The sequence below is a fragment of the Megascapheus bottae genome, chromosome 9, assembly GCF_031878675.1.
Source record: "Megascapheus bottae isolate mThoBot1 chromosome 9, mThoBot2.hap1, whole genome shotgun sequence".
NCBI lineage: Eukaryota > Metazoa > Chordata > Mammalia > Rodentia > Geomyidae > Megascapheus > Megascapheus bottae.
In genome coordinates this window covers 22832582-22904670 of record NC_143517.1, presented here as the reverse complement: position 1 = coordinate 22904670, position 72089 = coordinate 22832582, and the positions used below count along the sequence as shown (strand labels likewise).

At 35.6% G+C, this 72089-nt stretch overlaps 1 pseudogene; it reads left to right on the top strand.

Annotated features, from left to right (window-relative positions):
- The first annotated feature begins 20798 nt into the window (after nt 1-20798).
- Nucleotides 20799-22652, top strand: LOC150058896 (T-complex protein 1 subunit zeta pseudogene; annotated as a pseudogene).
- The last annotated feature ends 49437 nt before the right edge of the window (nt 22653-72089 follow it).

Genomic DNA, 72089 nt, shown 5'->3' with positions numbered 1-72089 from the left:
TTGTTCTTAAGGTACCATGTTATCTCTCATCTCTTTTGCTGTCCCTTGGTTATCTCATATTGTTACAGTATCTCACTTCATTACCTGATATACCATATATATATATATATATATATTTTTTTTTTTGCCAGTCTTGGGCTTGGGCTCAGGGCCTGAGCACTGTCCTTGGGCTTTCTCAAGGCTAGAGCTCTACCACTTGAGCCTCAGCACCACTTCTGGCTTTTTTCTATGTATGTGGTACCAAGGAATTGAACCCGGGTCTTCGTGCATGCTAGGCAAGCACTCTACCACTAGGCCAAACTCCCAGCCCACTAGATATATTTTATTTGGTTATTTGAAATTGGATAGGGAACGGGGGAAAACAAGACGAGGGGTGGGGGTGGGGGGGGAGGGAAATGGGTACCAAGACATGTGAAAGGGTATCAATGTATGGGAATTAATGCACCATCTATCTGGCAAATATCATGTAACCCTTCTATTAATTACAATAAAATATATATAAAAAAGACAATGTTGTAGTACAAAAGCTGCCCATAGGAATATAGTTTTGGATGGATGATTCAGGTCTCTGGTTTTGCTTTCTAGTTGTGTCTTAGAGCCAACTTAGGTTATGTGTATGTACTCTGCTTTCTTGTGAAGGTGATCAATTGATAGAAGGAAGAGAAATTAGAATATTCTGAATTCAAATCAGTCCATCCACATTCATGGACAGATGTCTTTTTCTTTTCTTTCTTTTCTGGTCATGAAGTTTGTACTCAGGACCTGGGCCACATCCTTGAGAGATTTTTGCTCCTTTTGCCCAAAGCTAGTGCTCCACTACTTTGAGTCACAGCTCCACTTCTGGTGGTTAATTGGAGGTAAGAGTCTCACAGGGGCTCTTCAGCCTAGGCTAGCTTTGAACTGTGATCTCATCCTTTTGAGTAGCTAGGATGACAGCTCAGCTCACTTTTATTTATTTGTTTTTCTAGTGAACGGTTGATTGGTAACTCAGGGAAACTAAGTAGCATCATAAATGTTTACACTTATCTCTTGCTTGTATTATTGACTTGTGGAACTTAAAGAAAAAGACTTATGCATATAAACAAGTGCCATTCTCAGTGTTTAACTGCTATGACATTCATATTTGCCAAGTATCTGACCTATTTTTTGTAAGGAACTCATTGAGTAAGAACACCCACACAGCTGGTTGACCTAACTTGACTTCCTGCCCAGGTCCACAGACAAGCTTTTCTTGCAATTCTCTGAATATTAGGTGTCATTGAAGGGCAATCTACTGCAATTATCCCTTTCCTAAATTGGTATAGTCATTGAAATTCCATTTTTCTTTTTTGATTAATAACCTTCAACGATAGTCTTTCTGCTAATTTCCTTTTTTCCACATCTTTACATATCTTATATTGCTAAATATGGAAGTCAGATGTAGAGTACAACTCTGAGGGGATAATTATCCTTTTACTTAGAAATGTACATATTTTCTATCCCTCAAAAAATAATGAAAATGTCGAGGAAGACAAAGGAAGCTATTTCCTTAGCTGTGATGACATGCTTTTTTATGATATATTAAAATATTCTTGGTTTGGATACATTAAATATGCATAGTACCTTACTCTAAGTTGAATTGCAAAGTAAAGAGTAAATGTGCATACAGATAAAACATATTACTTCTTTCTAAAAATTATCAAACTTTTATTATAAAGCTGATGTGTAGACCCTTCTGCACAGATACATATGTCAGATAAAAATACAGTAATTCTACCTTTTTGTGGTGAGGTGGGGTCTTTCTTGGGGCTTGATATTTGGACTTGGGCACTGTCCCTGAGCTACCCTTTGAGCCTCAGCTCCACTTCTCATTTTCTGGTGGTTAATTGGTGATAAGAGTCTCATGGACTTTTAGTGCCTGGGCTGACTTTGAATTGCAATCCTCAGATCTGTAGCCTCGTTAGTAGCTAGGATTACAGGTGTGAACCACCATGACCCGCTAAAATAGTCTCTCTCCCTGTAACCCCTAATTTCTACTGATCACTACTTTGGAGATAATATTACTTCTTTTACATGGAAATAATTTACACATATAAGGCTAAATAATATGCATATGCTTGCATGCTACCCTTTTCTGTTTTAACCAGTCTTACTGATCAAAGAATATGATTTAACTCATTCATATCTACATTTTCCTTTCTATTGTTATCTTATAATTCATAGCTGAACCCCAGTAATTCCCTAGAGTATCTTCTTCAACAAAATTATATTCTTCCTAAAAACAATGAACGCCTCTATTTCTACTCCTTCACGTGTTTACAACTTCATCCTCACATTTCTCATGTTAAATGCTGTTCTTGACCTATCCATACATATTTACTTGTGGCTATGTTGGTTCTGAAGTTTTTATTAACGTGTTTATTGAGAGATATAATTCATGTGCCATACAACTGACATTATTCAAATATTTAGTGAGTTTTAGAATACTCACTGATATTTGTCTATTAATTTTAGAAGAACCTACTTTTATCATCTCAGGAAGAGTCTTCGGATCAGCAACTTTTTATCTCTACTCACTTTCTAATTCAACTTCTCTGTATCATTCTTAAATTTTATGATACACAATTAAAAGCTGGTAAAATTACATCAGATTAGCATTATGCTCCTCCCATTAATGAAACCTCATTCATTGTATTGGATGTGATAAATACTTGTTAATCACATTTGTTCTGAATTGGTTTACAGAACAATAAAGTTATATTTCTATCTACTCCACCCCAAGATTTTCCTATTTTGGACATTCTTTCATATATCCCTTTTCATGTGGTCTCTGAGTCCCTTTTCGCTTAGTGGTTCGTCAGCTATTAATTGAAAGATTTACTTAAATGTCAGAGGCTGAAATTAAAAAAAAAGGAAACAAAAATGAGAAAACTAAAACATCCACTTTCTTTCTGTTGGTAGCATTTTCAACTTTGCCTTACATTTCCTTCCTATTTATGTTGTTTAAAGACAAGCCAGATGAGAAATCTTTCACCAGGTCTTTTCTGAGTATGCATCTGCTCTGTGTATGTTCATGGCTTTATAAATTTGCCAGTATATTGGAAACTAGCTGGGCCCACTTCAAAGCATCAATCTTTCCACATTTCTCCCTTAGGCTTACAACATGAGTTTGCAACCCTGTTGTTTTCTGTTCTCGATAAAGTATTTATTTTATTTATTTTTGATCAGTTGTGGGGCTTGAACTCTGGGCCTGGGTGCTGTCCCTGTGCTCTTCAGCTCAAGACTAGTGCTTTACCACTTGAGACCCAATGTCCCCTCCAGTTTTCCAGTGGTTAATTGGATATAAAAGTATCAGGGTCATTTTGAACTATGATCCTCAGATTTCAGCTAGGATTTCAGGCATGAGCCATCAATGCCCCAGCTTTCTTTGGGTGTTTCCTGAAGAGCATGCTCTACAGGCATTGGGTTGACTTGAGAAAGTTCTGAGTTAGATGTTGTCTTAGGCCCTCCCTCCCCCCTCCTGCCCAGGGATTGGTTATATTATCTACCACTATGGGTGATGGTGGCTTCACTTTTCAACTGTTTTTTTTTGTTTATTATTTTTATTTTCTTTCTCTTTAAGTAGTTGTACAAAAGAGTATCTGTTCAACACACTACAGGTACAATGTATCTTTATCATAAATGAGTTCTTCAGTAATTGGTCAAAACAGATGTGGAAAATTCTTTGGCAACAAGATTTTCTTTTTTCCATGTAGAACTGAGGAATCATACCATTTCAAGACTATTTCACTTCCCAGAAGTGTTGATGCAGCGAAGATAAGTATCATTGGAAAATTTTATTACTCTATACATATCCTATTTCTTGATGGATTCATGAAACTTGAAAAGTTATTCTTGTATGTGTTATAAATAAAGTTAAATGATATAAAATAGAAGTAGGAGCATCAGAGAGTCTGTGAAAGCAGGACGTCAAAGACTTCCGGAGTCTTTCCTCATCAGACAAGGGAGAGTCAATGCACTTTTGTGCCCATCAGTTCATTGGCTTTATTCTTCTGGTTGCTTGCCTTGTGCAACCAGGAAGCTATTTCCAAAGACCAGATTCAGAAATGAAATTTTGAAGTTTAGTTTTTGTTCTTATTTGGTGGTTGAAAATAAAATTATAAAGTGGTAGAGATGCTGTTTTTGCTTTTTGATGGTCCATACGTGTCTTATTTGGACTTTCCACTCTAGAACATATTTATATACCATATTATGGTATTTCTGTTTCTTGGCTAGTCTGTGATTCTCTTACTTCTATTAACTAGTATTTTATAAATCATACTTACCATTATCTCTCATACCCAAGAATCCATGAAAATCCATGTCATGTTTATAATTCTTATCATCTAGATGGTTTCTCTGATACCTAGCTACTGAACCTGTTTGGTAAGTCTGGCCCTTCAGTAGCTTTAGCTTTTGTGTTCTTCCCTCAAGCACAAACCCTGTCCTGTCACATGCCTTCTGAATTCATTGTCACCCATCCGTTCTTAGTGGATCTCATGTAAAGCCCAAAGCAGTGACAGCTATCTTATAAAGTATTGCAGTGGACCCCTGTTTCTTGGATTTAAATTATACCTACTTGAATAAGGAAATGTTGACATTTTCTCCGGTCGAATAGTATCATTATATAATGCATACTAAGATGCATTTTGTAGATTACAAATCCTTTCTGAACTAATGCAGGATTAACTAAAGAGCAATAACAGACCAAAAACAAAATTGCTATGCAAAGGAAGCATAACTGTGAACTACATCAGGAAAATGTCTAGTCCCAAAGCCCAGGGGTTCATCTCCACAAGGGGGCACTATTGGGCTTTTGTAAAAAACTGATGAGTATGTGAATTGCTGTCATTCTAACGAAAGCCCCTTTGATGCTAAAGACACACTTGGTCACATGAAGCTTTTTTGTTGCTAGTAATATTAATAAAGCTTACAGACGATTGTGATTTCATGAAACAAATCAATGTTTGGTTTAAGTTTTGAGTTTGAAAAGGCAGTGGCTTATGCTTGGTTGTTTGAGAGATACTGCTAATGTCTCAGAATCAAGCAATTCCTATGAATCATAAATACTACCATGTGTTCCTGGTGAAGTCTTTCAGTTGGTTAATTAGCCAGTCCCTGGCAGGGATCTAATTAGCATTTCTAATTGTCTTAACTTGATCTAAGGACTGAGATCCACATTGTATCATTGGTATAATGTGCAACAGTAATTCTGATCCAATCAAATCAAAGTCTCCTTTCAACAGGTCCTAGAAATAGCGAAACAATTTAAATAACCCAGTGGAAACTAAATACTAACCTTTGTTAGGTTGCTTTATTCTGAATTGTTAACACTTATCATGTATCGCTGATGCTTTTGGAAGCATGGTTTAATTTAGTTCTACAGTCTGCAATTAACCTTCCAAACTCAACACCTTTTCTTATAGGCCATATTGAATTATTTTAAAAGGTGTCGATGGTGCTAAATATACCTTTGCCTAACATACCCTTAAACAATTACAAATAGGTATGCTCTATTGTCTTCAGGTACCTGTCTGGGTAATTGAGATTTGCACCAAGCATGCCCAATTACACAATGAATTTTTAATCTATCCTTTACTTCACTTATGTGAAGGCACAGTTATTTGCCCACTCTCTTCACAACTTAGTACTCAAGTGCCACATACATTTCAACAACTTGTTCTCATAGGGCTGATATGAAAGCCATAAGTAACTTACTACCTAAATTTCTTCTTCGAGCCACATTTGCTGTGGAGATATCCCACTTCCCCATAATGTGATTACATTTGTAGGTTTCTTCCCCTGACTTTATTAGTATATTTAGACATGATAATATATTATCAACCTGTGTAGAAACAATGCCAATGAAATGTTTAGATATAGCCGTGATGTTGCCCACATAAATGTAAATGGTCTTGGGTATTTTGCTAGGATAATATTACATCTTTACTCTGAGACCAAGCTGACATCTTTTCTGTACCTCACATTATTTTAAATACTAGTTTTGAAGCTCTTTTTATGTGTGACTGTACCAGAGATGTGTGTATGTGTGTGTTTCATAGTGCGAGGGATTATGCCTGCATTTTCAAGCATGCCAGGTAAAAACTCTACCACCAGAGCCACATGCTTAGCCCTAGAATTTTGAGGATTTTAAGACATTTATCACATGCTAGGAAAATTTGGGAAAATCTGTTCCAACCTCCTTACACTTTGCTTAAAGTTTATTTTTAAACTAAAGTTTTTATATAATTTGTACATATTGCCCATTAAATATAATTTATATACTTATGATAAATTTTCTTGTAATTTTTATACTTAATATCAATTAATGGATCAGGTTATGAGTACAATGCATCAATATTATTCCTCCTCTCATCTTGTCCAAATCTACAGTTCAAAAAGTTAATTATGCAGCCTCACCAAGTTTCCTATATTAATTTATTAAAATCCTATTAGTTTTAAAAACTTAACCCTCTGAATTACCTCATCTCACTGTTAATTTGAATTTTTTCTTCTTTTATTTTTTTTATTTTAATGTATAGAGGGGTTGCAGTTATATACACCAGATAGAAGGTGAATTATTTCTCGCACATTGATACCCCTTCTCATGTTTTTGTCCCCATTTCCCTCCCCTTATTTTTCCCTCCTATTTCAAATAAACGTATATATAATACACCAGGTAACAAAGTCAGATACTGTAACAATATGAGATCAATCAAAGGGCAACACAAGAGAAAAAAAAAAGCATAGTACATTAAGAACAACAGTCACTCATAATTAAGCTCTTGTTTCCATGTCCTGGAGGTCCATTAATTTGGCCTCATCCTATATGACCTTAGGTATCTAGGGTTTGAGCTACTGTAATCCTCTGCTAGGAGAGTCCTAAGTTTATATAAATTATTTTAAAAATGAGGGAAACCATTGAGCCTATGTTACTTTGGGTCCAAGTTACTTCACTCAATATGATTTTTTCAAGTCTTTCCATTTCCTTACAAATGGGGGGATGCCATTCTTTCTGACAGCAGCATAGAAGTCTATAGTGTATAAATATAACATCTTCTTTATCCAATCATCTACTGAGGGACATCTGGGTTGGTTCCATATCTTTGCTATGGTAAATAGTGCTTCAGTGAACATCTTTGTGCTAGTGGCTTTTGTATGTCCTTGTTTCTGGACTGTTGGGTAAATGCCAAGTAGTGGAATTTCTGGGTCATAGGGGAGCTCTATGTCTTTTGAGGAACCATCATACTGCTTTACATAATGGTTGAATGAGTTTGCACTCTCACCAACAGTGCAGTAGTGATCACTCCTGGCCACATCCCCTCCAGCATCTGTTGTTACTGGATTTCTTGATCCTGGCCATTGTAACTGGAGTAAGGTGGAATCTCAGAGTTTTGATTTGCATTTCTTTTATGGCCAGAGATGTCAAGCATTTCTTCATGTGTCTATAGGCCATTCTTATGTCATCTTCAGAGAAGTCTCTTTTTAAGTCTTTGGCTCATATTTTAATAGGATGGTTGTTTCTTTGAAGATTTGTTTTGGAGAGATTCAATTTTTTGAGCTGTTGATATATTTTAGATATGAGGCCTTTGTGAAGTTTGTTTTTTAAGCAGATGTGAATATGGGTACTTCTGGCTTGTTTCAGTATTTATTTTTTAAAACAACACCCCCCCAAAAAAGCCTTTTGTTTCCATTTCCTGAAATCTTGAAGATATTTCTAAGTCCTTTCATTTTTAATAGCCCTTTTTATCTGAATACTTGTTATTTTCCCTTCATTCAACCTTTCAGGAGGAGTTCAGGGAGTAGGTAGGCCTGAAGCAGCTTTTCTCAAATACTTTTACCCTCCTAAGGACCCATACAAGAATTCCAAGAATTTAGAGCCCAGTTTAGCACATCCATCATTTCTTGAGTAAAAGTCCTGGAGCTGGAGCAAATTTATCATTGTATGATCATTCTGAACGTGTAAAATTGGACTGCTCTATCAAGGATTTTTTTTTTACATATTTCTGTCTTCTACTAGCTCAAATTAAGGTGTCCAGATTTCAGGGAAAGGTACATTGAATTCTTTGAATGTGACTGGTTCTGAATATCCTTGGGCACTACCTCCTACCCTTATCTCCATCATCATAGCCAGTTCTTTTCAATGATTTCAATCTGTTATCATATTCTTTTTCATTATACACGGAATCAGTGGAAGTAACTTGGCAGACTGAAGGTGCCAGGCCTTTTCTTGGTTACTTATATTTTTGCCAAAACAGCCAAACTCAGCCAAGGCACAGAATTGTTTTGGCTTTCTTTCTGTCTGAGTTTCTTTTTTTGCATCTATTTAGCGATTTCCTTCATCTCTGCATTGACTCACCTCCAAGTTGCGATATTTTGCCAGTCTCTCAGCACCACTCATGAGTGTGGTAGCCTCCTCTTCAAAGATGCTTCCCTCTCCATTTCCTCATCTTCCTCGGTCTGAAAGGAAGCCTTATCCTTCAGTCATTACCAAGGGAAGGGCCACTTCAGGTATCCTGCTAGAGGATGAACTGCAGCCATGACAGAGAGTAAGAATAATTGAAAGTTCTAAGACTCCAGAGAGCATGCTCCTATATGGCCTTAATAAAAGAAAAGGAATATAAGGAAATATAAAAAGAATCATCTAGAATATGTATAATAATATATTATTTCTTTATAGGAGAAATATAAAGCATAGACAATAGTAAAATGGAGTTACTTCCGGACTTCTTGTTATTCACACAAGATATGAGCTTTGTCTAAAAATTATGAACTGCTAAAATACATGTGACAAGTCATGATTTAGCAGAGCCAAGGCACAAGTTTATTCGGGTGGCCATGGAGTTCAAATGAAGTTGGCTAGCCAGGTAAGTGAACCATAAATCTATACCTTGTCAATAAGCAGAGGAGGCAAAATGGTGCAAGATACTTCCAGGAGAGTTTTGAACTTTAAACAGCACAGTATGAGAGGATACTTAATCACTACATTAATCAAGGGTTAGACTAGAGCTGTCCTTATACAAAGACTAATAAAAATTAAAAAATAAACAATAGAAAAGAGAAATTCAATATGAAACAATTTTTTTCAAACAACTAAATACAATTTCTAGAATGATAAAGTCATTATTATTGGGTACTATATTAAAAATTGCTAAAAGAAACTAAGGAATAAAAATACGAGAAGGTCAAAGAAATATCACAAAAACAGAAAGAAGAAAAAAGGATGCTCAAGTTAAATCCCATAGAAAATAGTTGGAAAACTTAGAATACACATTCTTAGGAATAATAAGTTATGTTAGGGAAAGTAGCATGGGGAATATTTGACATGGTAACTCTCTGCAATAGTTTAAACATGTTAGTCAATTGGTAAAATAAGGTTATACAGTATAACAAATAAGTCAGCATGGTTCAACGTACCATGGAAATTTTATAGTCAAAGGAGAGATTATACAAAAACATAAGTGAGAAATCTATGAACTACCATATAAAATATTTAATTTTCTGTAACTATGTATGTAAACTAAAACATAAAATATATAAAGTTATCATCTTAGATTTGAGATTAGAGAATTCTAAATTATCATTAAGAGTGATAAACTGATATCTAGAGAGATTGGGAACAAAAAGTATTTTATGAAACAAGAGACAAGAAATGAACCCAGGTGGATATGATAGGATATGCAAGAAGGAACTATAAGAACAGACTCTAACAAGCAAAGTGTAATTTTAAATCACATTTATTGCAAAAGATGGTAATTAAATGCAATTTGGGAAAGAAGAAATCCTTACTAAGTTTTTGGCTTATAGGTTTCAAACTTTCCTTTCTGCACAATTTTATGGCTATTCCTTAAAGGTTTTCATCTTCCTCTCATATATGCATATGCCTGTATGTATATATGCACATTAAATATGCATATATATGCATGTGTCATGATTCTCTGTGGAAGTTTGAATAACACAGCAACTGTCCTGCTTTTGGCCCATATTAACAGGGCAGAATATAAGGGGTATATGACTATAGAAACATTTTGAGAATTATTCAGTCCATATGTTTTCTTTATGAATTCCTTGGATGTGGCCATTACTCATTTTAATGACATTTCCTGTAGTTTGAAATAATATATTTTATTCAACAAAACATACATTTTCCTGTGCACTAAAAAGTTGTGAATTGCCTTTGGACTACTTTAGTCAAGGTAAAGTATGAATGAATGAACTATCTTAAAGATAATGCTAGTTGTTAGTATGTCTCAAGTGAAATGCGTGTATACAAGGCAGGAATTCATGGCACTATGTAAACATATATGATGATATGATGTAACCACTAGAGGGCACACAACACCTGCCACATTTTTCTTGACAGAGAGAGAGAGAGAGAGAGAGAGAGAGAGAGAGAGAGAGAGAGAGAGAGAGAGAGAGAGAGAGGGAGAGAAACGCTGTTGTGAAGATTAATAATGTGGTGCCCTGTTAGCATTTCAATAATGATAATTGAAATGTGGGTAATTTAAAATAAGAATATTCACTTAAAACTCACTGTTTAATATTTAGAGATTTTCCCCCCCAAGACCAGATTTATAAATGTGGCAATGCATACAACAGTGAATCCTTAAGTAAAACTTAAGATTTCAACTGTAAAGTTGAAAGTTACAGCTTTATTTACCTTTGAATCTCAGTATATGTACTCATTGTTATATTTTAATTGAGGTGAAAATCAAAAAGTTCAAAGACTTGTATTGATGTTAGACTTCCATCATTGTGTCAAATACCTGCATTAAATCTACTTAAAAGAAAGAAAAGTTTTATTTTGTTGCATTGTTTTACAGGTTTGTGTCTGTGGTCATTTCATGGTTGCTTTGGGCCTGCACTGGGTGGAAGGATGTGGTAAAGGAAAGCAGCTTACCTTCCAACGACAGGGAAGCCAAGAGGAGACAGGAGAGGGCCAGAGTCCAAATAGTTCCTTCAAGATCATTCCCCATAACCTAACTTCCTTCCTGTAGTCTCCATTTCATAAAAAAGCTCCATCATAGCTGGGGACGGTGGCGCATGCCTGAAATTCTAGCTACTCAGAAGGCTGTGATCTGAGAACAGTGGTTCAAAGACAGCTGAGGCATGAAAGCTCAGGGACAGGACCCAGGTTCAGTGTTTAAGTCCCATTATGAAGAGAAGGAGGAGGAGGAAAAGAAGGAGGACGAGGAGGAGGAGGAGGAGGAGGAGGAGGAGGAGGAGGAGGTGGAGGAGGAAGAGGAGGAGGAAGAGGAGGAGGAGGAGGAGACAAGAAGAAGAAGAAGAAAAAGAAGAAGAAGAAGAAGAAGAAGAAGAAGAAGAAGAAGAAGAAGAAGAAGAAGAAGAAGAAGACGAAGAAGAAGAAGTAGAAGAAGAAGAAGAAGAAGAAGAAGAAGAAGAAGAAGAAGAAGAAGAAGAAGAAGAAGAAGAAGAAGAAGAAGAAGAAGAAGAAGAGAAGAAGAAATGGTGGACAAAAAAGAAGAGGCTTCCATCACTTCCCAGTAGCTCCACAGGCTAAAGAGCAAATCTTTAGTCGTTAGACCTTCTGGAGGATATTTAAATTATAAACAATATGCTGGGTGCCAATGGCTCATATCGATAAGCCTAGATACTCAGGAGGCTGAGATCTGAGGACTGCAGTTCAAATCTAGTTCAGAAAGAAAAGTACCTTAGGCTATTTTCAATTGACCAGCAAATAGCAGACAGGAGAGATGACTCAAGTGGTATCAACATTGAGTGAAGAAGTTGAGCAAGAGCATGAAGCCCAGAATCCATGTCCAGGTACCAGCACAAGCATACACAAAATAGTACAAACCATAGCAATATGGATATGCAATATTGATACACAATATTGGATACATTGTAAGACTTCTATGCAATTTTATAGATTTCACTTTGCTAGATATAGAATGGGTGGTAGTATCAGCTAACCTATCATCTTTAGAAATTTATGCCAAATGACAAAGTTGTATGAGAAAGGCAAGAAATGTCTAACATCATCTCTGACTTCTGTTTTTTGGAAAATTCAGGATCCTCTAATGACTAATCTTGGGGCTGTTGTCTCAAGCACTGGTACCTTGACCCCATATTCTCCATTACTCAAACTCCTGGGAATTCAATGTGTTTACTTTTCTGTGAATAATATTGCCAACTCTAGTTCTTGCCAGTGTTACTTATGCTAAACTACATGTCTATTTATGTTTATTTTTAGTGAATTCTTCTGAGTTGAGCTTTTCTGTGTAAGAACTTGACAAATGCAAGCCAGGTCAAGGTGGCTTATCCCAACGATACCAGTTGTACTCATGTGGCTAAGACCTGGAAGACTGGGGTTTGAAATCAGCCTGAGAAAAATGTCCTTGAGACTTCATCTTCAATTAACCAGCAAAAACCCAGACTGAAGGCGGGGCTCAAGTAGTAGAGCACAAACCATGAGCAAGCAAACTAAGCAAGAGTATGAGGTCTGAGTTCAAGCCCCACTTGGCATATTTTCCTCTACCCAATAATACTTGACAAATGCATATTGTGTCTTTTTCATTCTGAATTAAATCTCCTCTAAAAATGATCAGATTTATTACCTTGAAATGGATTTTTTTTTTGCCAGTCCTGGGGATGTAACTCAGGGTCGGGTGCTATCTTTGAGCTTTCTCAAGGCTAACCCTCTATCACTTGAGTCACAGCACCACTTCAGAACCTTTCTGTTTATGTGGTATCAGGGAACAAACCCAGGGATTTATGAATGCTAGGCAAGCACTCTAACACTAGGCCACACTCCTGGCCCCCAAAATCAAATTTTTAAGTAAACCAAATTTAGTAATTCCATTTTGTGAAGCTTATATTTAAATACAAATGCATATAAACGAGCAAATGTAAAGCCTTGAAATAAATTCAAACAAAGATTTAACACAACTAATAGACTTATCTAGTATTACCTTTTATTACTAAAACTTTTCATTAATACTGAATTTTACATCATATTTCAAATGTTATATTCTACAAACAAACATTCAAAAAATTAATTAATTAAGATTAAGCTGAGTCTTTGTATGTCATAGATATACACCCATCTATATAATATATCAATATATGACTATAGAGTATGTATCCTAACATAGACCTTTATATTTATATAGATATATTTATATCTCCAAATTCATGTCAATGACTTGGAATACCTGAGTATTGAATCATCGCTCTTGTATTATTTGGATCTAATATCCACATATCAAGGAGACCATGCACATTTTGTTCTTTTGGTCTTGACTTATCTCACTCAACATGATTTGCTCTAGTTCCATCCCATTTTCCATTGAATGTCATTAATTTATTTTGTATGATAGCTATGTAGAACTCCATCTCTTTCTCTCTCTCTCTCACACACACACACACACACACACACACATATGTATATATATATATCACATTTTTTGTATCCATTTATCTGTAGTGGGGCATCTAGATTGCTTCCATCATTTGGCTATTGTGAACAGTGCAGTGATGAACATAACTGTGCAGGTGTCCTTATCATATCTTGGGCATGATGGTCAGGGTACATGCTTAGGAGGCTCTAGGTAATAGAATAACTGAGATGGAAAATTGAATGTCAGGAATGGAAGAAAAAAACACAGGAGCTGGAGCAGAGTCATTGATCTGGAAAAATCACTCAGAATTCATCAACAAGGAGTCCAAGAATGGGCAGATACAGCCAGTAAATGTAATTTGTGTATAATTGGAATTGATGAAAGGGAGGAGTTTCAAGTGAAGGAAATGCAACACTTATTCACCAGAATTGTAGCAGAAAACTTTCCCTGTCTCAAAAGAGAAAATTTCACCCACATAACAGAAGCCTATAGAATATCTAATGAACAAGATCCCAGAAGGAACTCTTCTAGACACATCATACTAAAAACATTAGACCTGGATAGCAAAGAGCTGATTCTAAATGCTGCAAAAACAAGAAAAGAGCTACATTACAATGGAAAGAAAATTAGAATCACTGCAGACCTCTCCACGTAAACCCTCAATATAAGAAGAGCATGGAAAAATATCATCCAATCCCTGAAGACCAACAATTGCCAACCCAAACTGATATATCTACTGATATTAGCATTTACATTAGGAGAAACAAAAATATTTCATACAAAAATTATGTGAATTCATGCACACTAAACGAGCATTACAAAAAATTAAATAAACAAGAACAAAGTGTAGAAAAAAATAGCAGGGAATCACATCAAATAGCTATCACCTATAGATCAATTTAGTTATCACAGAGGGGAGGGGAGAGAAACACAAAAAGGAATAAAGAAATGGCAAAAAAAACATTACTCATGTCTCCATAATTATCATAAACATCAATGGGCTCAACTCTCCAGTCTAGTATTATTTTTATATACATTATTATTTCTTCAGTTCAGTTATGAGTCCTTAAAGCAAAGTCTAATTTGTCCGTATTATCATACGAATAGAATAAAATACTTATAATTGTGTTTTATGGGTGCTACTCAATGGCACCCGGTTAAAATACTGATAAACTGAAATTCCATTAATTAAGATTCTTCATTCAGGAAGGTAGGCTGTAAAAACACCCCAAAGTTCTAACTAATACTACTTGAAAGCCTAACATAGCTAACAGTATGTAGTTACTTCATTGAAGTTTCCTTAAACTCCATTTCAGTGATACAAAAGAAGGCTCAGATCTCTGTCTAGACTGACAATCTCAAAATAGCTTGCTCTAGAGAGAAGTTTTAAAAATTAAACAGATACAAAAATAAGAAAAAAATCGACATAACAGGCAAGAAAAATAGATTTAGTTCACAAGTATAAACTAGACAAAAAATGAAGGAATATTCCAGAAACTCTTGTATGCACAGAGCTGACATTTATGACAGTAAATCCACTCTAAATTAATTGTATCATTCTATTGAATTCTCACCTTTAATAAAATGAAGAGAAAAAAGCATACTTAACTTCAAAGGTTTATTATTATAAAGTATTCATAGGTCATAAGGCTACAGTGACATCAATTAATGAAAAACAATCTTCAAAAAAGAAAATTCCATAAAATAGTTATTTTTAATTAAAAGAGAATAATATAAAGTTTAAGTAGATGTGAAAATTATAATTAACTCCAGTCCTGAAAAAGGAAATAATACAGGCTTAGAATAAATATATGTTTTGGCAAAGTTCAAGTTTTAGTGAAATCTGATAATGTCCAAGTATTTTTATGCATTTGCAAATTCAACTGGCTAAGATTCAAAATAAATTCTTATTTGAAAAGTTAAAAGTCTATATTATGGCGCTTCCGCTTACTTCATTTAGGTCATTAAAATAAAGGTTTTGTCAACATGAGGAAACATAATATTTTTACTAACTCTGAGAAAAGTGAAGAAATTTTTGGTTACTTAAACCCTAGAAAGGATTATTCTTTATTTTTACTTAAAAAACTTAATTGGAAGTTTCCAAAGAACAGTTTTCTATAGAGAATCTCAGAGTATATTCTATGGAAGTCAAATGGTGACTCAATAATAGTAAATATTCATTACATTTTTGAGAGTAAAGCATAGTCACTAAATATCTGGATGCCTAAATACATTTAGGCATCAGCAAGAGTCTTTGAAATATTAATTATTAGTTATACTTATTAATTGCCATATTTATATATGCTGGTGATAAGTATAACTAATTATTAATTGCCATAGTTATATATGCTGGTAATAAGTATGAGATTTTTAATAACTGTTCACAAAGGTAAAATAGGTTTTATGAAAAACAGTATGGGTAGTGTAGTACTTCAATTGCTAAAAGAACTGGAAAGCATTATTATCCAACTGGAAGACAGGATAGAAATACCATGAGAAGAGGGGGTTGAAAACTGGATTGATGGACTTCCTGACCTTTGCTATGACCTTAAGTTGAGAATTATTAGTCAGTCTGTGCCATCCCTGTGACCCTGCAGGAAGAGGGGGGAAATAACCTAACTTCAATTATTTTCTTTCCTCCCTCCAACTTGGGAGCAATTCCTGGTGGATGAACAAAATTAGAAACTAGAAGTTTTCTTATTTACTCCACATAACAGAATGATGGGGATCTGGTGCACTAGATAGATTATGACAATGCTACTTAATCATGCTTACGTTGTGTTTGCAAGCTACATTTTATATCATTGTTTCAATAACTAAATTTGCCATTTATCTTAAGATTTCTTTAAAAATATAACCTGAAAACCATGTTTGTATTTTAGTGGTTTACAAATGCGTATCAGCTCAACATTTTAGTTTGAGTACAATGAATGTTGATCCATGTCACCCCTTCTGTCATTCTCACCCATCTCTCCTAACCCACCCATCCCTTCAATTTACCTGGTTCCATTTTCCCATAGACATGTTGAATATTACCACTGCTTTTGCTCCCCCTTTCCCCTCTCCGTTGGTGTGCTCCACCCCCATCCTCTCACAATGTATATGCATGTTTTGACTTCCAGGTATTTGTTTTGTTAAAGTAAAAGTTCATATGGAAAGGAGTTAAACATTGGAATCCTCCCTTCATATACCATACTTTAGGAAATTAAGAAACCTAGTTTTAAAAACAGAATTATTAACAACATCACCCCATTTGTAAGGAAATGGAAAGACTTAGAAAAAATCATACTAAGTGAAGTAAGCCAGACCCAAAGGAACATGGGCTCAATGGTTTCCCTCATTTGTCATATTCAGTAGAAACCTTGGGCTCTTCAAGCAGAGATTTACAATAGTACAAAACCTAAATACATAAGGCCGTATAGGATGATGCTAAATGAAAGGACCTCCAGGATATAGAAACAAAAGCCGTATAATGAGTGATTGTTGTCCTTAAGGTACTATGTTAACTCTCATCTCTTTGGCTGTCCCTTGGTTATCTCCTATTGTTACAATATTTCGTCTGGTTATCTGATATATATGTGTTATTGGAAATCGGATAGGGAAGGGAGGAAAACAAGATGAGGGGCGGGGTGGGGGGATGGAAACAGGGACCAAAATATGAGAAAGGGTATCAATGTATGTGAAGTAATGCACCTTCTATCTAGTGAATATGATGTAACCCTTCTATTAATTACAATAAAAATATATGAAAGAAAACAGAATTATAAATGTGTTCCCTTTCACTATTTGAGGAGCATTAAGAGATAAAATGAGGAAATCATTTATATGTAAAAGATAATGGGGGCCAGGAGTTTGGACTAGTGGTAGAGTGCTTGCCTAGCATGCACAAAGACCTGGGTTCGATTCCTCAGCACCACATAGATAGAAAAAAGCCGGAAGTGGTGCTGAGGCTCAAGTGGTAGAGCGCTAGCCTTGAGAAAGTCCAAGGACAGGGCTCAGGCCCTGAGCTCAAGCCCAGGACTGGCAAAAAAAAAGGTAAAATGTTACCTTGGCTTAAATTTTAAGACCCTTTAGTTGAGGTTTCTGGAAGCTGCATTTTTAGTCTTAAAATTATTATTCTGACAACTGCAAAGTTTAGAAAAACAGGACATAAAACACAAAGGGTAGATAGGTTGAACAATGAATTTTCAGTACTCATTACTCATCATTCACTGGGCCCTTGATTTCTATTGTCATTATCTTTCATGATCTTTAAAGTTTTAAATAAAAAAATCACTTCACTTACTGAAAAAAGTGTTATCCCTCATTTTATATGAATATAGATTATCCATAAAGAGTAGCAAACTTGGGGCAGGGAGTTTGGTCTAGTGGCAGAGTGCTTGCCTGGCATGCACTAAGACCAGAGTTTGATTCCTTGGTACCACATGCACAGAAAAAAAGCTGGAAATAGTGCTGTGGCACAAGTGGTAGAGCTCTAGCCTTGAGAAAACCCAAGGACAGTACCCAGGCCCGGAGTTCAAGGCCCAGGACTGGCAAAAAAAAAAAGGGTAGTGAACTTTTCTAATTTCTTTGTTTTGTAACATTCTCTTCTATCTTTCTCTGTCAATTGCATCTTTGAAAAAGAGAATGGTTTTCTGTTGACTTTTACTAACTGCAGGACTGGATGATTCAAATAGTTCAAATCTAGCAGTGCCTATTTCGATATATTATGTCTGGCTATCCAGTGACTGGATGTATTTGTCATCTTTTTAAGACCCTGTAGCTATTGGTGTCAGGTCCAGAAGAAATTGTCTTAACATGTAAAGACTTTTTTTTGGCCAGTCCTGGGCTTGAGCTCAGGGCCTGAGCACTGTCCTTGGACTTTCTCAAGGCTAATGCTCTACCACTTGTGCCTCAGCACCACTTCCAGCTTTTTTCTATGTATGTGGTACCAAGGAATTGAACCCAGGTCTTCGTTCATGCAAGGCAAGCACTCTACCACTAGGCCAAACTCCCGGCCCCAATGTAAAGACTTTTATTAGGCCTAAGAATAAAGAATAAGAGAAAGGAGAGAATAATGATTCATAATAATATTAATACAAGCCATGTATATGTTTCCTGAGAATTTTAAAAATCAAATGCACATAAAAGGTTTACTTTCTGATAATGAATCGACTTAAAAAAATAAGGCCCCTTTAGTGTGCCTAAATTGGTGGACGCTTGTTATTCAACAGTAGAGATGTAATTTATTTTTCAGAAAAAAGCACCCTGATTGTTAATCATCAAAATTTATGAAGTTTCAAAGCATTGAAAAACAAATCCAGACTGTTAGTTGAACTAAATAAATACTGTAAACACTGTGTGTCTGACTAAAGTGTTTATAAAGTAGGGGAAAGCTTAAAGAGCATAATAGGATTGGTTTTGAATTCTAAACAAAAAGTTATAGTAAATCCAGTGATTTCATGATATTGACATATGTTTCCCAAGAACATATTTTTAAAGTAATTAGATATCAATTAACGGTTTCTTCCTTCAGTAAATAGAAAAATGATTCCCTCAGCGCTAGTGAAGAGATTTAAACATTTGAGTTTGCATGAGAGTAAAAGAGAGTCACTAGGGGGTACTCTTTCTGAATTTTTTTCTCCTCAATATGAAAAAACTCAATCTGGTAAATCATGAAATTTAGTTCCTTGCCTATGTTTTACAGTTACCTGAAAAGAGCAAACCTACTTCATTAAACTTTCAAGCCTGTTAAAAATAAATTCTTCAATTTTTCATTTCATGCTGGTATTGGTCTGCACCTGGACACTCTCCTTGAGCTTTCTGCTTAAAGTAAGAATTCTACCACTTGAGCTATAGCCCCACTTCTGACTTTTTATGGTTAATGGAAGTATGTGTCTGATGGACCTGCCTGGGCTAGTTTTGAACTGCAATCCTCAGATGCCAGCTTCCTAGTAGCTAGGATAGTAGGCATGGGCCACCAGCACCCAGCCTTCAAGTGTTTCTATGAAGAACAAAACTTTTCTGCTGGTCAGTTCAATGGCTATTTCCATGTCTGTGCATTTAGTAGTTATGGGACAAACTTAGAGCCTTTTGTTATCATGTTTTGATGAGCAGACATGTGGTAGAATGAGGAAATAGCGTTAGATTTGATTTCTGTATTTACTAGCTGTTCAATCAGGAAAATTCATGTTTATGAAATCCCACTTGAGTCATTCATTGGTTAGCAGAATACAACAATATGAATTATTTTTGACTGTGGGAAGACATAGTGATTTATCAAGGGTCCCTGGCTACTGCTAGAGCTGTTGACAGACTTTGTCATCAGCCACATGATGTTGGTTTTGCAGGCATAGAAGAATCCAAGAGTTACAAGGTTGAGAAGGCTTCAGACCAGATTTCAAAGGAAGACCTGAGACTTCAGACAATATCTCACCAGATTGGGGTCCCTGTCAACACTCCTAGAAAAAGCACAACAAGGAGCCATAAAATTGAAGAGGAGACCCTGGGAAGTTGTCAATGCCAAAATACAGAGCATCTGCCAAGGATAGAGCCCAACAACAAGCAGAACCACCCACCCACCCCAAGAAAGAGACCACTCTGCCTGCATTCAGCATGGTCATAAATGGCGGAGGGAAGCACAAGGCTTTTGGAATTCACTTAAGATTAGTTGCTGGACATGGAGCTAAGAAACATGGCATGCTGGGTTTTCACCTTTCTTTGCTCCCATTCCTCTTTTCTATTCTGTTATTTCTCCATTTTAGACTAGGAATATTTATCCTGTGCCAATGTAACTTGGAAGTATATCGCTACCTTTTATAGTTCAGGTTTTCTCTTGCTGGATTGTCTTAAGTCTCAGTGAAGACTTGGGACTTTTTTTTTAAATTAATTTTTTATTGTAATTAGTAAAAGGGTTACATGATATTTGCCAGATAGAAGGTGCATTAATTCACATACATTGATACCCTTTCACATGTCTTGGTACCCATTACCCTACCCCCCGCCCCCCGACCCGTCTTGGTTTTCCCCCCTTCCCTATCAAATTTCAAATAACCAAGTACAACTAAATTCAATATATCAGATAACAAAGTGAGATACTGTAACAATATGAGAAGACCAAGTGACAGCAAAGGAGATGAGAGATAACATAGTACATTAAGGACAACAATCGTTCGTTATATGGCTTTTGTTTCAATATCCTGGAGGTCCTTTCAGTTAGCTTCATACTATATGGCCTTTAACAGTGCTGGAACTGTTAAAATTATGATGACTCTGACAATGGACTGAATGCATTTTGTCTTATGGATCAGAGCATTTGGGGGCCCAGAGGTGGAAGGTTGCAGTTGAAATGTCAAATGTGACAAGGGGCTCCCCGACCACGCAGAGCTGGGCTGCCACCCGTTCGCGCTGCTCTCGGCCTGTTCCTCCTCGGTGACAGCTATGATGGCTGTGAAGACTCTCAACCCCAAAGCTGAAGTGGCCCGCGCGCGCAGGCGGCGCTGGTGGTCAACATCAGCGTGGCACCGGGGCTGCAGGACGTGCTGAGGACCAACCTGGGGCCAAAGGGCAGCATGAAGATGCTCGTTTCAGGCTCCGGAGACATTAAGATGGCAAATTCAGCACCCAACAGCCTCCTTAATAGCTAAAGTAGCAACAGCTCAGGATGACATAACAGGCGATGGTCCTACTTCCAATGTCCTTATCATTGGAGAGCTGCTGAAGCAGGCAGATCTCTCCCTTTCTGAGGGTCTTCATCCCAGAATAATCACTACAGGTTTTGAAGCTGCCAAGGAAAAGGCCCTTCAGTTTTTGGAACAAGTGAAAGCAAACAAAGAGATGGACAGGGAAACACTCATTGATGTGGCCAGAACATTTCTATGTACTAAAAAGTTCATGCTGAACTAGCAGATGTTTTAACACAGGCTGTAGTGGACTCCATTTTGGCCATTAAAAAAAAATGAACCTATTGACTTGTTCATGGTTGAGATCATGGAGATGAAACACAAATTTGAAACTGATACAAGCTTAATAAGAGGACTTGTTTTGGATCATGGGACACGGCATCCTGACATGAAGAAAAGAGTAGAAAATGCATACATCCTTACATGTAATGTGGCATTTGAATATGAAAAAACAGAAGTGAATTCTGGCTTTTTCCACAAGAGTGCAGAAGAGAGAGAAAAACTAGTAAAAGCTGAAAGAAAATTTATCGAAGATAGAGTTACAAAAATAATCGAACTGAAAAGGAAAGTTTGCGGAGATTCAGATAAAGGGTTTATTGTTATTAACCAGAAGGGAATTGACCCGTTTTCCTTAGATGCTCTTGCAAAAGAAGGCATTGTAGCTCTGCGCAGAGCTAAAAGAAGAAATATGGAGAGGCTGACCCTTGCTTGTGGTGGGGTAGCTCTGAATTCTTTTGATGACCTAAATCCTGACTGTTTGGGACATGCAGGACTTGTCTATGAGTATACATTGGGAAAAGAGAAGTTCATGTTTAATGAGAAATGTAACAATCCCCATTCTGTCACATTATTGGTCAAAGGACCAAATAAGCACACACTCACTCAAATCAAAGATGCAATAAGAAATGGCTTGAGGGCTGTCAAAAATGCTATTGATGGTGGCTGTGTGGTACCAGGTGCTGGTGCAGTGGAAATGGCGATGGTAGAGGCTCTGATCAAATACAAACCAAGTGTGAAAGGCAGGGCCCAGCTTGAAGTCCAAGCATTTGCAAATGCATTGCTCATTATTCCTAAGGTTCTTGCTCAGAACTCTGGTTTTGAACGTCAGGAAACATTAGTTAAAATTCAAGCAGAACATTCAGAATCAGGTCAACTTGTGGGTGTGGACCTGAACACAGGTGAACCAATGGTAGCAGCAGAGACAGGCATATGGGATAATTATTGTGAGAAGAAACAGCTTCTTCACTCCTGCACTGTGATTGCCACCAACATTCTACTGGTTGATGACATCATGCGAGCTGGGATGTCCTCTCTGAAAGGTTGAATTGAAGCCTTGACTACATGATGATGCTGAGGAATGCAGATGTGGAACTTTTTTCCAAGCTTCAAATGATTTTCAAAGGAATCTGACAAAAGGATACTTGATACCTTTTGAAATTATGACATTGTGAAATTGTAGTTACAGTATTTTTTTAAATTGCACTGAGTATACACATAAAGCAGGTCCAAAAAGTAGGATGTTTTGTTTGATTTGCAGTGATGTAAAATTTTAGGTAAATAGGAATATGTTATGTACTTTATTATTAAATATTCCTTGGAAAGTAAAAAAAAATGTGACAAGGGGTGGCTTTGAGATGGTAAATTTTGGGTGTCAGTTTAATTGGATTGATATATAATTAGGAGATTAGGAAATCACCCTCTGCAAGTGTGAGGAAATTGCTAGAAAAGAAAATCTGTAAACATGGGGGAAGAAAGACATGCTAAGACAAGCATTCTCTCTTTTGGTTTGCTGATTCTCATATTCTGAGCTGCTTTTCTCTGCCATACCATTCTTACCATCTTTATTTAGTCAAATAAATATTTTGTCCCTTCAAAAAATATCTGACACTCTTAATTTAACCATATTAAAGTTTTATATCTATTAGTTTATGTATGTATGTCTATATGTATTTCTCTTAACAACTGTTAAATTGATGGAAACATCTTACATTTCTTATTTCACTTTTCTGATTCTATTAATTCTATAATTTTGAGTATGGATGTCTAAATCTTGTGTTCCTAAACAAGTCTAAGAATTTCTATTCCTGATTGTCCCACAACTAAGTTTCTATCCTCTCAAACTACATGGTCTTATGGCAATCTATTACAGTAGCTCTAGGGAGCTGATTTGCATCATCTTTGTAATTGCCAAAGGGAAATTTTATAAGTACTCATTGTTTTCCTTGCTCAAAAAACCTTCACTAGGATTTTTAATTTGCATGGTTAAATCCATCTTTGAAATTTCATTTCAGCTAAATGTTACTTTCTCTTTCTCCTCTTTTACTAACTAGGATCTTTTTACATTTACCACCAGTGTCGGTAAAAATATAATTGATTCTTAAAGATCTTTTTCTCTAGGGTGAAAGCTTCATGAGGTTACAGATCCATGTTCATTACTCTCTCCTTAACAATCAAGACCACATCTAGTCCACAATACATTTGAGTGAATATGTGTTGAATATTTAATAAATATATACGATAACAAGATTGAAATTAGGATACTGAAATTCTTAATTTTAGGAATATATCTACTGTGTAATAGACAGAAAATTGATAGGCAGTTGTTCATTTTAAAAGATCTTGGAAAAGTAAATCTATAATTACATTCATTGATATATCACATCTGTGAATAAAAGAATAATTTGCGGGACTGGGAGCATGGCCTAGTGGTAGAGTGCTTGCCTAGCATGCTTAAAGCCCTGGGTTCTATTCCTTGGTACCATATACACAGAAAAAGCCAGAAGTGGTGCTGTGGCTCAAGTGGTGGAACTAGCCTTGCGCAAACCCCAAGGACAGTGCTCATCCCTGAGTCCAAGACCCAGGTCTGGCAAAAATAAATAATAATTTGTATTGTTATTCTCTTTGGAGAAAATTAACTGATTCCATCAATGCCACCCGTCTGGAAGAACTACAGTCCTAACTTCAACACATTCAACATCTCACATTAGATATGTTTTCCTTTCTTAATAGCAATCCCATTTTTGTTCAACTTCTACTTACACTTGAGTGCTGCTTCTTCGATATTTTGTCCAAGGAAAAGAAATCCTTTACATGATAGTGAGAGAATACAAGTGTTTTCTCAAGACAGTAAAAAAAAAATAATGGGGGGGAGGGTAATGGGACCAAGACATGTGGAAGGGTATCAATGTATGTGAATTAATGCACCTTCTATCTGGCAAATATCATGTTACCCTTTTATTAAATACAATAAAAAATAATCCCCCATGTTTGCCAAGGTTTCTCAATTCTGGAGAAATGGCTTGAGTGTAGTAGAAAGAGGAGAGAATGGTGTCAACTAAAAGCAAAGAGAATCTTGGGAACTTAAATGAGTCAAAATCTCTCTAATAGACAAAACTTGAACACACTGGAAAAATCCCTCTGGGTTTACAATCCTACCATTGTGGCACAGTCACATTGAAATGAAAGAGAATGCATTCATCTTGATCCTTGCTCCTTCAATGAAGACTGATTATGGCAGCTACCTCCAAGGGGGATCTTTCCCTGCTAATGAGGACAAAGAATTGGATTTCCAAGTGAAAGTCACCTCTATGAGGATACATAGATGTACAACAAAATGTTGGAGTTTTAAAGCAGAAATAGATAAGAGTAAAAAGTTAAGTTTCAAAGTATAAAATCAACATAAACTGCAGAACCTTGTGGAATAGATTCTGGAAATATTTTTATTTTAGCATTAAAAAACCTCAATCATTAGCACTATTATAATTTAACATGTACCCTTGAGATGGTCATTGGAGGAAAACAATAAGAATTAACTACCTCCTAGGGCCAAGTTATGTTTGATATAAACTGTTACATATTGAAATTTTAGTCTATATAAATAACTATTATTAGGAAAACACTTTTCAAACTTTAAACAATTTAGCTATAGTTTTCTGTCACGTTCTGAAAAGTCAATTTCATCATATGCCTTAATTATTTTTTCAGTGAATGGTTAGCAATATATTACTTCAGGAAAGTAGTAAGACTAAGTCTTAATTTCCTAAACAATGGAGGGTATTTCTTCTTGTGAACAGAAAGTTCTTTTTTGTTTGTTTTTGTTTTTGTTTTTGTTTTGCCAGTCTTGGGGCTTGAGCTCAGACCCAGGGCACTGTCGAGCTTTCTCGAGGGTAGCACTCTACCACTTGAGCCACAGCACCACTTCTGGCTTTTTCTGTGTATGTGATACTACAGAATTGAACACAGTGTTTGGTGCATGGTAGGCAAGCACTCTACTACTTGCCCAGAAAGTTCTACATTGTATTTTATAGCTATCATTTTAGAATTAAGGGAGATCAGGACCATTGATCAAATACATTTAGAATTCAAGGAGGACAAGATATTAAAAAAGATCTACTTTGAATTAAATTATGTCCTACAGATAATACGAATTTGTGATAATTATGCTGATTATATTGAACACAAGCATTCTATTGTATCCTTAATATGTTCTTTGTCTAAAACATGTAAGGAGAGGTACTTTTTTTAAATAAATTAAACTGCTCTGTCTATGTCTAAAAATTGACTGGGCTATTACAGTAATATTAGCTAAGCATACTCATGAATTTGTTTTCAGCTCACCCAGGCTGAATTTCTTCCTTAACGTGTAGGGTTTTCAGACAATAGCTGTCCCAAGTCAATTCACCTTCAGCTAGAGGGCTAGCTTTGGGACTCCTTGGTTTGTGCAATGCTTTGTTTGCTTTAGGGCATATAAGATTCACCTATATCCATTAATGGGAGCAAAGCGAAGACTGGGCTCTAGATAGTTGATTTGTTTTGTTTGTACTATAGAACTCTTCATTGGCAATGAGTAGCCTGAATGTACACAGTAAGAGAATCTAATATTAGAAGAAGTAGTAATTATTAAAATAGAAGTTGAGTGAGAATGATTTCTAGTGTTCTTAAATGTATGGGTGTACTGAAAACGAAGGTTTGGCTTTACACCGGAAAGCACATTAAAAGATCCCCACTGCCCTAGGAAAACTGCAATCCTTATAACTCAAAGGTTGAAAGATTTATTTCCCCGTGGACCAAAGTTTCAGCAGATCAATTAATAGAGCAGGTTCTTCTTTTCCACTGCCATGTGCAAGAAGAAAAATGTGTTGATTATGCCATTTCAGAGCGCTGTATACACAAAGTCAACTTTATGGGTTGTCTAACCTACAGTGTAGGACTCAGAAATTGGGAAGCTGAAAATAATCAGTCTCTGTCCACTTGGCAGCACGAACTGTTTAAAAGGCCAATGGTTGGCAGACAGGACTGGGAGCAGAATGGCTCCTGCTTTACAGCTTCTGATCAAAGGAACTAAGTTCCCTCAACTCAGCAAAGTTTGAGCATCTTATTACTATGTAACATAGACTCTAAAATTTACAAAGCTTTGTGATCATTGTAATCTTTTCCCTGTAGGCAATGAAAGAAGTGTCATTATGACATTCAGGTTGCACAATACTGTAAAGAAAGAAAAATATCATTAATATCATCAAGTCAACCATAATGGCTTCTCTGTCAGCACAGGGCTATTTTTTTCTGTTGGCTTCATCATTTAGAGAATGATATTTTTCTGTGTGGAACCTCTGTTAGGTTAATGGCAAAATCTTGCGTAGTAGAGCAATAAATCAGCCACTTATTATTAACCAGTGATCCTTTAATTTTGTAATTTTTAGACTAGTAGGGAAAGTTGCATCATTCTCTAAACATTATCTATAGGCAAAAGAGTTGATTGTTTTGAAAATACATAATTTAGTACAACTATTATGTCTTCACTGATAATGTCAATGTGCCTTAGAGCCAGAAGTGATCGTAAGGCCTCAAATCAATTGGACTTTAGGGTATGAATCAGTTATAGAATATTTCAGGAAAATTCATCATCTGCTTTCTAATAGAGTCCATTCAATGAAAAAAAAACTGTTTCCAAGAAAACTGAAGCAAAATATCTGATAATATTCATGAAATTTCTACTATTTAACTTCTTCAGATTCAAAATATAAACTGAGTCCAAGAAAGGATGAAAGGAAGAGAACTGATGGATAATTAAAACCCCAGAACAAAAAATTTAAATATTGTAAATTTTAATCTCAGTTCATTGTACACATGTATCCTCATGTATTTGTGTTGGTCATTTGCACATCAAGTACTACAGCAAGGAAGGGTTTTCCATCAAAAATTTGACAAAATCATAAGGCTTATTTTATTTGCTTATAATTTGTTACTGGTTCTTTTTTTGTTTGACCGAGTGTCTGAAACCATTTCATTTTGTATCCCTTTCAGTTTTCTGTTCATTTACAATTAGTGTTAAAGATTATTTGGATATAACAAAATGGAGTTTGTTTGCTTTTATATTGTTAATAATCTAAAAACAACATTTACCGCATTGGTTATAGGAACAAACATTTTTGGCAGTTCTGACATATAATTTTTTGATGCTCACTTTTCCTTTCTGTAATGTAGGTTCAGATAAATCATCTCCCTACAATGATTCATGTGTAACTAACTTAGGTTTGTTCTGTAGAGAAAAACATTTCTCACTGCAGATATCCAGTACATCTAGGTGAATTTTCTCTAAAGTTAGAAAATAAAATTTTCATATATAATTCAGAATTGCTTACATCTTAAGGAATAAGCTCATTTCTTCATAAGCTTTTAACCTTACAAGAATGTCACCATCTTGTGTCATTTAATACTATACCATTATACTACAAATGGAGTTTTATGTTGAGTAAAATAGAAATAGCTTCATCTACAGTATAAATAAAAACTTTATGGCACAGGGAGAGAGTTCTGGTAAAAGAATTGAAGCAAGCATTCAACAGGTATAGAATACTCATGATTAAACAAAATACAATTTAGTAGACTGTGTTGTAGTTCTATTCATGGCAGATACTAAGACTGGTTAGAGTGTTAAGTACTATTAAAGATAATATTATTTAAAGATAATATTATTTACAGTAATATGTAAAATATAACAGGTAGGCAAAGTTGTACATCAACTAATTCCTTCTGACAGCACTAAGTATTTGAAGATGTTTTCATTTTAAACATGTTTTACTATTGTTTTGCTGATATTCAAGAAACACTGATTACTTTGTAAAGAGATGGATAAATCTAAAACAAATCATGCTAAATGAGGTAAGCCAAGCTGAGAGAGAGAAATGACACATGTTTTCTCATATGTGGAATCTAGAATTAAAATATAACTGGACATGATAATCCACACAGAACTCCCCACACAGTCATATTAGAGGAGGAACACAAAAGTGTGAATTCTCTGAATATTTAAAATATTATCTATTGAAAAGTAGTCCTGGAAATGGGGCAACTCCAGGAACTCAAGGAAGTAGAAGATTTTTGCTATTGTTGTTGCTGCTGCTGTTATCATTACTGTTGATGTTTGTGCTTTGTTTTTGTTTTCTGTTCATCTGGTGGAGGTTGAGGGGGTGCAGAATGGGAAGAAGGAAGGGTAAACAAATGCAATATGCTACTTAGTATATACTACATGGATCCATGTAACTTGTGGGCAGGGATGGGCAAAGTAAACTAAAGGTAAGGAAAGGAAAGGGTGACATTGTCCAAGAAATGTCCTCATTACCTGACTTATGAATTGGTAGCCCCTCTGTACAACATATAAACAGCATCAATAAAGTTACTTAAAAAGTCCTAACTATAGGAAATGGAAAGCATGGAAAAAATCATATTAAGTGAAGCAAGCCAGACCAAAAGGAACATAGGCTCTATGGTTTTCCTCATTTGTAATATTTACTACAAACCTTGGACTCTCCTAGCAGAGGATTACAAGAGCTCATAACCTAGATACATAAGGCCATATAGGATGAGGCTAAATGAAAGGACCTCCAGGATATGGAAACAAGAGCTATATAATGTGTGATTGTTATTCTTAATATATTATGTTATTTCTTATCTCTTGTTGTCCCTTGGTTATTCTCATATTGTTACAATATCTTACCTTGTTATATAGTATATTATATATACGTTTATTTGTTTATTTGAAATAGGAAAGGGAAGGGGGGAAAACAAGATGAGGGGAGAGAGTGGGGGGAGGGAAATGGGGACAAAAACATGAGAAGGGGTATCAATGTGTGTGAAGTAATGTACCTTCTATCTGGTAAATGTAACTGTACACTTTTATTAATTACAATAAAATACATAAAAATCCTTACTGTACTACTCTCTGATTTTATAGCCTTGGATAAAATCAGGGAGGTTTTCAAATGTGTTTTCTTTCATAAGTGCATGCATGCTATTTTGGCAAGTTTGATATATATTTCATTTGGAGGAAGCACGATAAACTGTTTTCTTTCTTTGGTATTGATTAAAAAACACTGATTACAAGAAGACAATAGGAAAGCAAAATCTTTTAAAGAAACATATATATATATATATATAAAATTTGTTTGTGTGTTTTTTTTATTCCAGTGCCAGAGCTTGAACTCAGGGGCCTTTTTTATTCCACTAGACTGTTTTGCTAAGAACTGAACACTACCCTTTGAGGAACACTAGCATCTTACTGGTAGAAATCTAGTCTATACAACTAGTCTTTTACTTTCCTGCTCCAGTAGGGATTGAACCATACTTCTCCATGTCTTAGTCTCTTAAATTGACAGGATTACAGGCATGAGCCACAGTCTTCTAAAAATAATATTCCTAACTCATTTATAAGATAAATATTGTTGCACACATTAAAGACAAAATTTAGTCTAAATTCTGAATTTTTAAAGGAATTCCTAGTGAAAGAGGGAAAACATTAATTTCCATTTGTTTCAGCTATTATAATATATAAAATATGATTATCACAACAACAGCTTGGATTTCTAATGTATTTATTTTTAACTAATCACCCCTTAGTTCAATGTTTAAATAAAGTAATGATTACAATTTATACATTGTTATGTCCAAAGATATCAAATGAGTCAATGAGAGAACATGTAATCATATTCTTTTGTTATAAAGCTTATTTACACAAGTTGGAAAAAATGTATTCCCATAAATTCAAATGAACGAGTGCTTATGACATGTAACTAATGGAATTTAACAATCCATAATGACATAACAGAAAATGAGTGCACAGACTCATTTGCAGCAAGAATCCTCATGGATTTACTGGTCCTTTTCCAATGATCGTTAACTTCTATATATTTCCCTTTCAGGAGGATAGTTTGAAATTTCCCAGGAAGGAATGTGACTCATTAGATTTATTTTTTTCTTTAAGCCACTTTTTGAGGCTGGAGGTCAGAGTTACTCTTGATATAATAATCTGCTTTGATGGCTTATGACTCCACTAATCAACAAGAAAACAGAAACATTTAAGAAAATGATAGGTCCTATTCTAGATCCATTGAGATGGAATGTACAATGTAGGAAGTAATGTTTCAAGCTACATGATACTTTTTTTTCAAAGAAGAGAGAAAACATGAGAGATATAAACAATAAATGTATTCCACAGTGTGTTGGCTCTGCATAACACAGGCATAACACAGGCAAGACAATGTATTGTACAACTGGTATGTAATTGCAGAAGAATCACAGTATAATTCCCCTGTTATGAGTAGGATATGCTATAACCTAGTCACATTTTTTCTTATTCACATTTTTTCTTAATTCAGAATTTCAATAAGGTCCTCTACCAACATGATGGTAGCTTAGCCAAACAATGGATTTACTTTTCTTAAATCAAGAAAACAAAGTTAGACAACACAGTCTCTATAATTATGCCTCCATAGGATTGATGATGGCCTGGCGTCTTTCTAGTTCTATCATATTTACATGTGTCTTTCCTTCTCATGCATTTGTGACAGAATTTCTTCAGTGTGTAAAATAGCTTTCTTTAACTTTGTCCTTACAATTCTTGGTTATAGTTTTTTCTACATAGTAGCATTTGTGGTTTTGAGAACAAAGCCAACATCTGAGAAGCAGTTTACATGGACGTAGCTATAAAATTTTAGCTCACATTTTATTCAGCAAACTCTAACACGTAGGGCTGTAAGATTCACAAAGAAAGACATAAAAAAGTATTTTTCTAGGTAGATAGATTTCTACCATCTACAACAATCCAAATTTTTACTGAGAAAAATCAACCAATTGAAATTTACCTACTAATTCTTCTTTGCCCCAGCTCAAGATTTCTAAATAATTTCTATTTTTCTCACCCACCACAGAAGACTGTGATTCTATAAACCTTCTTAACAAAAGGCTATTTCACCATTCTTCACATAATTGAGGTTCCTGAAAAAAAATTCTGAAGATTACATTTATGAAAACATCCATTGTTTTCTGGGAGGGAAAGCAGTGCTCACTATGCAGTAGTAAAAAACCCACAGTGTACAATCCCTCCCACTAGGCAGGGCAAATAAGGCTACCTTCCTTGGAACTGGCTAAATTTCCTTGTCAGTCATTCGCCTGTTGTAGGTGCTGTCCACTAGAAGAGCTTATAGGCTCAAGAGGTCTCTGCAACCGACTGACACAAAGAGCAGCACCATTTCCATCTGTGAACTTGAAATCGCTACAAGCCTGGAAGAAAGGCAGACTCTCAACTCTTTTGAAATCAGAACAATAAAAACCCATGGAACTCCTTAAAAAGTATCCTTGTCTGTCAATTTTGTTCGGTAGAACCAATTAATTATGCAGCATCAGGGATAGAATATAATACTAGTTTTACTATCTAAAATCCTGTATTTATTTAGCAAGAAGCCTACCCAGATGTTGGTAATTTTGACTCATGTGGAGTTTGTATTGATCTTTTCCTTTGAGTTATAAATAATGATGGAGAGTGGAAGAGCATGCTAATCTTTTCTGGAATGTAGCTCATGATACAGGGCTGTATGTTTATTATATAATTATTTTAGAATTATTTTTTCTGCTAAGTGACATACAAATGGGTGATGAGAAAGACCTGGGATGTCAGATATTCCTGGTTATTAGACATTTCTTAGGCTTTGCTATCATCACCAACGCCAATACTGAGCTTGGGCTTCATCTTCCTTCATCTCTATCTCTCTCTCCTCCTTCTCCCTTCTCTTTTCCCTCCCTCCCTCCCTCCCTCCTTTCCTCCCTTCTTCCCTTCTCCCGTCCCCTCCCCTCTCCTCCCCTTTTCTTCCCTTCCCCTCCCTTCCCTTCCCTTCCCCTCATCCCTCCTTTCCTCTACTTCCTTATGGGTTGTTTTGTGCTCTCCTTTACTTTCTTTAATTCTTATTCTTTCCTTCAGACAAAGTGTAAACTTAGAGGATATCCAAAACTTAACCCCAATTCACAATAACAACCAATTTTAGATGAAATGATTCCTTGCCAAGAATCTAAATCAGAAACCCCAAAATCTCAGAGAAATTGTTTTGAATGTGACATTGAAGTTTTTCTTATTTCCAAGGAGTGTACTAGCCTGTTTAAAGTATGCTCTAAGAGTTTCCTGGACCAACCTGCTGGTATGAGTTTACTTTTTCAGAGACATTTTCACAAGGCAAATTTTGGCTAATTTACAGCAGTCTTTTTGGCTGTTTTTCTAGTATATTTATATTCTATCCTTCTGCATTTCTGATGTTTTCTATTCTTTATTTTCTCTTCTATTAAGAAAAGTCTTAACATTGTCATTGCCTTATAAGAAATACTTTTGCAATATTCTTTGGAGTAACCTTTTGAACCACTGAGTTCACAGTTGGATCTAACAGATGTGACACACTTCCTGAACCAGATGTATTTATACTAGCTGGTTTGCATTTAAATACCTGTCCTAGGTTGGATCACATGGTCATACATTCCATTTCATTTTCACTGGACCAAATCAGACTTTTTGCTTGAAAACAGGCTCTACAATTCTCATCCAACAAGAGCTATTGAGTAATCTAAAAACCTTCCACTCAGACTAAAAAAAAAAAAAAAAAAAAAAAAACTACACTACAGATGGATTCATTCCTAAGTAGATATTATTCCTAAATATAAAGTTACTCAAAGTTAATTTTCTACAAAGGCGATGAATTATAGTGTCTGATTAGTAATGAAAATTTTCTTACCTTGCAAGCCGGCTTATTTTTGTAGACGAGATTTCATGCCTAGTTCCATAATACTGACACCTTGAGCTCCATAAATCTTTGACAAATATAATAGAGACTGAAAAATATAGGACAATATCATATTTCACTGATTAATAATGGTTATCTGTATAGCTTTCCTTTCAAAACTTTAAATAATGCCATTTATAACTATTATATAAGCACATAAATTTGTATTTGAGTTTTCCCTCCCAATCTTTGAGCTTTCTACATTGAATTGTTTTCTCAAACAATTCTCTACAGAAGGGAGAAGATGAAAATAATTCTCCACTATATAAATTCAACATACCTTTTACAATATCCACCTAATGGAGTTGTGTCAAAAATTTGGTTAAACTAATGTGATTATTGTGATGATCATAAAAACATTTCATAATTAGACAGTTTTAAATACTGTGATTATTTTTTATTTTCTGTGCTTAACTTCATTTTCCCTGATAGAAATAATTGGCTTGTTTATTTTTTTTATTACTCGACTAGTTAATTAAGTTAGCTTATTCCCAGGTCTCTCCCTTTAATTGTATTTCTGGTTTCTGGAAAAATAGCCTCATTCTTGGACTAGTCCTATATTCCAGTTGGATATTCTTCCTGAAGAAAGCTTACTGAGAGCTTTCTGCTCAGTGTCATTGCCCAAGTGTCATGTAAGTTATTTGTGCATTTGTTGCTTAATTCTTTTGAACTTTTCATATATTCCAGATATGAATCCTTGGTCAGATAAAGAGCTTGCAAAAATTTTCCTCCTGTTCTATGGATCATTGATTGAGTCTAGATTTCTTTGGTGTGCCAGCACATTGATTTCCTGCAGTCTCATTTGTCCGTTCTAATTCTTATTTGTCGAGCTGTTGGAATCATACTGAGGAAGTTGTTGCCCAGGCCTGTATCTTCCAGAATTTCCTTGTGCTGCCATGTAATTGCTCCAATGTTTTAGGTCTGACATAAGATCTTGATCTATCTAAAATTGATTTTAGAATAGGACAGGAGACAAGAAAACAAACAACATAGGTTGGTGATGGTGCAGAAATAAAAGAATCCTCATATGATATTGGTAGGACTCTAAATTAGCCGAATCATGTCAGTATGGACATTTCCTTTTTTATGATTTCTTTTTGGTTGGTTGTGGGGCTTGAACTCTGGGCCTGGATGTTGTCCCTAAGCTCTTCAGCTCAAGGCTATCCTACGCCCACCCCTTGAGCCACAGCTCCACTTCCAGTTTTCTGATAGTTAATTGGAGATAAGAATCATACAGATTTTAGTGCCTGGGCTGTCTTTGAATCTTGATCTTCAGATCTCAGCCTCCTGAGTAGCTAGGATTACAGGCATGAGCTACCAAGCCCGGCTCTATTCTCTCTTTTTTTTTTTCTTTGAATGTTCTGATTATCTTCAAGTAGTTATACAAAGGAGCTGCTATTCAACAAAGCAGTTTTTGAATACAGTACTTCTTGATTGATGTGACCCCTTTTAACAGTCTCACCCACCCTTCCAAGTCTACTCCTTCCCTCATTTTTTCTTAATTTTTAGATGTGTTGAATTTTTGTTTTTTTATTTAATAAAGAAGTTTATGTATGTAATTCATCTCGATCTGTATCATCCCTTCAATATTTCTTAAGAAAACTATATATACACACACACATATATATATACATTTAAAACCTCTCCACATCACTTCATAGCATGTAGCCAAAGTAATGTAAGACAACTCAGAAAAGAAATATATCTATGTTTATAGCAGCATTATTTTTTAAATATATTTTTTATTATAATTAATAGAAGGGTTACATTATGTTCTCCAGATAGAAGATATATTACTTTACAAACATTGTATAGCAGCATTATTTAAACTTGCAAGCTATGGAACTAGCCTAGATGCACACCTGAATGAGGAAAGAAAGTATGATATGTACATGCAGATACTTAATACCAAACAATGGAGTACTATTGAAAAATAAAAAAAAGGAAAAAAGGAAACTATATTATTTTCAGAAAAATAGAAGCAGAGATTATGATATTAAACATAATATTAAGCCAAGTTCAAAAAGGCAAATATCACAAGATTTGATTCATGTGTGGAGTATGAATTTTTAAAATTACAGTAAAACATGACTGTGCATATAGGATATATTTGAGAGGAAGAAACAGTCAGATGGGATGGGGAAAGAAGATCATGACTGGTGAGTTACTATTATAGGAATATATTAAATTTGTATGCATGTGAAAATAGAACAAATAGGAAAATATATATGTCTATCTCCTTTCATTTCTCCTTTTCTAACTTTTCTATTTGTTTGTTTGTTTTTTATATTCCAAAAATGGAGTTTTAAATCAGGGCCTTATGCTTGTTTGGCTGCTGCTTGAGCCATGAACCTGACTTAGTTTTTCATTTATAATTCAAAGGTACTGACTTTAAAAAATACCCATATGTGACAATCTGGGTACGTTTAATCCTTACAAAAAGTTTATCAGAAAATTTTAGTTCTCTAATTTTATAACTCAAATTCACTAGTCAGCTTATTGTTGTCTATGGGATTTTATGATTACCTTTTGCTACATTGTCTTTTCTTTGAATTTTTGGGGCAATAGAGAGTTTTACCAGTTAAAAGGGATTGAGCTTCATGTTTTTTGTAACAATTCTGTATGTATAGATATTGTAGTGAATTTTGGCACATATGTGTTATTTTGGTGTGTTACAGAATTCAAAGGCACCTTTTTTGGTAAGTAGACCTGAATTCTTTAAAATAGGGGGCAAATCCCAAGACTCTTAAAGAGCTCTGTTTATGTGTTCATTTGTGATGGTTTGGCAGGAATATAGGTCTCTGAGTCTTGGTTCTCTTTCACCTGCTAACATCCTAAAGTTCCTTTCCTGTACCTTCTTCTCATCCAGTTTCTTTAAAGTACCTTTCTATCTTCTACAGCTTTTCAAGGCATGTTTGCTGTCCACCAAGGTTTGTATGCTAGTTATGTGGGCACCTGTTCTCTGGAATTTGTTGTTTTTCCTATTTTTAACTTGTTTATTTTGAAGTTTCATTATTTCCTATAAGGTTTACTAATTTCCTATATTATTTTTTTCTTATAAATTTTAGTTGTTTGTTGAATATACAGAATGATAGTTATTATTTATAGCAGTAGGAAATTTGCTCATCTTTTAAGTGCTTATTTACACTTGGCCCACATGCCTTATTATATATTGTTAGACAGAATTATGTGCAATGGACATACGTACAATGAACAAGTAAATTATCTTACTACTTTTTGTTATTCTTTTCCAGTAATAAAAATACATGTGTAATGATCATTAGAATGAAAATAAAGTAAAATTTGAATAACATAATAATACTGGTACTGAAGTTGAAGATTACTATGCCATTAAACACAAAGTAGATAGGCATACTGTGCAATCAACAACACTTACTATTTACAAATTATATCCCTGTTATGGTTGTTATTATTTTGAAAGAGTTCAGTCTTAAGAATGCCAACTGAGTTGTTTTACTAGTGATAGAATGAATTTGAATACATTAAAAAATTTAAATGAAACTGCAGTCTATTGTCTGAACTGAGGGGAGTGTAGGTCATAAGAGCATACGTTATTACCCTATTTTAAAAATTGCTAGTTTCTTGTTCTCTGGCAAGAAAACAGTGAGCCATTTTAGAAACTTGGCAATCCCAAGTGTATTTTAGCACAGTTTCAAGATAAAAACAACTCATGTCAATAACAGTGGCAAAGAAGTTAATGAGATGTAGTTTAATACCAATGTATTCTATTTTGCCACGCAGCTGGAGAAAACGGAGTTAGAGGTTTGATTCTCCATCTCATTTATTCAGGACCCAAAGGGCAGTGAATATTACAAATAATTCTCTCCAAAAAGCAAACAACCTTTTCCATTTTGTACTCAGGTGTACCTAATTTCGCTACTCTGATACAAGAATGAGCCTCTTGTTTCCAAATGACTACGTTTATGTTGTATTTGAGCAATTTCAAGGTTGTTACTACAGATGTGAATGTTCACAGTGTAAAGAGTCATCTTCAACTCATACCACACCATCTCCTCTTCCTTTTCCCTTTTTCTTTATCTCTTCATTAGGGGTTTTTAATAGGGGCCAAAGGAGTTTCTGTATTATAAGGCTGTCTCTTGCCCAAAAGTTGAATGAAATAAGATGTCCCCTCTTCTACCCTTTCATTTATGTGTTACCAGTCCTGTAAATTTTTCAGTTAATCCTTCTAAAAAAAAAGACTTCACAAAATTAAATGTAAACAAGCTACTAAACTTACTAATTTCCTACTTCCTGGCACCTGGAACGTGATTCATTTTCCCCTTTAAGACTGAAAGCTCAAACTTCTCCATAGCTTTGCCTAGATCTTAGTTTTTGTCTTTAACAATTTATTGTTTGAGATTTTTCTATAATATAATTTCAGATCAGCAAATAGACAAGTGTCTGGGAAGTCCTCTTTATCAGATGGATAATTTGCATATCGCTGAAAGTCAGAGTTGAACAAGTTTCCTTTTGGCTATCTTTTCTGTGGATTCAATTTCAGTTTGTTCCTTTTATTTTCACATATAGGATTTTAGACATAGTTTTAAGTTTATATTAAAATGAACAAGAAAGGGCAGAGCTTCTGTAGATCCCCTGTATGCACGGCCTTCTCCACCCACCTTGAGCATTCTGCCCTAGAATCACATATTTGTTACAATCCATGAACCTCTAACTCATTCCACCCAAAGTCCATTGTTTTCCTGGATCACTTTCAAAGGTGAACGAGCTATATACATTGTAACTGGTCTAATGACATATATCCAAATTGAAGCATCCTATAGACTAGTTAATTATTTATAGTTACTAGTTAGATCAGTAGGACTAGTTAGAAATCCCCTGTGTTCCATTTATTTACTTTTTCCTTTCCCTTAACCCCAGGCTTAAAAGCATCATTTTTGCAGGCTTGTATTCCATGTTACATGTGGTTGGAATTGTATATAATAGCAGAATTTTTAGGTGACCTATTTTTACTTAATATGCATTTAAGTTTCTTTTTCTTTCCCCATAGCTGGATAGCTTGTTTATATCTAAGGTCAAATAATATTTCATTATCTGGATGCATCAAAAGTATATCCATGTACATGTTAAAAAGACATCCTATTATCTTGCAAATTGTGTGTGTGCATGTGTGTGTGTGTGTGTGTGTGTGTGTGTGTGTTGCTTCTTGGATTTGAAAGCCTATTTATTCTCTTTTCCTTAGTGTCTTATACAAAGGACTATAAAAGGAATATACATGTGATTTTTTATTCAAGGGAATTTTATTTTTTTCCATATATTTTTATTGTAATTAATAGAAGGGTTATATTATATTTATTGTAATTAATAGAAGGGTTACATTATATTTGCCAGATAGAAGGTACATTAATTCACATACATTGATACCCTTTCTCATGTTTTGGTCCCCATTTCCCTCCTCCCCACCCCCACCCCTCATCTTGTTTCCCCCCCCCCCACGTTCCTATCCAATTTCAAATAACCAAATACAAATATATCCAATATATCAGATAACAAGGTAAGATACTGTAACAATATGAGATAAACACTGGACAGCAAAAGAGATGAGAGATAACATAGTACATTAAGGACAACAATCACTCATTATATGGCTTTTGTTTCTATATCCTAGAGGTCTTTTCATTTAGTGTCATACTATATGGCCTTATGTATCTAGGTTTTGCTCTATTGCAAATCTCTGCTAGGAGAGACCAAGGTTTCTACTGATTATGACAAATGAGGGAAACCATTGAGCCTATCTTCCTTTGAGTCTGGCTTACTTCACTTAATATGATTTTTTCTAAGTCTTTCCATTTCCTAACAAACGGGGCAATGTCATTCTTTCTGTCAGCAGCATAGAATTCCATTGTGTACAAATACCACAACTTGTTGATCCACTCATCAGCTGAGGGACATCTGAGTTGGTTCCATATCTTTGCTATGGTGAATAGTGCTGCAATGAACATCATTGTGCTAGTGGATTTAGTATGTCCTTGTTTCTGGACAATTGGGTAAATGCCTAGTAGTGGAATTGCTGGGTCATAGGGGAGCTCTATGTTCAGTCTTTTGAGGCACTGCCATACTGCCATAGTGGTTGAAAGAGTTTGCACTCCCACCAACAGTGTAGTAGTGATCCCTCCTGGCCACATCCCCTCCAGCATCTGTTGTTATTAGTTTTCTTAATCCTGGCCATTCTAACTGGAGTGAGGTGGAATCTTAGAGTTGTTTTGATTTGCATTTCTTTTAGGACCAGAGATGTTGAGCATTTCTTCATGTGTCTATAGGCCATTTTTGTTTCTTCTTCAGAGAAGACTCTCTTTAAATCTTTGGCCCATTTTTTAATGGGATGGTTGTTTCTTTGGAGATTAATTTTGGGGTGATTCATTTTTTTGAGCTGTTGATATATTTTAGATATGAGGCCTTTGTCTGTTGTATGGTTGGTGAAGATCTTCTCCCACTCTGTAGGCTTCTTAATTAATTTACTAGTTATGTCCTTTGCCATACAAAAGCTCTGCAGTTTAATGCAGTCCCACTTATCCAGCATTTCTCTGATTTACTGTGATTCTTGGTCCTTATTAAGAAAGTTTCGACCTGTGCCAAGGAGGCCTAGTGTATCTCCTATTCCTTCTTGTAAAGTTTTCAGTGTGTCAGCTTTTACCTCAAGGTCCTTGATCCATTTGGAGTTAATTCTAGTGCAGGGGGACAAAGAAGGATCCAACTTTAGTTTTCTGCATGTGCTTAACCAGTTCTGCCAGCACCACTTGTTGAAGAGGCTGTCTTTCTTCCATTCTATTTTTTTGGCTCCCTTGTCAAAGATTAGGTGGCCATAGCTCTGTGGTTTAATATCTGGGTCTTCAGTTCTATTCCATTGGTCTTCAGGCCTATTCTTGTGCCAGTACCAAGCTGTTTTGATGATTATAGCTCTGTAATAGAGTCTAAAGTTTCGTATTGAAATTCCTCCTGTGCTGTTCTTTCTGCTAAGAAGTGTTTTTGCTATACAGGGTCTTTTGTTATTCCATATGAAATTTTAGATTGCCTGTTCTATTTCTTTAAAGAATGACATTGGGATATTGATGGGTATTGTGTTGAATTTGTAGCTAGCCCTTGGCAAGACTGTCATTTTCACGATGTTGATTCTTCCAATCCAGGAGCATGGGAGGTTTTTCCATTTCCTTAGTTTTGCTTTAATTTCCTTTTTCAAGGTTTTAAAATTTTCATCAAAAAGGTCCTTTACATTCTTAGTTAAGCTAATTCCTAGGTACTTTATTTTCTTTAAAGCTATTGCAAAAGGAGTTGCTTTCCTGATTGGTGCCTCATTCCTCTTATTGTTGGCATAGAGGAAGGCGGTTGATTTTTGAGGGTTAATTTTATACCCTGCTACCTCAAGGGAATTTTATTTTAATATATTAAATATGAATTCTTTATCAACTGATGGTTCAAGACATCTATCATCATGGAAATGACAGACACTTCCTTTTCAAAGATTTTCAGCTTTTGAGATTTGTTCTTAAACAAGTATTTTAGTCAGTCAAAGTGTACAATATATAAAGTTTTATTATGTGAAACACATTTTTAGGAATTTTAGTATGTATGGCCCAAATTGAATGTTTCACAACTCAGAACTCTCATGTATGTGCAATACTATCACCAAATCTACTTTGTCCCTAATGGTTTTAACAGAAAACACCGTGAGTTTGAAAAGATTTCCCTATGAATTTCTTAAATCACAAAGAATATTAAAAACATTTTTACTCTATTTGTAGTTTCCAAATAGCTTATACCATCTGCCTTTGGGGTAGTTAAGATTAAACAAATATGTCATCTAGCAGGGGAACATTGAAGCTGACAAATGTAGTATGGAATTTCACAAACTGCCCACCTTCATTTTTGTGCAGAGAAAGCTGAATGTGCAGTACTTGAAGAATCAGGAAATAAAGACACCTGGTTACAATTTATCACCATTTTCTTTGGCCAGCCTGATCTCTGTGTCTTGTGATCTTTTATTGCTCCTGACTTCTCTCATTAACTCCTTCAAACATATTACTACATTGTGCTCTCTGTTCATAAGGATTCAGTAAGTAAATCTGAGATTTGCAATGTGTGCCACGTAGATATTTATAGAGCATATGGAAGCTTTGTTTTGAGCAAATACCTCTGTTAAGTACCAAGTAATGTAATATAGGTTAAGTTTGCTTTCTTATTCTCCTATTGCTTGTTGTTACTTTTTAAGATGCTAGGAATATTTGTTTAGAATTGTTGCTGTTTAATGAAAAAAAAGTCATCAGTAAAAGAGAGCTGTCACAGATTGTTTCTATTTAATGAAAATCTTATAGCCTATTGGCCTTGCTAAAAAAAAAATCATCATTGAAGGAGAGCTTGGAATCTATAATTGTACTAGGTGGTTGACCAGAAAATGTGACCTCAAGCTACACCTACCCACAAAGTGAATCTTTCAAGTCCAACAGCTTCATTTCCTGATGAAATGAATAGAATCCTTCATATCCATCTGTATATATAATATTATTAAGAAAGAAACTTTTCTTTCCATATTTATCCATTTTACCTCCTATAATGTCACTTTTAGTAACTAGAATTGCTGGATTTCCATAAAGTCCTGAAGAAAACTAAACTCCTACTTCTCTGAGTTGAAGATATTGAAATAACCAACTTTGACCCACAAGAATCCCCTGGGAGTCAGATCCATGTTGCTAGCTATTTGAACATCAAATTTCTATTCTTACAACAATTCTACCTTCAAAGAGGTTGTTAAATGAGGAAAATCAAGAGAAATATAAGAAAACATTGATACTTAAAATTGAAATCTTGCAATTACTATTGTCATATCTGATTTAGTGAAGGATAATAAATGAATGTTCTAAACTAGTTAATCAGAAATAACAATATATTTACATTTTAGTCATCTCACATGATGATTATAAATTGCAAAACAGTAATTCTGCAGACGAGAACAACTGAGACAGGCTTAACCAAATGATTGTATTATACCAACCAGAAACAAGAATAACACATTGCACAATAAAAAAAATAACACATTGCAAATGCTCCCAGGTAGAGTATATGGTATTTCTACCAAAGTACATAACCAACCTCACTTTATTCTTCTAAATTGTTAATATCATAAATTACCAAAAAGAATAAATTATCAGGCCGGGAGTTTGGCCTAGTGGTTAAAGTGCTTGCCTAGCATGCATGAAGACCCGGGTTCGATTCCTCGGTTCCACATTTAGAAAAAAGCCGGAAGTGGCGCTGTGGCTCAAGTGGTAGAGCTCTAGCCTTGAGAAAGTCCAAGGACAGTGCTCAGGCCCTGAGCTCAAGCCCAGGACTGGCAAAAAAAAAAAAAGAATAAATTATCAACAAATTAAGACTCAAATGATATAGTAACTGAATATAACAATATCATTTAAAATTCTCTTTTGATTTAAAACATGAGTGAAATGTATTGAAATTTTTTATCAAAATTCTTTTTAACAAAATAACTACATGGTGGTTATGTTCTTGATAAATATAAAAATGTCTATGAGGGCCAGGAGTTTGGACTAGTGGTAGAATGCTTGCTTAGCATGCACAAAGACCTAAGTTAGATTCCTTGGTACCACATACACAGGAAAAGCCAGAAGTGGTGCTGTGGCTCCAGTGGTGGAGCTCTAGCCCAGAGAAAGCCCAAGGATAGTGTTCAGGCCCTGAGTTCAAGGTCCAGGACTGGCACACAAAAAAAGCATATGCAAAAGTGGCTATGACCAAAGGGCATTGTATCTAGAGCTTAGCCTTCCTTCCAGAAAACTGGTAAAGCTGGGTGATTTGGTGCATAATTATACAATCAGCTGCTCAGAAGGCTAAAGCATGAGGGTTACAATTTCAAGGCCAGCCTTTGAAGCTCAGCAAGACCTTGTCTCAGCAAAAAAGTGCACATTTAAACAAGCAAATAAACAAATAGACTGGGGAGATGTAGCTCAGTGGCAGAGTATTTGCTTAGCTTATGTGAGGACCTGGGTTCAATTCCCATAATTGAAGGGGAAAAAAGTAGAGCAAGCTTAGGCAAATTTTCAAACTTAAGGTATCTGGGTCAATGCTGTTCAAGAGTTCTATGTACTATTCTTGTAATTTTTTCAGAAATTGTTTTTGTAAAATAATGATGAACTAAATTAGAGAATATTTAAAAATAAGTATTTCCTCAAAATTGTACTATCATTACTACAATTACCTACATTTTCCTCAAATATTATTTTCTATTATTTTCTTCTAATCTTGAATTTATTTTGTAGGGGATGCCAACTAATAGTCTGCAATATAATGTAAACATATTTTAATAAGTACAAATGAAAAAAGAAGCTAGTCCAGAACTTTGTAAACAAAAGATTTGAAAAGAAAAAGGCGGGAAATAGTGGAAGTATTTACTGTTACCAAATGCTTGAATTGCAATGATGGACTTCATTTCACACAAAATAAAGCACTTGATAATCAATGCACTTGAGACTGAGTAATATTGGAGTTGCAGTAAAAACTCAGACTCTTTCTGCACAGTGTGGGATTTTCCATATTTTTGGGTAGGTACATGACAGGAAAGCTCTCTTAAGTACTGTGGGGCTGGAAATGTGGCTTAGGGGAAGGGTGTTTGTCTAGCATGCATGAAGCCTTGTGTTCAATTCCTCAGTATCAAATACACAGAAAAAGCAGGAAATGATATTGTTTCTCAATTGGTAGAGTGCTAACCTTCAGCCAAAGCAGCTCAGGGACAGTGCTCAGGCCCTGAATTCAAGCCCCAAGGCTAGAAAAAAAATTAAAAGAAGTTGTATGTTTCAGTGATTTAGGGAATTACTAAGATATCAAGCAGACATATTCAAGAATCATCTCTACAGCCTGTTAAATATGGGGCTTTGGAAAAATCTCTTCTAGCATTGATTTGGGGGGTAATTTATATTGGTATTTTCCGACAATTTTTATTATAACAAGACAAGTAATTTAAAAAAAGATTTTGCTTTTCTCTCTTTCGGCCATCACTGAAGCAGGAGCGGCCCAAAGGAAGTTCAATCCCTTTGTCACTTCTGAGCCAAGCAAGAACCGGAAAAGGCATTTCCATGCACCTTACCACATTTGCAGAAAGATGAGGCCTCCCTTCTTTCCAAAGAGCTGAGAAAGCACACCGTGCGGTCTATGCAGGTTGTACGAGGACACTCTCAAGGTCAGCAGGTTGGCAAATTGGGGCAGGTTTACAAGAAGAAGTGTGTCATCTACCTTGAGCCAGGACAGCGGGAAGAGGTCAATGGCATCGCTGTCCATGCCGGGCATTCACCACAACAACGTGGTTGTCATCAGGCTGAAACTGGACAAAGACTGCAAAAAGAGCCAAATTCCGCCAAGTAGGAAGGGAAAAGTGCAAATACAAGGAAGAAACAATTTAGAAGATGCAGGAATGTAATAATCTTATATATACGACTTTCAGAAAAAAAACTTAAATAAAAAACCAACATCTATCCCATAGATTTCAGATAAGTACTTTGTTTTTCAAAGTTAATTAAAAACAGGATAGCAAATTAACATACAGGTAAACAACCCTGTTTAGAATATAAATTAGTAGATTCCTTCTGAAGAATAACAGAATATCGGGCTGGGAGTTTGGCCTAGTGGTAGAGTGCTTGCCTAGCATGCATGAAGACCCGGGTTCCATTCCTCAGTACCATATACATAGAAAAAAGTCAGAAATGGTGCTGAGGCTCAAGTGGTAGAGCTCTAGCCTTGAGAAAAGTCCAAGGACAGTGCTCAGGCCCTGAACTCAAGCCCAGGACTGGCAAAAAAAAAAAAAAAGAATAACAGAATATCTTTAAATTTACTAATATGGTGTACACTTCATTGAGAAATTTGAAAGATGGAAATACAATATTTAAGCAAGCAAATAACTATCCAAAGTTATACTTTTTTTATTGTAATTAGTAAAAGGGTTACATGATATTTGCCAGATAGAAGGTGCATTAATTCACATACATTGATACCCTTTCACATGTCTTGGTACCCATTTCCCTCCCGCCCTCACACCCCCAACCAAAGTTATACTTAAAAGGACATCCTTTAACTTTATATAAATAAAACAATCAAGGGGGCCAGGAGTTTGTCCTAGAGGTGCTTGTCTAGCATGCACAAAGACCCAGGTTCCATTCTTCAGTTCCACATACATAGAAAAAAGCTGGAGGTGGTGCTGTGGCTCAACTGGTAGAGCATTAGCCTTGAGAAAGCCCAAAGACAGTGCTCAGGTCTTGAGCTCAAGCCCAGGGTGGGCAAAATAAATAAGCAAACAAACAAAACCCAAACATATTTAAAGTGTACTGATTACAATACACTATATCTGTGTAGAATAGATTGATCACAATACACTATATAGCATGAAATAGACCATGGGCATTCAAATAGAATACTATTTCTTAAATTTGTATTAAGAAATGCCTATCTTTGAAAAATAATTAATGTAAATGGTAAGTATTTAGAAGTTGTATAGGTTCTGTGATAAGTTCAAATAGAATAATATTTTAGCATGCATTGTATTTCTTCACATAGGAGGAAACTGAGGTATCATATGGAGTGTTTCTATGTTTAATTTTTACTTTTCAGTTCTATTTCTTTTTGAAAGCTGTGCAAATAATTCATATTCCATCTATCATTTAAAAATTATCTATAGTTGCTCAAATGGGTTTCAATGCACCATTTCAATTTATGAGTACAACTTATCTTGACAGAGGTCATCTTGAGTGAACCTCTTACTTTCTGATCTCTCCCATCCCCATCCAACATTTCCAGTTACCTAGTTTCATGTTCACATCTGTATATTAAATATTACCACTTATATCTTACCATCCTTCCTCCTTCCATTTGTTAGTATGAAGCTCTATTTCCATAAATAATTTGTTAAGTACTCAGGGAACAAGAATTGGCAGAATAATTTATGATACATGCCACTGTAGAAAAATTAGTGCTGTGGTAAATATCTGATCACATACTTAAGCATTATATATGACAAGGTCCAGGAGGGGTTCTACATTGTCACAGATCTTCTTCTCCCCTGTGAGGCTGGAGCTGTTGGCAAATTTGAAGCTTCTTCACTGAGAGAATCTTTTGTGACTTTATGCAATAGAAAGGGGCAAAGCAGATTGTGTAGAATGCTGCATCAGAACACTAATCTCATTATGATAACAACACTCTCATGTCCACTCTCATGTCATCCAGAGGTTCTAGCTCCTAATACTGTCCGATTGTAGTTAAGTTTCAGCATTCAAATCTTGTGTACGTATAAGCATTAACACTATGGTATTGGCAATAAAATTGTAGAGAGGACTCTAATTTAGTGTCCTGTCAGAGAAAAAAAATTCCTATACTATCTCTTTGGTTCCATAATAAATCCCAGTGCCCTCATATACAAATTCAGATTTCAAAGTTGGGAATAAAATCAAATGAAAGTCCTGTGATCTTAAATATGTTCACCCTGGAAAGACAAATCTTGATGCTTGCTTCATAAAGTCAACCAAAGATGGAATATAGATTATCAAAAAAGTAGTCAGTGAAATGAAGGATGTTTGTTACTTAAATAATCAACATTGTACTAAATTCATTTCTCCTACACATTTAAAATCAAGATATCTTTAAAGGCCCTAAGGTATAACATTTATTTTACACATGACCACAGCTGAAGAAATTTGTAATTTGGTTATATTTGTTTCATTGGTATGTATGCAATAAATACCTATATTATAGGTAAATTTTAAGTCTCTTCCACATATCTAGTATTATAAGTATGTTCTACATGCTCTCCAAGAACCATTGGAATCAATTGACAGACACAACAATAAAGAATTGTCTCAGCAAGGCAAAAGTGGCTTCTGGAGATTGTGCATCAATAGCCAAAAATCTGTCAAACAAGCACACACAGCAGGCAGGCTGCTTCCCTACTTATTCCTAACACAGCAGGCCCTGTCCCTCTGCTCAGATTGGTTGAGCTCAACTTCACAATCTGCTCATGACTGGCCAGTATTTAAATAAGAAACCCTGAAAAATGATTAGCATTACACAAATAAATCTCAAAATATACCCACAACCAATCTTGACCAATCTGAAATGTGTCTTAATTGCATCTTGAAAAGAAATCAATATAAGATAAAATCTTGCATTTCAAAAATCCTTCTAAAGCAGTTCCCATTTTCTTTATCAAGAATCAAGCTGGCAAGACAAAGTAGGAACTTCTTTTTCCCCCTTGGTTAGAGGTTTTTATTGCTTTTTCACTTTGAAAATACTGACTTGTAAGAAATATCTATGGTACAGAAGTACTTGCTAGATTCTTTTCAGTATTCTATAAGCATTTGAAATTGTTTTAGTAAAAATTATTAGATCTACATCTGTAATCTTAGACTCATGCAACATGTTCATAATAGAAAAGACAGCTTTTTCTCACACTAGTCATTTTATTTGTTCTTAGGAGAAGTATGGTCATGAATTTAATGTACATACTTGCAATCTTCTTTACAACAATTTAACATATAGCTATGTATGTATTAGCAAAGAGTATATAGTATGTCATTTATTTGATAAACATTCTACTACCATGAATTTGGAATTGTTTTATTATTTTATAATTCATTGATCTGTAGAAATTTTATTTGCTACACTAATTTTAATTTAGTTCTTCAAAATCATATACTTTTTACTCCTATTGATATGTATTTATTTTTTCTTTTCAGTTACCAGTAATACTGTAGGAAACATCTTGTATATGGCTTTTTGCGAATATACCTATGAATTCTGGAAATACAAATTTTTGGCCACAAAGAAGTTAAATACAATTTATTTACCACCTTGAATTGATTTTTTAAAACATCAAGAACAAGTTGTGTTTTCCCTGATCCCTACAGTTCTTAGACATAAGAGTTTTTTCTTTTGCATCACAGAGACAAATTCTTCTACACTGTGTGAATGTAAGTTAAAATATTGCAGTTTCATAGAGCATTTAATAGCCAATGTGCTTATTTCTCCACACAAAATTATTTGGTCAGATAGCTGGAATTCCTTAGGAAGTTTTGGGAAAATACTTCATCATAAAAATCCAAGATAAATTTTCTTCTGTAAAAGATATCTCCAAATCTACTAGCAAAAATTGACACAGCCAGGAATGTACCTTAATCATGTGTTAAAAAATACATTTGGAGGGGCTGGGAGTTTGGCCTAGTGGTAGAGTGCTTGCCTAGCATGCACGAAGACTCAGGTTCGATTCCTCGGTACCACATACATAGTAAAAAGCCGGGAGTGGTGCTGAGGCTCAAGTGGTAGAGCTCTAGCCTTGAGAAAGTCCAAGGACAGTGCTCAGGCTCTGAGCCCAAGCCCAGGACCAGCAAAAAAAAAATACATTTGGAGATTTTTAGTAGGATGCAGCGATGATTATATAAACATGGAAGCATTATTTAGATTTGAAGGAGAACTGTTGCAATGGCTACTACTTGAAGGTATGTGTGCATAGGTTATTGATAGATATAAACAGGTAGATAAGTTGGAGAGTTATGAACATATTCATGGTATTTCCAGCAATTTCTTTTTTTATTCAAGTTTAATTCTATTTCATTGCTTCTATTTGTTAGATCAAGAGAGGGGAAGGATCCACGTAGCAGTAATAAGAATTTATGAAAATTCCAAGTGAATACTGAAAATATGTATCAAGATGAGTGACTTTCATAAATTTAATTTATAATACGAGTTGGAGGATTTTTGTCATCTTTGAGCAATTATCATCAATCAAGACTTGTTTTCTCTTACTTTTTATTACCCAGGTAAGAAAATATATAAATATAAACACATACTTATACAACATATAAGTTAATTCTCACATCTTTCTTGACTGAGTTGATTTAAGGATCTTTGACTTAAGGATGATTCATTTTGTGCATATGTGATATGTAGTATGTGGATGTATGTGCTGATGTGCTAAGCATGTATGTGTGAGGTGTGTTTGTGTATGTGTCTGTGTGCGTGAGTGTGATGATCTTACCTGGTTTCCAGCCTGCACTGCCCACACAAGAGGCATATTTGAAGTCTAGAGAGAGGCTTCTCTGGGGAAAGCAAAATGATTTTGCCAATGTAAAGAAAATTGTATTTAACTTGAATATTTGCATGTTATTATTTAGGCACCGTGTTGACTTTACTGCAACTTTGCTAAAAAATGATGTTCAACTCTTCAGACGGATTCTTAGTCTTGGAGCTTTCCAGAGATTTAAAAGAGATGGGATGCCTCCTGGACTGAGATGCCTTCTGCTGGGATGACTACTTTAACTGGAAATTTGGTTTGTTCTTCTGTAAGATGTTTTTAACATTAACGTGTCATTGGTTCTATCTCTTGAAACAGGAGAGAGAACAGTTGGGCCTACTGGTTGGAGAAGCATCAAAGTAGGTTATGAAAGATGAAAGACAGGATGGATAGGTAGTGTCTGAGCAGCAATGGCAGGCCAAAGAGCGAATCTCAACACACGTACAATAGTGATGTCTAAAGGCATTTGAACTACAGGAAGCTAAACAATTTCACAGCAAAGTGAACCCACTCCTCATTCTACAGCAGAGTAGATTTGTACATTCTTGCAATCTATGAAATACTAGGTAAGTTGCATACGTTATGAATATAAATTTCATTTAGTGCAAATATGGTATGTTATACAGAAGAAATAGGAAACAGGAAACAAAACAGGAAATGTAGGTGAAAGGTCTCTTCAGGTACAGATAGCACTATAAATTATGTAATTTTTATGTCAATGTATTTTTTCACTCTAATGAACATGATTTACTCACTTTGCAATTCTTTTTTTTTTTTTTTTTTTTTTTTTTTTTTGCCAGTCCTGGGCTTGAGCTCAGGGCCTGAGCACTGTCCTTGGACTTGAGCCTCAGCACCACTTCTGGCTTTTTTCTGTGTATGTGGTACCAAGGAATCGAACCCGGGTCTTCATGCATGCTTGGCAAGCACTTTAACCACTAGGCCAAACTCCCGGCCCTCACTTTGCAATTCTTAGTTGAACTATATAACTTTTTTTTTTTCATTTTTTTTTAGTACTCATATTTATTTATTTATTTTTATTTTTTATTGTAATTAGTAAAAGGGTTACATGATATTTGCCAGATAGAAGGTGCATTAATTCACATACATTGATACCCTTTCACATGTCTTGGTACCCATTTCCCTCCGCCCCCACACCCCCCACCCGTCTTGGTTTTCCCCCCTTCCCTATCAAATTTCAAATATCCAAATACAAATAAATTCAATATATTAGATAACAAAGTGAGATACTATACCAATATGAGATAACAAGGGACAGCAAAGGAGATGAGAGACAACATAGTACATTAAGGACAACAATCATTCATTATATGGCTTTTGTTTCACTATCCTGGAGGTTCTTTTAATTAGCTTCACATTATATGTCCTTATGTATCAAGATTTTGCTCTATTGCAAATCTCTGCTAGTAGAGCCCAAGGTTTCTACTGATTATGACGAATGGGGGAAACCATTGAGCCTAAGTTCCTTTGAGTCTGGCTTACTTCACTTAATACGATTTTTTCTAAGTCTTTCCATTTCCTAACAAATGGGGCGATGTCATTCTTTCTGACAGCAGCATAGAATTCCATTGTGTACAAATACCACAACTTGTTGTGGTATTTGTGAGGGACATCTAGGTTGGTTCCATATCTTTGCTATGGTGAATAGTGCTGCAATGAACATTGTTGTGCTAGTGGTGAACTATATAACTTTTAAGATTTAAAATGTGACTATAAAAAATGGAAGATCTTTCCAATAAAATTAAGTACAGAATGGAGAAATAGAAAAAATAGAATAAAGATGGAATCAATAAAGCAGTATGTCAATATATCTTATCCCTAAATTGCAGAAGATTCATCTCCAAACTCTAACCAGTTGAGAAGATTAAACTCCTATTTATTAAATCCATCTCAGGACATACATTGCCATGAAAATATCATTACATCACCATCTTTATGAAAGTGTGTTTATATGATAGTTAAGATAATTTGAAGCAGCAGTGTGCCCAAGTGTTAAATATAAGCAACTTGACTAAATTATGGTGTAAATCAATAATTTATAGTTACGTTACCACCCCCCCCACACACACCAGCTAAAGTTTCACCTTCTGAACAAGTTTTGTTAATGCATTTTACAACCTCTTAACTCTGATACAGCTGGGCTTACTTACTTCTTTTTAACCAAAACTGGACAAACTGTTCATTTAATTTCATGGTGTTTCGACATGTACCTTCTAGAAATGATGAAGTAAGGGAAACTAATCCCAAATCAACTACTGAAACCCATTAAAATGAGTTTGTTTGCATATTTTGGCTTTATGTGGCTAATCTGCTCCAGGGGATTCAGAACAAAAGTAATATGAACTCTGGGTGAATGAGTGAATGAGATACAGAGCTGTGGCTGGTGTTTTATTGTTCTTACCACCCATTCAGAACAAATGTGGTAGCCAGAGTGTTGCTGGTAAATCTGTCATAAGTCAGCACTTCTTGGATATTTCAGTAGAGATGAATTTTAAAACTATTGAATCTGAAACTAAAGAATTCAAGACCAAGGTGTACTAGTTAGCAAATTTTCTTTTCTTTTCTTTATTTTTGCCAGTTCTGGGGCTTGAACTCAGGGCCTGGCCATTCTCCTTGGACTCTTGGCTCAAGGAAAGCACTCTGCCACTTGAGTCACAGCACCACTTTTGGCTTTTTCTAAGTATGTGGTACAGATTAATCTAACCCAGGGCTTTGTGCATTCTAGATGAGCATTCTACCACTAGGCTATGCTCCCCCAGTCAGCAAAAGTTATTTTATATAGGTTGTTCTCTTGATATTTAATTAGTGCTGTCGAGATTTCACTCCTCTACTGCATGGCCCACTTTTCCAATATAAAACTAAGAGACTTTATGCCATTAATATTGATAGTTTACTCAGTGTAGGATTTCAGCTTGTGAGGGCTAACAGAGAGCCAAACAACCTGGAAGAAGTGGATTTTGGCATGGAAAGGAAGAAAAGTACTGCTGAGTGATTGACGGGTTAGATTCTGAAGAGGGGGAATAAAAACCACTTCAACTTCCTTAAAGAGCCACAAAAAAATAATGCCATTCTGGGTACTCAAGAACATTTTGTTTTTCTACCTTTAAGTAGAAATTGGGCAAAAGAATAGAAAATCAAAATTCAGCTTTAGAGTTCAAGAAAATCAGATAGACTTTTAAAAAAAAATCAACTAGTATTCTGTACTGGCCAAAGTTTTTTTCATAGAAAATTTTCAAAGCTTTCAGTTGCATAGATCAAGGGGAAGACCCTTTAATAAGAGGAGGATCTGGGCTGGGAGTTTGGCCTAGTGGTAGAGTGCTTGCCAAGCATGCACGAAGACCCCGGTTCGATTCCTTGGTACCATATACTTAGAAAAAGCCAGAAGTGGTGCTAAGGCTCAAGTTGTAGAGTTCTAGCCTTGAGAAAGTCCAAGGACAGTGCTCAGGCCCTGTGCTCAAGCCCAGGACTGGCAAAAAAAAAAATAAGAGGAGGATCTGAATTTGAGGATTATGAGGAGTATTCCTCAATTTGAATGTTGCACTTAAGAACCATTGTAACTCAGTTAAACAGAATGTGTGATTTAATCTCTAAAATATGTTATTCAATCTTATGCAGTGTGTGAAAATTCCTGATTCTGGGTAACTTGTAAAGAACAGAGATTGATTACTCAGAGGTCAGGAGGAAGGAAAATCTAACACAGAGGTGTACGTAGGTTTTAGTGTCTGGTCGAGGACTGCTGCTATGGCTTGAATACAGGCTTAGATGCTAAGTGCTTCACACAGAAACTATTAGGAGATAAGGCATCTTTTAGAGGCAATGCCTACAGGGATGTATTTTGGTCACTGGGAGATCACTGGCAGGGGTTATCATCTTAGACTTTGTTTCCTGGCCATCATGAACAGATCAGCTTTTACTCCAACTCCTACTTTCCCAATATGATGCACTTCCTGAAGGTGAACTATGGACTGAAACCTCTGAAATCCCCAGCCAAAATGAAACCATTCTTTCTTATGATTGTGTATTTCTTGCAGCAATAGAAAGCTGAAATACAGCTGTTCTCTACTTCCAAAATGACCTATGAACACTGCCCCTGGGAAGGCAAAAATATCCAAACTTGTTCCCTCAAGCCTTCTCTAAAGTTGGACACATCATGATCTATATAATACCTTTGAGACTTAATTCCCATTGTTGCCTTGGGCAACAGCAAGATCTTCAGGTAGAACAACAGCAATTCCTTATCTCTGGATAAATTAGGAAATTAGATTGGTTATATTATACATCCCTCCACTTATCTAGAAGTCATAATAATCTCTTTGAACGGACAAGAACCAAACATCTGCTTCACTCCACATCATTATAACGCCTGTGTTTAGAATTAAGAATCTTGTGACCACGCACTAAATTTTTCTAACATTAAGCCTTAGTTTTTGAGGTATAGAACTAAAAAACTATGTTTTCACTGAACAACATTAATTCTACCAAAGCACTTAGATGACACTAAAGATGTCATAAATTATGAAGTAGAAACATAGTAGACACATTAAAAATGAAGTCAATATCTTCATATGACTTTTGAGGTCTCACTGATTAATATCATATATCATTTCAATGTTGACATTGTAATTCATATTTGAATATAGCTATTTTATTCTCTCTCATACAGATTTTTGAAATATTTTCAGCATTTAAAATATTCTAGTACTCTTGCCTGTCAAATTACCAATTACATCAGTGCCTTCAGGTATTAGCCATTTACTTCAAGACATGCAAATAATATCATTTTGGTCTATTGTAGTTGATACAGGGGAAATTATAATTATTGAATAAAGCCGTCTAAATTTCCATACTTTTCTTTACTACCTCTTTCTGGATTAGAAATAATTTTGAACATAATTGTAAAGTAACATCAAACCCCTTTGTTTGCTATTTGTGATAAGAGTATAAATAATAGTGTGTCTATATATCTGTATCTGCATCTACCAACATTTATATAATTAACTTTATAGTAATGTATATACACAAATTCAGCTTTAAGATGAATTCATAAAATGCAATTTCTCAATAATTGCATATACTGGGCTGGGAGCTTGGCCTAGTGGTCGAGTGTGTGCCTAGTGTGCACAAAACCCTAGGTTCTATTCTTTGGTACCACATACAGAAAAAGCCAGAAGTGTTGCTGCGGCTAAAGTGGTAGAACACTAGACTTGAGAAAGCTCAAGGACAGTGTCCAGGCCCCGAATTCAAACCCCAGGACAGGCAAAAAATAATTACTTATACCTATTCATACACACACACACACACACACACACACACACACAGAGAGAGAGAGAAAAAGCGCATTTATTCTTTTGATGATTTTAGTCATAGAAATTTCAGGGTTAATAGGAATACTAAAGAACATTTTGATAAGAATGTATATTTACAAACGAGGGAAAACATGTGACCTATATTTCTTTGGGTCTGGCTTACTTCACTTAATAGGACTTTTTTCCAACTTTTTCCATTTCTGTATGAATGGGTAATGTCATTCTTTCTGATGGAAGCATAGAATTCCATTGTATATGTATGGCACATTTTCTTAATCCATACATCCAAGGCATCTGGGTTGGTTCCATATCTTAGCTTGAGTAAATAATGTAAGTAAGGCTGCAATGAACATAGTTGTGCATAGTAGGATTGCTGGGTCATAGGGGAGCTCTATGTTTTGTCATCTGAGAAACCTCCATACTGCCTTCCAGAGTGTTTGAACCAGTTTACATTCCCACCAACAGTGTAATAGTGTTTCCTTTTGTCTATATCCCTCTAACATCTATTATTATTATTATTATTATTATTAGTAGTAGTAGTAGTAGTAGTACCGAGGCCAGCCGGCAGGAAACCAGGGTTCGCAGATTGGGGTTCCTGAAATAGGGGGCAAGGACTAGGAAAAAATAGAAGAGAGACAGACACACCGGGTCCGGGATGTCTGCAGCCCAAGTAAAGACTGCCTCGTTTATTGTCAACTCCAGCTTATATCCGTTCTTGAAACCAGGGAACTTCCAACTGTTACATTCATATGGTAAATCTCAGGTAATTTAAACAGAATAAGGCCATAAAACAATAAAGCCATGGTCTGATGCAAATCAAGGTACAATTTGATTCTACTCTGGCTCCCAACATAGTAGTACTGGGGATCAAACCCAAGACGTTGCACTTGTTAGGCAAGTGCTTTGCCACTGAGCTACATCCCAGCCCCTATTATCATTTTTTATAATGGCCATTTTAACTGGATGAAGTGGAGTCTCAAGATGTTTTTCATTTTCATTTCTTTTATGGCCAGAGATGTTGAACATTTCTTCGTGTGTCTATCTTTAAGAGAAGCCTCTTAAATTCTTTATCCCACTTATTCTATGGGTGGTTGTTTATTTGAGGATTTGTTCTTCTTTGAGGGAAGGGAAATAATAAAATGTTGAGATGAAGGACAAAGGTTGAACTAATGTAACCACAGTACTCACAAGACACAATGATAGAAATGAACTTTACAATTTGGGGGGTGGAGCTTGGAGGGGAAGGGAAAGCAGGAGGAAGTGATGGGGGTAGCAATGTTTGACAAGAAATATACTTATTGCCTTACTTATGTAACTGTAACCCCTCTGTACATCACCCATTCAATGAAAGAAAATAGAAAAAAAGTTAAAAAAGAATGCATGATTGTGTATCTCTGCATATATTTCTTTAACCTTGCTCCTAGTGCAATCTCTAATGCAGAAGTTGACATTTATACATTAAAAAATAAAAGATAGTATGTAGGGAGGAAGAAATAATAACTGGAATTGTGTGTTGTCTGTTTTGGTTTATGAAATAGTTATTTTAATAACTAGTTTGGGATAAATATTCTCCCAGAGTAACTCATTAAAAATGAGGAGCTGAGAATGTAGAGAATGTTCTTTCCATGTGCCAGGCCATGGGTTCATGTCTGACACCACAAAAAAAGTTAATTGTCCTAATTTGGTCATCTTATATGTATGTGTCAAATTATCATGTGGTACCCTACAAATATGTACAAATATTATTTGTCAATTAAAAATAAATAAAGAAGACTCAATAATGCTTTTGAGCTCTCTTTTTACTAGAGAAATGAATGTTGTTATGACTAGAAGATACTGTAATGTTTAATGGCCCCCGCATCCCAAAATGTGGTATATAGTCTTACTAGTCAATTTTGTTTTGCTTGTATAATTCCAAAAATAAAAAGGAGTTGAAATAATAAAATAAAGAATCCCAAATTATACTTACTCCATTTTTCTTCCAAAATGAAAACAAAGATTTACCAAAGAGAATTTGAAATGGTTTTATCTGAAAGAGAACCACATCTCCAAGGAAAGCAGCAAATTCTATTTAGCCACTTTCAGAGCCAACCCTAAAAATTCCATGAACAAACTCATTTCTCTTGTCCCTTCCTTACAATTAATACTTATTTTCTAAGTACAAAATCCAAGCTTTCCTTTTTTACCCCACATAGAATGGTTAGTATTTATTAGTGTATGTCATTCATGATCTAATTCATTTACTCATTGAACACACTGACTTTCTATAAGTTAGGGTAAATTTTTTTTCCTAAAAATCTGACAGTCAATGTCAGATTTTCTAAGAAGAATTCTTAGAAAATAGAAATACACATTAGTAAGGCACAAAAAAAGGTTCTCTGTAGCAAGTCTAATTCTTACTATATGGTCAATTATCTGTCAGTAGTTCGTGTTCTTTACATAATTTTCTTCAGGCTTATTTCCTGACAATACATTGCCTTCAAGTTAATCAAGAAGTTAAGAAAAAAAATTATTGTGCACAAATTCCCGGGATATGAATAGCCCTACAGTGAATTATCCACGTTATTACTACATTTTCCATTTGGCACACTTTATTTTATTGGGAGGAGGGGTGGTATCTCATTTCACCTCTTGCCATGTTTTTCTCAAGCTGCCTCTCTCTGAGGCAGGTGTCCCATCCACCCCTACCCTAATCAGAATCTCCCTTCAACACACCCCCTGCCTTTCACTGAAATCTAATTCTGACAGTGACTTTCAGTCTAACAAATGCAAAGTAACATTCCTAAAAGGAGAGCTTCCTCAAAAAATCAAATGTATATGGGGTGGCTTTTTAAAGTGGGTTCTCCAGTTTTTAAAACAATTATGACTTAATGCTTTAACCTTACAAAGTACAGTAATTTTTCAAGTTGATAACTATTTCTTAAAAATCATTATACATTTTCAAGTATACATATTTTTTTTCTTTGTGGGCCAGGGAATTATCCCTGAGCTCTTCACCTCAAGGCTACTGTCCTACCTCTGGACCTGGGCATTGTCCCTGAGCTCTTTCAGCTCAAGGCTACTGCTCTACTCTTGAGCCAAGACCGACTTCTTTTCTAGAGGTTAATTGGAGATAAGAGTCTCAGGTCCTTTTGTGCTCAGGCTGGCTTTGAACCTTGATTCTCAGAACTCAGCCTGTTAAATAGCTAGGATTACAGGCGTGAGACACCGTGCCCAGCTTGCATACACAAAATTTATAAGATAACAAAACATGCCTCATATCATAATTATAGAAGAATCACAATTATTCATATTTTATTAATTTTACCTTATCATCTTATTCTATTTTGAAGGCCTTTTAGAGCTTATCCCACACAAGCTATTGTCTGGGCTTTTATAAATATTTTAGAATATAAATCAAAATAATATATTTTTTACTTGAAGGTTTTTTGCTTTTCTTTTATTATCTTTAAGGAGGTATTCAAAGGGGTGAAGATTTTGTTTTAATATGTTATGCATACAGTGTACCTTGATCAGACCCGTTCCTTCATGGTACCTCACTTATACTCCCTGCCCACCTCTAAAACTAATCTCAACAAACTTCATCATTCCATATCCATGCATGGAGCTTGACCTCAGGGCCTGGGTACTGGCCTTGGGCTTTCTCAAGGTTAGCACTCTACCACTTGAGCCACAGCACCACTGCTGACCTTTTCTGTGTATGTGGTACTGGGGAATCAAACATAGGGCTTCATGCATACTAGGCAAGCACTCTACCACTAGGCCATGCTCCCAGATGGATGTAGCATATTTTTTAAAAATAGTTTATGGCATTGTATAGAGGGGTTACAGTTATATTAACTAGACAGTAGGTACAATATGTCTCACACATTGATACCCCTTCTTATGTTTTGATTCCCATTTCCCTCCCCTCATACCCTCCCCATCATCTTGTTTTCCCCCTTTCCCTTTCCTATTTCAAATAAACGTATATACAATATGTCAGGTAACAAATCAGATACTGTAACAATATGGGATTAACCAAAGGGCAACAAAAGGAACCACAACACCAAAGGAATCTATAAAAATTACCAAAAATTAGAGAATTAGAGATTAGATAGAGATTAGAAATCCCCACACTTATCTCAAAATTGTTACTGTGCAATTGACATGATCACACTAATATCCAAACAAGCTATCTGGATGCCAAAATTATTTAAAAAATCGTTACTAGCCCACATTAACAGTACATACCTGATATTTCTGGAAAAATGGAAACCTGAAAGCTAAACATAATGGAAGATGACAGATATGGGGTTAAGTGTTCTGGTTCTACAGGAAGACCATTGTATTAGATGAATCCCCAGGTCTCTCTGAGTCTGAGCCTTATCCTCCATCTTGAAAGTGGAGGTTTTGTAAGCATTAGTGACTTCATCCTCTTCATGGTCCCTAGAAATAGTAACAAGCACATTTTCTTTGTTACGTGTGTGTGTGTGTGTGTGTGTGTGTGTGTGTGTGTTTATATGTAGGTACAAGTGTGTGTTTTGTGTTAAGAATATGACTGTGTTAAGTTATTAGACTATAAGGGAAAATAACCACAGAGCTAATTCTTGTACCTTTCTTATAGAAATATTGTCTAATATTTCCAGATAGCAGTATTACTTAAGGTTTTAGAGTCATAATCAAACAAGAGCTGATGGATGGTCGACTTTCAATATAAGAAAGGGAAAAATGTCATTGGAAAATGGAGACTAGTTAAAGCCTACGAGTGTCCTGAGTACTTGATATGTAAATTCCAAGCATATATAATGAAAACTATGCTGGAGATTTTCCTCATGTTCCTGTGAAATCCAGTTGGGGAGAAGTTGAATAGTGACCATAATTTGCAATCATGGTTAATTCTGCTAATTGAAATAAGGATACAAGAGTGCCATCTAGTGCTCAATCATGAGGAAATGCAGGCACGTGGTCCTTGAAACCTAGTATGTAAATGGTGAATCGAATCTCTTGTGTAGACCTACTTGAATGTCCTACATACATATAAACACACATAAATGAAGAATCTTCAGACACAGGGCACACAAAATAAAAATTTGAAGTCATCAAATTTTATGTTGTACTGTAGAGGTATTCTGAAGTTTATCCTAATTATATAGTTTAGTTTCTTTTTTCTTTTTTAACATATGAACTCTGTTATATGTCTGCAGAAACCCTATTAGCTTTTCCTGAAGTGAAATTTCATATGTAATCATAATAAAACAACTGATGACAGAATTCTTATTACAGAAAATTGAAACCCATATTAATAGATAATAATAGTAATAATAAGTAATGAGTTCGATTTTTTTTTCAGTGCTGAGGCTAGAACTCAGAGCCTCTAACAAACTTGGTGAGTGCTCTATCACTGAGATACCCTAGTTGTTTGCTATGTATCCATTAATGTGCTTTGAAGTTTATTTTTATTATATTACTATTTGCAGGAGTGACATAAATGAATTTTTTTTTACCATGTCCAGATGTAATTAAAGATCATCAAAATTGCACATGCAACATCCTATGTTAAGTGTGGAAGTACTCTACCACTAGGCCACACACCCGGCCCCCTAAGTGGAACATTCTAATGAACTAGCAACAAAGAGCAACAACTTATGGCCTGTGTTTTCAATATAAAACATCATATATCTTTGTTTCTCTCTCTCTCTCTCTCTCTCTCTCTCTCTCTCTCTCTCTCTCTCTCTCTCTCTCTCTCTCTCTCTCTCTCTCTCTCTCTCTCTCTCTCTCTCTCTCTCTCTCTCTCTCTCTCTCTCTCTCTCTCTCTCTCTCTCTCTCTCTCTCTCTCTCTCTCTCTCTCTCCTTTCATGTGGTAAGAAAAAAGTACAGCAGTGCTGGTAGCTAACACATGTGCTTATTTAGGAGGTTGAGATCTAGAAGCCCATTCAAAGTCAGAGCAGGCAGAAAAGTTTGCACCACTCTACCTCCATTTGACCAACACAACACATGGCGCTGCTCATGTGCTGGAGCCATGAACAAGAAAGTCCAGCCAGAACATGAGGCCTTGAGTTCAAGCCTTGTTACAAGCACAGAGCAAAAAAGAAATCAGTAGGAGAACAGACTGGAAAGTAAGGAAGGTAGCCAAAGTATGGAATCCCAGCTACTCATGCAGCAGGTATGAGAAGGATCAGGGCCATCAATTAGTGACTTCCCATCTCATCAGAGGGAGGAATGTAGTGGCACACAGCTGTAATCCCAGCTATATGACAGTGTAAGTAAGAAAGATTTTAAGCTAGCCTAAGGAAAAAAAACCATGGACACTATTTTAAAAATAACTAAACCAAAAGCTCTAGGGTTTGGCTCAAGTGGTGGAGCTCTTGACTATCAAGAGCAAGGCTCTGAGTTCAAACCCCAAACCACCAAAAAGCCAAAAGTTTGCAATGTAAACAGGGGTAGTTTAGTTTAGTTTTGTTTTAAAATAGGAAGAACAAAGATCTAGTGCAGAAGGCATAATTTCAAAGACAATTTAGTACAAGTTTTACCTAGTGTATTCACATGGGTAAGTGTTCATAGCATTGTCAGGGGAAAAAAGATGATTAATTGAACAAATTCAGTCACATTTTCCTACTATAGAAATGAAAGACAAGATGATGCATTCTCGATATCACAAGAAACTCATCAGAAATAAATGAACCAACAATGATAGTTCATCTGTAAAGGTAGAAAATAATGTGGATTATGTAAGCATTCTCAGTTTCCTGGAAAAAGGTGAATAAAATTACAGAAAGATAACCACAGCAAGATAACTTTAGGTCATAGACTAAACAAACTTTGAACTAACTTTGCGGTTAGATCCTCTCCAAAGTATGTTACCAGTCCTACCAACACAGAATTTTTGTCAGTGATATCACTGCCTTTCACTTGGTACTGAGGCATCAGTTTGGTTCACAAGATGAAGTTATTTTTCCCTATTTTTTTAATCTGTACTAGTATGGTTTTTTATTGATAATTTACTTTGTTGTCACTACAGAGGTGATATGTAGAGGGATTGTAATTATATGTCAGTGAATAAGTACATTTCCTTTCATACAGAGTCTTCTGTTTCCTCACTTTCTCCCATTCCTTCCCTCCCATCTCTACCCACGATTTGTATAGTTCACTTTCATCAGTGAGCAGTGCACTCCACTGCTGTACTTTTTTGCCCTTTTTCCCTAGAGTTCTGTGTCCTCCCCCCAACCTTTCTGAAGTTGTATATCATACAGTATACTAGTGCATTTTTTACATTTTTTATTTTTACCTTGCCTTAGTAATACCAAGAGTCATTCCGTGATTCATAAAATACCCTTAGCAGTTGTTTTAATACAGTAATGCACAGCTCTTTTGTTTACAGCTTTGATACCTTTTCCTCTTTGTGAAAGATGGAATCTGTTGACACAAAGGAAATAACATGCATTAGCAAATGATATGGATCTGATTGGTGTATTTAATTAAGCTGCTCCTCAGTTGCTGTTCTGTAGAAGTATGTGGCCCGATCAGACAATTCTACAAAGTTCTGCCTAAGCTCAGATTTTACAAAGTTTTATTCAAGCTCCCCCAGTAGAACCAGTTTTCCTCATGAGGAGGCCCCAAAATAACAAAAAGCCTTCTGTATAGAACAGAATGCTTGTAAGAACATGCATGTGCTAGGGTACATGTCATCTCAGCTGATTTCAGAAGAAAAAAAATACAAGCAGGTTTTCCAGATATGGAATCTAAACACAAATGCTAAAATAATGCAGTCAGTACGGATGAATGATACAAAAAGTTTTTCGTGCCCTCTGGGGAGCTAAAGATCCAAAGGGGAAACCATTAAGTATCCTTTTAGTTGATGAAGGTTCTTGGGTCAAGCGAAAACTCACCTTATTTCAACTACTCGGAATGTTCATGCTTTGGTGTATTGGGTTTTCTTCAAGAGAAGCATAAATTTACTTTGTAGTGTGGAGAAACTTTCTATTAGGATCTACAAGCTCAAGGCTGCCTTGTCTTGGGAAAGCCTGTTATTAGCTGTGAATGCACACAACACTCCTTGTTAACTGGGTCATTATTATTATCTCCTCTTCCCAGCTGAGGAATCCTACCAAGAGAGGTCACGGAGTGAGTCATGGCCAGGATTAGCAATGAAAAGCACCCAGTTGTCACTGCTTTCCTTGGTTCCCCCCGGCCATGTTAAACAGGAGAGATGGCCTGCCTGGACAGCCACAAAGAATGGGAGCTGGCCCAGAGCTTGTATAACCAGACTCCTAACAAAGGCAGCCTGTGTAGACCTCACCTCTAGCCTTCATGAGACTTACCCTAAATTTGAATTGGTGGGGCCCTGCTAACATTCTTGACCGAGAAGCTGAACGTTGTCCTGACTGTCTCTCACCTCATGTCACAATCATGGTTGAAAGCCAGTGAGTTTACCTGTGGTTTGCTCGACTCTGAACCCATTTCTGAGGAAGAGAAGGTAAATAGTACTAAGCAGAATTTACAACCTGGCCTGGTATTTCTGGAGGGGACTGAAATACTACAGCACATTTATAATCTTTCTATTTTCTTTGTCTTATCTAAATGTGTGACAAATTCCATTTGAAATTCTGAATAATGACCAGGGCACAGATAGGAGATCTGATGAGGTATGTTTATGACATACTGCTGGAGGTATGTTTACGACACACAATGAAGCCCATGAGTTTTTTAATAATTCAGCTTCCAATGAAGAAACTGCTCACTCAACAAGCATCTTCGTCTTGATAAAGTAGAGAAGGAGAGAAAGGATGATTAGATGAATATGGTCTTTGTATTTAATGTACATATGTGGAAATGAAACCAAGTAACATGAAAGGATGGATGGGGTTGGGGAAGATGGAGGAGAATGATGTGATATTGACAAAGATGCAGTATACATCATTGTCCTTAGACTCTGATTTGTTGAATCAAAATCCCTTTTCACAACTATTTAAAGATAACCAAGAAATAACAATTTAAAAATATTAAATGGAAAATTCCACAAGTAAAAATAACATCTTGACATGAACAGTGATAAAAAATGGAAATAAGGTGAACTTGTTAGATTAGAAAAAAACTACTTAAGAATATGTGAGAGCAAAGGGAATGACTGAGCTTCATTGGGTCTATGTAGGTTCTACAGCTTTTGAAATGCAGAAGACACTTGTTATCAGGAATATTTCTCATGAATCTAATATCACACTGGCAAATAAATACATTTGATCAAAGTGGAATGTAGAGGTTATCTTGTTGCTAAAATTTCCCATCAACATTACATAAATTTCATATCTTGAATAGAATTGATCAAATTTGTATAGAGTTTTTGCTCCATAGAATAAAATGTGGTCAATGACAACTTCTATTTAACTTGGATGAAATGAAGAAACATTCCATGGGAAAATGAGAAGATCATAAAAAATCATATTAAGTGAAGTAAGCCAGAACCAAAGGAATATAGGCTCAAAGGTTTCCCTCATTTGTAACAATTAGTATGCATTTAGGATTTTCCCAAGGGGATCACAATAGCTCAAAAGCTATGTGCATATGGCCCTATAAGATGAGGTTAAGCAAAATCATCTCCAGGATAGAGAAACACGAGACTTATCCTTATGGTTATTGTTTTTAATGTACTACATGAAGTTAATTTTTACTCATTTTTTTCTATTGTTGTTGTTCTTATTTCTCCTTAGGGTTTATCCCCTGTGGTTGTTGTATCTGATTTTGGCACCTAATATACTGTATATACTTTTTTATTTATAAAATATTATTATTTTTCATATACTTTTTATTGTAATTAATAGAAGGGTTACATTATATTCGCCAGATAGAAGGTGAATTACTTCACAAACATTGATACCCTTTCTTATGTTTTAGCCCCATTTCCCTCCCCCGACTCCTGCCCCTCATCTTGTGTTCCTCTTTTCCTATCCTATTTCAAATAACCAAATAAACATATATACAATAAATCAGATAACAAGGTAAAATACTGTAACAATATGAGATAACCAAGGGACAGCAAAAGAGATGAGAGATAACATAGTACATTACTTTTATTTGTTAATTTGAATTAGGGAAGGGAAGGGGGAAAACAAGATGATGTGACAAATGGTGGACCAGTATAAAAGTGATATTCACAGGACGATATGTTGGAAATGAGCTTTACAGCTTGGGAGGGGTAAGTAGGGGGAGGGAAAGTGGGAGGAAAAACATGGGAAGGGTTAACAATGCTCAAGAAGTAATGTACCCACTGTCTTACTAACCTCTCGTTACCACACGCTGACAATAAAATGAAATACATCAAAATTGATAATCATAAGAGTTAAAAAGAAATTCACATTAGTTTAGAATCTACAAAATCTGCTGCTTGTGTTATTAAGATCATTCACACTAAAATCCTCTGGTCTAGGTGACTTCATGGTAGAAATCTTTCATATATTCAGGAAGAAATACAGTACTTCTATACAATCACTTTCAGAAAAGTAATTCTATATAGATAACTTATAGAAAAATAAATAATAATTATCAGCTCCTTTGAAGAAGTTGGCATGGACAAATTTCAAAAGACATTGTGAGAAAAAAATCACAAGTAGATTTCTTTCAGAAATACACTCGCTTTGGTTTATCTCATATTGTTACTGTATCTGACTTTGTAACCTGGTATATTGCATATTTGTTTATTTGTTTATTTGAGATAGGAAAAAGGGAGGGGGAAACCAAGATGATTGGGAGGGGGTGGTGGGAAGGAAAGGGGGACAAAAACATGAGAAGAGGTATCAATGTGTGAGAAGAAATGCACTTACTCCCTAGCGAATATAACTGTAACCCCTGTATACATTACCCTGACAATACAAAAAAAGAAATATCCTGGAAAAATCCCCAGCATAATGTGAAGACAAGTAACAGATCAAAAGTAGAACAGCCCCATAACAGATAGCAACATTTGGAAAGCAGTTGCATTGATCCAGCTGAGGGAATACAAAACAATGCCATTCTTTCCCACCAGATATTGGGAAATCTTTTGCTAAATTTTCATATTCATTCATTATAAAAGTGTTAATGGATTAGGAATAAAGAATAGTCCTCTTAATGTAATAAGAAAAGACATGTACAAAAGTTTATGGTAAGTATCCAGGCACCAATGGTGCATGCCTACAATCCTAGCCACTAAAGGAGTCTCAGATCCAAAGATCAAAGTTTGAAGCCTGAGAAAACAGAAAAGTCCATGAGACTCCTTTTTTCCAATTACCCAGGAAAAAAGAAAAGAAAAAGAAATGGAGATGTAGCCCAAGAGCACTACCCTTGAGTACAAAACCCAAGTAAGAGAACACAAGGCCCTGAATATTGGTACAAAAATAGTTTATAATAAATACAGTTAACACTGTCACACAACCCTCCCTATTTCAGTTATTTTCCAGGTAGGCTCTTGCACTTTCTGAATATCTCTGTACCATAATCATCCTACCTACTCCTGCCACATAGCTGAGATTACAAGTGTGAGTCATCTTACCTGGCGAAACACCTGAGTGGTTAATAATCACACAAGAGTACTCCTACTTGGGCTATCATGTTTATGGAAATGAAAACCATCATACAATAAACACTAGAAATGCTGAAGAAAATACTGTCAGTGAAAATGCAAGTAGGTACAGTAAAAATAAAAACAAATAAAATAAATATCTATTGCCTTTCTTAAACCAAGTCAACCGTGTCAACATATCACCATGATTATAAAAATTTGGCCAAGCCTGGCAGAATTAATTCAAACATAGTAGTACATAACTAAATTTGCACTTTAGCTCCAAATAACTTCATGTATCCACTACCAAATAATATATTCAATTAATTGTTCACAGTGGCACAATTAAATGAATAGGAACAAATTTTGCTGCCAACCTAAATGTTTAATTTTTTATTTGGTCACATAAGTGTATGAACATTATTTAAGTCATCTGCATGTCTATTTGTTTACATTTTATCTTGCATTTTCTCTTGAATATGAGGTAAGTGATGGTGCATACTTTACCAAGTGTGATAGATGAAGAAGACCTGTTTGTATAGTTCTTCCTCTATCTTAAATTCTCTCTGGATGACTTCCTACTACTTGCCCAAAAAGCAAGGAGAATTTTTCCAGAATGTCTTTCAAGTCAGTTTGGAGAGCCGATTTCCCTTCTCAATCCCATGCACATATCTATTTAAAGTTGTAATGGTGTTGACTAGCAGAAGCAGAGCCCATGCAAGGATTCATTTGAAGATATGTGTATGTAGCAGCTCTGAGGAGCCTCTGAAACCAAAAATGGCTTCTGTCCCTCAAAACAAAGCCAAAGTGTTGAGATACAGAGCCTTCACCCAGAAGAAAGTTGTCTTGACTCCATTCTCTCAATTCTAGAATCGATGAGGCATAGTTGTGGGAACTTATCCATTCTGAAGAAGTGGAAGGGCCTGTTATATGTGGAACCATTTTGCTTAAGTAGAGTGATTTGTTACAAATTACTCTTAACTGATTCCTTGGTATTCAATTTGCATTGGCTAAGTAACAAGATCCTGTTCTGAGGATGCATAAAATTCATTTAAAAAGAAAAAGAAAAAAAGCACTGCATAGAATGTTAATTGTCAGCCTCCTCATGCAAAAACCTCTAAGACAAGCACTGACATTTTCCTAGATGACCAGAGGATATGAACATGGCCTACAGTGCTCTTGTGGGTCAGGACAAGTAACAAAGAAAACTGGCTGATTTTGCTCAGAACTGTCAGCCACTAATACTCGCAGTGCTTTATTTTGGGGGGCAGTTCACTGTGGTGTCATCTCCCAAAGATAGTATATAGTGAATGACAGTGCCACAACCTTGGACCAGAAACCTGGACTTGAGGTGTGTTCCTGCCGCTTACAATCTCTGGGAATGGGAATATGTATTTTAACTCTGTAAAAATAGAGTAATAAAAACATTTATGTTCATAACAATAACCATATGTGAAGAGTTTGGCTGTAAGACAAGCAAAAGAGAATTGCAATTTACAGATCAAATTCCAGTTACTATTATTTTGCCGAAATTTTGGCTCAAAATAACATGGTGTGCCTTTAAATAAGTACTTCCTTAAACCACACATACACTGAAAGCTGGAATGATATAGACAAAATTACAGAGAAAGCAAATCAAAGAAAAACATGGAGTTTGGCCAAGCAAGTTTTTAGCTATTCTCACATCCTTACATTTGTTCTTCACACATCATCATATTACCAAATGGTTAGTTGTTATGAATACACTCTGTAAAAAAAACTTCGATATCATTAGATTCTGCAGGACATGGTAGAAGCGCAACAAGGAGAAACACTGACCTTTTTCGACTTCAGAAGAAAATAAACCACCCAGTCGACTAATGCCAGTGTTACTATACATGGACAAGCCTCAAAATGCATTCCCAGTAAAAGTTATCAAGAGCTAGGTTCCCAAAACAAACCCCAATCCCAATAAGGCTATTCATTACTGTTATGTGGCATATAATTTTGTTTATTTTAAAGACATTTAATTAAAGCCAAGCAGACCTGTAAACTTTTCAACAATCACCCTCAGGTTCCCTTGCATTTAAGGATTCAGCACAGTAACTGACATGCTATAATGCATGTGCCAAAGGCTGCCTGCAGGCGTGGGTAGGTGATGGTTCCTCCCGCCTACTCTATCTTCTTGTAATTCTTGTGACATCTCCTTCTGTCAAGGAAATGGATGGTCACAGGAAAAGTCGCACCAAAGTCAGTTTAGTTGCCTATTTTTTCTACTAGGAAAGTTCACATGAAGAATGCACAAATAGAATATTGTCTTTAAAATCAGATCATCTCCTCTATGTAGAAAGCATTTTCATATTTTCTAATGAATAATTTTATAATTTCTTATAGATATTGTGAAATAAAGTTGAAGTAGAATGTGTGGTTATTATAAATGCTTCACCAGCTAATACATTTTTATATTTGTAAAATTACTTTATTATACTAGTAAAAAATGGTTTTAAATTAGTACTGGTTTTAAAAGAGTACTGGTAAGCTGGGCACCCATAGCTCATGCGTGCAATCTTAGTTCCTCCAGCGGCTGGGATCTGAGGATCGTAGATTGAAGCCAGGCCAGCAGGAAAGTCTCTGAGATATTTTATATCCACTAAGAATTGGAGTGGTGGCTCAAGTGGTAAGAGTGCTATCCTCGAGCAAAAGAAGCCCAGAGACAGAGCCCAGGACCTGAGTTCAAGTCACAGGATATCACACACAAGCACACGCACATGCACATACATGCACACACACAAACACATATAAATGTACAGTACAGATAAATGAATTAATTAAGGTGGTGGGCTTTTGTTTGTTTTTATGTCTTTTATTTTCAAATAGAATTTCAAATTGTTTTAATTTTATTTTTATTGTCAGGGTAATGTATAGAGGGGTTACAGTTACATTCTCCAGATAGTAGGTGCATTACTTCTCACTCATTGATATTCTTTCTCATGGTTTTGTCCCCATTTCCCTTCCCCCACATGCTCCCAATCATCTTCCCTTTCCCATTTCAAATAAACAAATAAACATATATACAATATACCAGGTAACAAAGTCAGATACAGTAACAATATGAGATTAACTAATGGGCAAAAAAGAGCAGAGAACATTAAGAACAACAATCACACAAGATAAAGTTCTTGTTTCCATATCCTAGAGATCCTTTCATTTCACATTTTTTGCCTAGACTATTGTCCTAGTTTCTACTGGCTAGTTTCGCAGGCACAAAACAGAATGCATAGATATTGGTTGAGATGGGCATCTAAGTTTTAGCAGGATGGGCCTTGAGTTGCAATGCCCACTCTCCAAGTTCTACATCTCTCGAGTAGCTAAGATGACAGATGTGAGCCAACATACCCAAGAGCAAGCAATCTGAGGAACTGTCTTGTCAAGAAATGGTTACTCAAATACAGGTGTGATCCATGTTGCACTTTCACTCACAAGTCCATTATGTTCAACAGTGGCATGGCTACTGCGGGGGTCTAAACACCCTCACAGTATCCACTCATGAAGGGAAAACCTGTGGCTCTACTGTGTAAAAGGTGATGTTAAAAAGACCAATTCATGTGTCTCCTATTCTTTTTTGCAAAAATGATATAAAACCTATGACTGAAAGATAGAGCCAAGTGGGACACCTCTTTTTTATATACTTAAAAATTAAGTTTTGTAAATTATTCATTGCACAATTAATGGAACAAAAATTGTTAATGCCAAATTACACTTGAATTACCTAATTAAGAATTGTAGATATACTCTATACCATCTGTTAGACAATTGAGAAATTTACTGTATAATCTTTATAAACTTGTTACATTACAAATACCTTAGTTAGAGTCATTTATCTCTTCTTCTAATCATATTCTAGTGTTGATAATCACAGTTTTGGCTCATTATAGGTATTTCCAAGACTCATTCTTTATATATATATATATTTTATTTTTTATATATTTTTATTGTAATTAATAGAAGGGTTACATGATATTTGCCAGATAGATGGTGCATTAATTCCCATGCATTGATACACTTTCACATGTCTTGCTCCCCATTCCACTCCCCCCCACGCCCACCCATCATCTTGTTTTCCCCCCTTCCCTCTCCAATTTCAAATAACCACATACAAATATATCCCATATATCAGGTAACAAAGTGAGATACTGTAACAATATGAGATAACCAAGGGACAGCAAAAGAGATGAGACATAACATAGAACCTTAAGCACAACTATCATTCATTATATGGCTTATGTTTCTATATCCTAGAAATCCTTTCATTTAGCATCTTACTATATGGCCTTTTGTATCAAGGTTTTGCTCTATTGCAAATCTCTGCTAGGAGAGCCCAAGGTTTCTACTGATTATGACAAATGAGGGAAACCATTGAGCCTAAGTTCCTTTGAGTCTAGCTTACTTCACTTAATATGATTTTTTCTAAGTCTTTCCATTTCCTAACAAATGGGGCAATATGGAATAATAAAAGACCCCGTATAGCAAAAACACTTCTTCGCAGAAAGAACAGTGCAGGAGGAATTTCAATACCAAACTTTTGACTCTATTACAGAGCTAAAATTATCAAAACAGCTTGGTACTGGCACAAGAACAGGCCTGAAGACCAATGGAATAGAACTGAAGACCCAGATATTAAACCACAGACCCATGGCCACCTAATCTTTGACAAGGGAGCCAAAAAAATAGAAGGGAAGAAAGATAGCCTCTTCAACAAGTGGTGCTGGCAGAACTGGTTAAGCACATGCAGAAAACTAAAGTTGGATCCTTCTTTGTCACCCTGTACTAGAATTAACTCCAAATGGATCAAATACCTGGAGGTAAAAGCTGACACTCTGAAAACTTTACAAGAAGGAATAGGAGATACACCAGACCTCCTTGGCACAGGTAGAAACTTTCTTAATAAGGACCAAAAATCACAGCAAATCAGAGAAAGGCTGGATAAGTCAGACTGCATTAAACTGCAGAGCTTTTGTATGGCAAAGGACATAGCTAGTAAATTAATTAAGAAGCCTACAGAGTGAGAGAAGATCTTCACCAACCATACAACAGACAAAGGCCTCATATCTAAAATATATCAACAACTCAAAAAATTGAATCAATCCAAAACTAATTTCCAAAGTAACAACCATCCCATTAAAAGATGGGCCAAAGACTTAGAGTGTCTTCTCTGAAGAAGAAACAAAAATGGCCTATAGACACATGAAGAAATGCTCAACATCTCTGGTCCTAAAAGAAATGCAAATCAAAACAACTCTAAGATTCCACCTCACTCCAGTTAGAATGGCCAGGATCAAGAAAACTAATAACAACAGATGCTGGAGGGGATGTGGCCAGGAGGGATCACTACTACCTTGTTGGTGGAAGTACAAACTCGTTCAACCACTATGGAAAGCAGTATGGCAGTTCCTCAAAAGACTAAACATAGAGCTCCCCTGTGACCCAGCAATTCCAATACTAGGCATTTACTCAATTGTCCAGAAACAAGGACATACTAAATCCACTAGCACAATGATGTTCATTGCAGGACTATTTACCACAGCAAAGATATGGAACCAACCCAGATGTCCCTCAGTTGATGAGTGGATCAACAAGATGTGGTATTTGTACACAATGGAATTCTATGTTGCTGCCAAGATTCATTCTTCAATTTAAGTATCCTCTGAGTTTTAAGAAGTTGTGGTATAAAATGTGGAAGACCCAGAAATTCTCCAATGTTCTGCATAGCCATATATTCTTTGTAAGAAATAAATCAACTATTTGAAATCATTGAAGCAATAATGTTTTTACAAACAATGCTAAATATTTGTTTTTAAGTGATAGTTTATTTCCTGAAAGGTTTTGGTAATCTGAGACTCATATTTTGCATGCAATCTTACAGAGCAATGACATAAGCAGTATAAAGAAGATTTTTAGATGAGCTAGACATAATGTTTGGACACAAACCCAGACTTAAGGAAATCAAATCTGCAAGGGTAGATTTCTGAGGTCTTTGTTGAAACAAATG